The following is a 72,089-nucleotide window of genomic DNA, read 5'->3' as shown; positions in this document are numbered from 1 at the left end:
CAGCCATATAAAACTGACATCCCGCTAACAAAGAAAGTGCATGGTTAACCATTGCCGTGCCATGGGCTCTAATCTAGACCCCCGACTAGTAGAGGCGTCACATACTATAACCAGTCTACATAATACATCCATACAGTGCAGAATTATAACAGGTTGTTGCATCCTATATACCCAGGGCATGGCTGCTATACAGTTTAGTAACAATATATAATACAAGTCCAAATAATGTAAGTTTTTTCTTTGCCTTTCACCATATGAAAATGCAAATATACTGCAATGCTGATACTTCTGTACATAGTTCATTATACCACCTTCTAGTACCCACAGATAAAAAAAAGTTGTATCTCCTAAAGTCAAAAGAGTATGTTACTATGTAAAGATATTACTTTACAATAGGCAGATACACTATACAATCCACATAATACCACCTCATGGTGCCCAAATAATATAAGTTGTTACTGTCAGAATGGACTCTAGCTGCTGAGTTCAGAGCTACCTTGCAGTGTCTAATCCCTGGAAAGTTGGGTGGTTACATTGTTGGTTTCAGCTGTCGTTTGAGTAATGCAGGGAGAAGCCAGTCAGTTGCTGGGGGAGGCATCCAGGGGCTGGATAAATTAGAGAGCTCAGTTCACTCAAGGCTAGTTATTGTTTCTTCTTTGACCTGACTCATTGTACCTCAACCTGATCTAGTACTTATGTGACCTGTGGTGCTCCTAATCTTGCCAGTTATGGAAACCTGTGTACCCCCAGTCTGAGTTGGCGCCCTGAACCTCCGTCTGAACTGGAACTTGCATCTGAGCCTTTATAAAGCCTGAACTGGTGCCCTGAACCCCAATCTGAACTGGAGTCTGTATCTGAACCGATATCCAGGCTGAGATGGTACTCCCAACTCCTGCCTGATCTGAAACCTCAACCTGATCTGGAACTATGACTTAGAATTATGTATCTTGTCTTATCTGGCACGTTGAACCTGCACATAAACATTGTATCCTATCTGAACCTCAAACTTGTAAGGAACCCCAAACCTAGTATCCTGTCCAGAAAACTGAACTTTGTACCTTACCTGATCCTCAAACCCTGAACTCCAACCTGATCTGAAACCCTGAACCCCTGTCTGATCTGGAACCAGTACTGTGAACCCTGTTTCAGAGACTGTACCCTGTTCCTGGGCTTGTACCCCGATCCCGTGCCTGTTCCCCAATCCTTATTTGTCTGCATATATTTATCTGAAACCCTGACACTTACTTTTTTATACTGCCAGAAAATGATGCTGATATATTCCCAGTGTTATGATGTCCCAAATAATAGATGTTGGTGCTTCCTCTAAAGTCAAAAGAATATGTAAAGGTGTAAAGATACTGGCATAAGATGGCAGAGCATACTACAATATACAATGCACATGATAACGCCTTGTAGTGTGCTAGAACATGACTGCCATACAGTGCAAAATTATGCCTCTGTATTACCACCACAAATTTCCCAAATAACATGGGGTAAGATACTGCCTTCAATATCAATATGTGGATCTTTATTAACATTAGTGGTAAGTAGAAGCTTTTATTAGGTTTCGACTGCTGACATGACAAGAAGTGTGAATAATCTCTAAAGCTTGAAACTCTTAGACCCTAGTGATGTGATCTGCTCTTGTGTATCATTGAAAATGCCTGATCATTCAAGGAACCAATTTAGAGTATTTTTTTTCAGGACTTTCACGGCCAATCACTGTTTGTGGGTGGAGAAGCCAAGACTCTCACTGCCAATCACTGTGTGTGGGTGGAGTATCCAGGACTCTCACTGTCAATCACTGTGTGTGGGTGGAGTATCCAGGACTCTCACTGTCAATCACTGTGTGTGGGTGGAGTATCCAGGACTCTCACTGCCAATCACTAATGTGACATAAATACAGTACTGAAACCAGTTCCACAAAGAGTGAGACGGACATCCTTATCACAGGTTTCTGATGCAGGATGATAAATTTGATGTAGTATAAGAAAGTCTCCGGGTAGCTCCCCCTCATAGGAGAAGATAACAGAGTCACAGCAAACAGGAGATGGTACAGACGTATGAAGTCTTAAAAAATCTTTTGACCAACACATGAGGTTTTTGATTGGAGCATATATTTTTCATCTTCTTCTTCTAACTGGCTGCCGTGTCAGCTTCTTTCAGCCACGACTTCTTTCATCACTTCTTCAACAACTCCTCCATCTCCTTATCAAAAACTTAATACAGTTCACTTGGTCCCCTAGGGAACACTATTATGCCCCAACAGTATCACATATGGTAACGGTGCTCCCACAATAACCAATATAGTAAGAGGGCTCCCACAGTAGCCAATCTCGGAACCATGCTACCACAGTAGGCAATATAGTAAGAGCTCCACCCACTGTAACCAGTATAGTATCAATGATCCCACAGTAGCTAATATATCCTGAGTTCCACACAGACACAGTACCCCTCTGTAGCCAATATTCACAGGAAGGGGTGGAACCTGGATAGCTCTCCCAAGCTTAGGCCAGTCTGTTACTAAAATCGGGGCTAGCTTGAGAGTCAGTGCAGGATCCCACTTCTTACTCGCTGCTGCGGAGCTCAGGTCACAGCTCTCCATCCATCACACAGAGTGCAAACATGTAGCCTGTGAGATGGAGATGGTAGATGTAGTGTCCACCTTTGCTTGCTACTTTAGTCTACGGCTGGAAATGACGCTGCACAGGCATGACTACTTGCTACTTTGAGGACAGGCAATATGACTGTTAGCTGCTGTGGGGCAGGCACTGAGGTTACTGGCTACTATTGGACAGGTGGTCTGAATACTGGCTACTGTGGAACAGACACTGTGACTACTAAAGGAATGTTACTATTTACTACTGAGGGCTGGCACTCTAACTTTTGGCTACTTTGGGGCAGATGCTTTTACTATTGGACTCTGGGAATATGCACTGTGAATATTGGCTACTGTGGGTCAACTATTACAATTGGCTTATGTGGGGTAGGCACTGTGACTCTTGGATACTGTAGTGAAGGCACTGTGAATATTGAGGCAGAGACTGTGATTATTGTGTACTGTGGGGCAGGCGCTTTTACTATTAACATCTGGGGGTAGGCAATGTGACGGTCAGCACCCGTCCAGCAAATGCACAACCACAACCAGGCTTGGCGCTAGCTGTCAGACTAGGTAAGCGGTGGCGAACTCACCCTGTGATGTCCCTGCAGGCTAAGGCCCTGCCTAAAGCAGATAAACCGCCCTGATGAGGGCGAACCCGCTATCAGGAACCTGACAGTCCCTGAATGACCCTACAAGATGACAGGGGACACTTACTTCGTCTGGCAGCTGCTGGATGGTGGAGCAGACAGGTAACCGGAATACAGGTATAGACCAGTGTTCACACTGGCGCACAGAAACCAACACAGGACTGAAACAGGGACAGATATATACAGGTCTTCAGGCAGATAATCACAGGTCAGATCCAGGTACAGGCGGGATATACACAGGTCAGGTCAAGATTAAGCAGGTAATATACAGGTCAGGTACAGATACAGGCAGACAAGCAGAGACAAGTCAAGAACAAACAGGTATAAACAGAGGTCAGATTAAAAATAACCAGCAAGGTATGATGGGAATGGGCAGGTATATAGGCCGTTCCTGGACACGCCACAAGCAGCACACTGGGGGAACTGTCCATCAGGCTAGTAACCCTTGCTGGGCAGAACTAAAATGCAAGGAGCAGGGTGTGGCTCAGTTAATCCAAACACATGCAGTAAGCCACAGTTCACACACAGATAAACGCTATCTGCAGATAGAACGACATTTAGGCACAGACGTTACAGTGACTCTTGGCTACTGTGGGCCAACTCTGGTCATTAGGGACATATTAGTGATCTCAATTCAAGAATTAAGTTGAGGAGTAGAGAAGATGTTGTTGGAGATGTTGCTAAATCTTCAATTCTTGAGGATACATGTCACTCACTTGGATAATTGGTGCCTTAGTAGGGTACCACCCAGTCATATATTTAAAGGGGTATTCCAATCTGGGCATTTACATTTAATTTAATCCATTTGCCATATGTAAACATTTCTTCAATTGGATGTTATTAAAAAAATGTTCCTGTGTGAAGATAATTTCTCATAAATGTAGTCATGTTGTCACTTAGACACGAGATAGCTTCCTCGGATATGACCACCTCACATTTTAGCAGCGGGGGCCAAAAATGCGCTATTAAGCCCTGCTTGACCGCTTGGCTTCAGCAATCATTACCACAGAACGGCTGTAGGACATGCAGTAACTCCCGGACATTTCATATACAAAAAACTTTTGTTTCTTTGTGCAATCACTGCAGCATAGGTGGTCGTATCCAAGGACACAATCTTGTTGCTAAGTTACCATATGATTTATGAGAAATTATCTTCACACAGGTAATTTTTTTTAACAACATCTTATTGAAGAAATGTTTATATATGACAGATTAATGAAACAAAAAGTGAATGCCAAGACGAGAATACCCCTTTAAGAGTAACTAGGTACTCAGTTTTTGAGATAATTAATATATATGGTGTGGGAGATTTGGCCCAGTAGAGACCGTGGTAGCGGGGTACTGTGATGCAGTTCAAGACAGGGACACCAAGGTACAGTCCAAAACAGGTCTAGCCTGCGTTTATTGCAGCAGCAGGAACAAAATAAAACAGCCTTCACATTCAGGTATAAAACAAACAATATCCTACCCGTCTGGGCGCTAACTAAACAGAGTTTCTCTAACTCACCACTAACACAAAATATTTCGCTGTTTCAGGCACAGGGGTCAGGGATGTGCACTCTCCAGCCTCCTGTCAGAGAGACAACGCCCTCAGCTCTGCTCAGCAGCTTTATGCAGCCTGATTAGGCTGCTCCCACCACCTGTGTCCAAGGTGCTGGACAACACAACCTCAGCACTCAGGCCTTGCATAGTAGGAAAAGCCAGGGGAAACATACTGCCCATCCACAGTTAACCCCTTCAGTGTCTCACAATGGTTTGAGAAGTAGAAATCTATAATTTAGTGTAACATTTTTGACTATAGACCTTCATCAAACACTGTGGATACAGAGTAGCACAGTCCTGGTATATGTGTTCTACCTTCGGGATCTTTGCACTTAACACAACATTTCTGTATTTATGGGATGTTAAACGGGCTGTATTTTATAAATGAGGGGATATACAGGGTGTGACAAAAAAGGTCAGGAAGGTGGAATATAGTTCATTACACCAGCCCCCTATGTGTGAGAGGTGGGGACTCACATAACACCAGCCCCCGATGTGTGAGAGGAGGGGACTCACATTACACCAGCCCCCGATGTGTGAGAGGCAGGGACTCACATTACACCAGCCCCCGATGTGTGAGAGGCAGGGACTCACATTACACCAGCCCCCGATGTGTGAGAGGCAGGGACTCACATTACACCAGCCCCCGATGTGTGAGAGGCAGGGACTCACATTACACCAGCCCCTATGTGTGAGAGGAGGGGACTCACATTACACCAGCCCCCGATGTGTGAGAGGAGGAGACTCACATTACACCTGCCCCCGATGTGTGAGAGGTAGGGACTCACATTACACTAGCCCCCAATGTGTGAGAGGCGGGAACTCACATTACGCCAGCCCCCGATGTGTGAGTGGTGGAGACTCACATTACACCAACCCCCGATGTGTGAGAGGTGGGGACTCACATTACACCAGCCCCCGATGTGTGAGAGGTGAGGACTCACATTACACCACCGCCTGATGTGTGAGAGGTGGGGGCTCACCTTACACCAGTCCCCAATGTGTGAGAGGCGGGGACTCACATTACACCTACCCCCGATGTGTGAGAGGTGGGGACTCACATTACACCAGCCCCCGATGTGTGAGAGGAGGGGACTCACATTACACCTACCCCCGATGTGTGAGAGGTGGGGGTTCACCTTACACCAGTCCACAATGTGTGAGAGGCGGGGACTCACATTACACCAGCCCCCGATGTGTGAGAGGCGGGGACTCACATTACACCAGCCCCCGATGTGTGAGAGGCGGGGACTCACGTTACACCAGCCCCCAATGTGTGAGAGGCGGGGACTCACATTACACTTTCCCCTGATGTGTGAGAGGTCTGGACTCACATTACACCAGCCCCCGATGTGTGAGAGACGGGGACTCACATTACACCAGCTCCCGATGTGTGAGAGGTGGGGACTCACATTACACCGGCCCCGATGTGTGAGAGGTGGGAACTCACATTACACCAGCCCCCGATGTGTGAGAGGCGGGGACTCACATTACACCGGCTCCCGATGTGTGAGAGACGGGGACTCACATTACACCAGCTCCCGATGTGTGAGAGGTGGGGACTCACATTATACCAGCCCCAGATGTGTGAGAGAGACTCGCATTACACCAGCCCCTGATGTGTGAGAGGGACTCACATTACACCAGCCCCCGATGTGTGAGAGGCAGGGACTCACATTACACCAGCCCCCGATGTGTGAGAGGTAGGGACTCACATTACACCAGCCCCCGATGTGTGAGAGGCAGGGACTCACATTACACCAGCTCCCGATGTGTGAGAGGCAGGGACTCACATTACACCAGCCCCCGATGTGTGAGAGGCAGGGACTCACATTACACCAGCCCCCGATGTGTGAGAGGCAGGGACTCACATTACACCAGCCCCCGATGTGTGAGAGGCAGGGACTCACATTACACCAGCCCCCGATGTGTGAGAGGCAGGGACTCACATTACACCAGCTCCCGATGTGTGAGAGGCAGGGACTCACATTACACCAGCCCCCGATGTGTGAGAGGCGGGGACTCACGTTATACACCTGCCCCGATGTGTGAGAGGTGGGGACTCACATTACATCACATTACACCAGCCCCCAATGTGTGAGAGGCAGGGACTCACATTACACCAGCCCCCGATGTGTGAGAGGCGGGGACTCACATTACACCAGCCCCCGATGTGTGAGAGGAGGGGACTCACATTACACCAGCCCCCGATGTGTGAGAGGAGGGGACTCACATTACACCAGCCCCCGTCAAGACATCTCATCTATAAACGTGATTGTAACAGAAGAAAGCTGCGGCTACTCTCTTCCTTGACCTGATGGGCACAAGTAGTGGGTTACTCTTCTTCTTCACCTACCCCCCATGGACCGACAGAAGGAAGCGGCTGCTCATTTTTTTTAATCGGCCATGTGCAGACCACAGAAAGCGGCTACTTTACTATTTCATCAACCAACAATGGACAGACAGAAGGAAGCAGCAGCTCTTACAACTTCCAGCCATGTCCTTATGGAGAAACATGGTGTTGGAGAATGAATCTGAGGGTTACTACACCTAGACCAGAATCCTGTTCTTCACCTCTACATCATGTCTAATCTAGATTACCTGAGACTGGATAATCAAAACCCACAAATCAATTCAAGCCAAGGCCTGAGGACAGGCTTCTACCTCACCCCCTCTTTTCTATTTTTGTGTACAAATAAAAACATAAAAATTATCTGAAGTGTTGGCAAAATTATTTCTATATAAAAATGTTTTCAAATACCTGAGGCACAAGGATTTTACATGGGAGGGAGTCCAGATAGGGGAAGGGTGCCTGTGGGTGATACATTTGGAGGTGTAGTAGCTTCTGAAAAGAAGAATGGTAACAAAAGGCTAGTTAGAAAAGGTAGAACAGGAGAGCCTGTGATTCCCAAATCTGATAGGTCTATAAATAATTGGACATAGACATCAGGAGAACAAGTGCTGCGCCCAGGCTGGGACCCGAATGTGGCACAAGTAGAATTCCCTCTCCGTAGCGAGGCATGGTGCACAGCCGCACGTACAGGGAAAGGTAGCAGGGTGCCCAGCCGCACGTACATGGAAAGGTAGCAGGGTGCCCAGCCGCACGTACATGGAAAGGTAGCATGGTGCCCAGCCGCACGTACATGGAAAGGTAGCATGGTGCCCAGCCGCACGTACAGGGAAAGGTAGCAGGGTGCCCAGCCGCACGTACATGGAAAGGTAGCAGGGTGCCCAGCCGCACGTACATGGAAAGGTAGCATGGTGCCCAGCCGCACGTACATGGAAAGGTAGCATGGTGCCCAGCCGCACGTACATGGAAAGGTAGCATGGTGCCCAGCCGCACGTACATGGAAAGGTAGCATGGTGCCCAGCCGCACGTACATGGAAAGGTAGCAGGGTGCCCAGCCGCACGTACATGGAAAGGTAGCATGGTGCCCAGCCGCACGTACATGGAAAGGTAGCATGGTGCCCAGCCGCACGTACATGGAAAGGTAGCATGGTGCCCAGCCGCACGTACATGGAAAGGTAGCATGCTCTATTTCCCAGCGTCGATGTGGTATGGTGACACCGTACCGCCACCAGGCGCCATAAGTGTCTAAGGTGACACATATCCGGCTCCATAAGTCCCCAGAACGTCTGTGTGAAAGGCTTAATTTGGAAATTATTCTGCCATCATCCACGGCTGTTCTGTGGGCGTCCAGGTCTCTTTGCATTGATGAGTTCACCAGAGCTTTCTTTCTTCCTCAGGATGTACAAATTGTAGATTTTGTCTCTCCTAATATTGTAACAATTTCTCTGATGTTCTTTTTGTTTTAGCAGATTAAGGATGCCTTGTTTCACCTGCATGGGAAGCTCCTTTGACCATGTTTTCGTCACAGCAAAATCTTCCAAATGCAAACACCGCACCTCAACTCCAGGGTTTTTATCTTCTATATTGACAATTACATAATGAACATATTGCCCGCACCGGCCCATGAAACAGCCCAAGAGTCAATTAACTCCTAAACCCTTTATGCAATTTTAATGTAGTTACCCTCAAATGAAAGCTGAAAGTCTGGAAGTTATGTCCACGTCCATTATATAACTATAACGTGAATATGTTTCAGTAAACGGGTAAAACATTTTTTTAAAAAGTGGTGTCAGTGTCCTTACTGTGGCCATAGCATTACCGCTTTTCCATGGGGACTATAATCGGCACCAGGGCTCTCAGAATGCCACAACTGTACAATTGAGCCAATTGCAAAATTGTACCAGGGCCTCTCAATATAATTTATTAATTTTAGTCTTACATTGGAAAAAGGACTACTCTGCATTCCCCCTGTTGGTGATTCGGCCTCCCACTGCTACAGACGGGAATTTGCCCCACAGACATGTGGTTACACTGCAATCTCTGCACCGGATAGTAGTATGCCATCAGTGCCCTAACCCTCTATTCACACACTATAGCTTCATATATCATATACAATTAGCTTCTAAGTAGTAAATTATAACTGCACGGAAAAAAAGGTAACCACAATAAGAATGAAATGCCACCCTACAGCCACCCCCCCTCCCCGCCGGCTCCGGATAGCTGTAGTGATAATTCAGCACATGGCCCCTTCTCTCCTCCTTTATAAGTAGTTTTGGCCTTGAAGAGCTCGGTGTAAGATCGATACAGCGCTGGGGTCCCCTATATCTCTTGCTTTAAGTGCCTCTCTGTTCCTCCTGATAAACGGCCACATGGATCAGCGTTTATCTCCTGTTCCAAAACAGTCTTTTAACCGCTACTTATTGTCCCCTGATAATCTAGTGTTTTATTGTTAACCGCGCCAGTAAATCTCCACATCTGTAGGGAAAGAATTGGACATTAAAGCCGGATACAATGGGAAGACCTAAATTACGGGCCAATCATTAAATATTATCTTTAAATTTACTCGAGAACAAATGCTTTCGAGTGGAATAGAAAAAAAAATCCAACATTAAATTAATCGTAGAAGAAAGGTTTTATATTCGCAAGGGGGAAATGCGACACAACTGTCTCCTCTGTAGATGCAGAAAATGGATGAAAAGAACATAGGGGCTTATTTACTAAGGGTCGCGGATCGCACTTTCGTCAGACTGTTCGCTGTTTTCGGGATTTGCGCAGCTTTGACAGATATTTACAGGGGTTTGTACTGGGATGGTGTCGCACACGAGCGGATTTTGGCACAGCTGCACTGCTTTCATGCGCCAGAAATCAGGGGGCCGGACGATCCGACTGTTTCGGACTGAGCGCAGGATTTAACTTTCAAATTGTCTTGCAAGACAAAGCACTTACATACACCAGGAAGAAGAAGGTGAACTCCGGTGGACCTGAGCGGGTAAGCGACACATGCAGGATATCGGGTGCACCATCTTAGTGAATCGCGGATCAGTGCATTATCGTCAGACAATGCACTTTTGGTGAACCCCACAGGACCGGGTAAGTAAATGTGCCCCATAGAATCAAAGTCCACACATGGTGCCCCCTTCTGAGCAGGACCACCCATTAGCCAAGATGAGGTTCTCCATTTATGTGGTTCAGTCCAGTAGATCCATGATGTTACCCATCACTAGGAGAAGTGATGTCTTCTTATCACATTATAATTTCCTAATTTCTAAAAGTGACCAATTAATATAGGACCAATGACATAAGGTCTGGCATTGGCAGATCCCTGCCAAGAAAAAAAATCCAGCACCCCCCAAACTCTGGTGAATATAATATTGAAGGAGTAGTTTGGGACATTGTGGAAACCAATGATTTATGCTTAGAAAAGATAATTATTTTCAGATGAGCTCGACAACTAGTATTCGTATCAATCAGATTTAGAGCACTGCAGTCTCGACATATTAGAATTACAACTCAATTCACATTTACTTAAAGGGCTTTTCCCACTAAATAAATTCTCACATTTCAACCCCCTAGTGATGTTTACACAATAAAGATCATTTTAACCCCTTACTTTACAATTTTACACAGTGTTATTCCTGTTTTAGCTCCTATCACTCACAAGCCTGGCCAGTGCAAAATCCCAGGGTGTGGGCGGGGCCTCTCTAGGCAGACACTTCATGATCCATTTAGTTCTGTGGGCAGACATTGTACTAACACACTGACACATAGAGAGATGAGACAGATCAGAGATCAGGAGATGCATGAGATACCTATTACGTAAAGATATGACGGACACAGGCTGATAGTCCTTACACTGTCAGCTCTGAAAGATCTTTGTTCTCACAGATATGTTCTTGCCTCCCCCTTCCCCCTGATCACTTATCTGCTTGTAGTTTGCAGCTTCTCTCTGCACATGATGTGGTGCTGGCAGGAAGTCAATCAGTGAGTGTCTGTAAGCTTTGTGCTAGGCTGCAGTGGGCGGAGCTACAGGCAAAGAGCAGAGAGAGAGACTCACATGGGAATCCAAGATGGCGGCCAACCGACTCTAAGTCAGAAGTTACAGGGTCGCGTCTTGGGGCACCTGAAATTGTATACACCAGGACTGATAGAGACAATTTAAACTTGTATCTGTGAAGTGCTGAATTTTGTTAATAACAGTGAATTAGAGATTGTGTTATTTTGTTATCCGGAGTATATTTAAGAAACTTGTCTTCATGGGAATACCCCTTTAAAGGGAATCTACCACCTCCACCAAGCGATATTATCTACTGGCGACATTTTGTAGAAAAACGCAGAGTGATTTCCATCATAAATGTATTATTTCTGTCAGTTATGCCATTTACAAGATATTCCCATTTTAATCCATATGCTAATGAGGGAGTTGTGTACCCTCAGCAGCACAGAAATTCACTAAATCACTCACTTGTTCACCTAGTGCTATCCCATACTTCTCACAAAAGAACCCCCCTCTCCCCGCTTATCTGATGGAGAGTGGAGTGCCAGAAAAATTTATTTTTTAGCTCACAGGGCATTTCTGTACAACATGGTGACAACAGATTTTAAGGCTTGGAGGTGTAACACTAAGAGTACATACACATCACTTCTTTTGTAAACACTCAGAGGAGGCCAGAATAGCCCACAGAGGATGTATACAACATTTGTTGTGTATTGCATCCATCCCCAGCCTCCGCTGAGTGTACACTCAGGGATGTCCCCAGTGATATCACTGCCCGTATTATGAGAGTTACTTCAGTGCAGATGGGGCACCCTGAACATTGTGACAGCCAACCTAAATATCACCTGGGATGGGAACATTAAAAGAGCCAAATAAGTGGTAAGGTATTACTTTCCTCTGATAAGGATATTATACATCTTTTTCTATTAACATTGTTATTTTACCAATTCATGTGAGATTTTTAATGACCTTTTAATTCTTTACGCCCTTCCCGCATTGTATAATTCCTGGGATTCATTTTTTTGCTCCCTTCCATTATTTAAAAAAAAACATATAGGGGGCTTGTTTTATCCCAAATCCAAAAAAAAAAAAAGGCATCTCCACCATTTTCTTGTGTGCTCTGTTTTTCCGTCTTTCAATGTGCACTTCAAGTGACACCGTCCCTTTTTTCTTTGGGTCGCTTTGATCACAGATGATACCAAATTTATCATTTAAAAAAAAAAGTTTTTTTGCAAATCTTTTGTTTCAAAAAATCCTTAGATAACGTGTCATACTTTTGTGTACAGAGCGGTGTATGGTGTCATTTTTTTTTTGAGGGATGAGCTAAAGTTTTTATTGCTAAAGTTCTGTGGAACTGTACAAACTTTTGATGGTGAAAATGGTTTGGACACCATTTATCTTTCAGGGTTTATCACCGGGAATAATCGTTTTTTCTATCTTGGGATGTAGCGATACCAAACGTGTTTTTGATTATGTTTGTTTCAATATATTGTGGATCTAAGGAATTGGAGGTTATATAAACTTTTAGGTTATTTTATTGCTCCTACCATATACTGCAATAAAACTGTATTGCAGTATACAGGGTATTTCCCTCTCATCTAAGGGGTCTTCCTATTGCAGTAAATTAATGTTATTGTTTGAATTTTAACGAGTTATAAAATTTTCCAATATACTTTCTGTATCAATTCATCACAGTTTTCTAGATCTCTGCTTGCTGTCCTGCTGTAGGAAGCTGCATTGTTTACTTCTAGTGGACAGAAATCTATCCATGATCACACAGGAGCACTGCTTGTTATATCACAGAGAGTAATCAGAGCTGTGAGTTATAACGAGATGTGCACCTGTGTGACCATGGTCAGATTTCCGTCCACTGGAAGTAACATAGAAGCTTTCTATAGTATTACAGCAAGCAGAGATCTAGAAAACTGCAAGGAATTGATACAGAAAGTATATTGGAAAGTTGTATAACTTTTTATAATACAAACAAAAAGTCTTTAAGTGTCCCATGGAAATACCAGCCTGGGAGTCTCAGAGAGACTTACGGATTGCTGTCGCCCTTGGGTAGGAGGGGGCCACCCGAGCCATGATGGCTGTGTGCATGGATAACAATAGGTGTCCGGTAAATATGAGTCCTTCCTTAACAGCACTGTGACGTAGTATTCCACCACATGTGGTTAAGGGGTTAAAGCTTAAATAATTTTGTTTTTATATATATATATATATATATATATATATATATATATATATATATATATATATATATATTTTATAGAGATAATTCATACCAGACTAAACTTACTTTCTTCTCAATTAGTGCTATTATAATACAGAGGATGCGAGGTGATACAGAAGACACAGAATTACGAGTTTGGATCCTTGGAGGCCAAGGTGTGATCATGATGTGGTGTTATTGTGCCACCTAATGGCTAAAATTTGTCATTACACTGAAGATTTTGATTTGCAATTTAAGATTTAAGCCCTTTGAAACCATTTTCAGTGGAGACAAAATGCTACGATTTTGCACAGGGTGGTGTGTGCAGACCCCCCTATGCTCTGAGCGCTGTCAGTGACCGGGCCGCAGGCCGAGGTACCTTCTGGTTTATTGTGATGATGTACAGATATTTACAGGCAAAAGGCTGTGGCGGATCAAGGACACATACAGAGACGTACAATATCACTTCTGTGTGACCTGTGGAGTGAGGGGGTAAGTGACCACGCATACATACCGAAGGCTCCTTAACCCCTTAATGACCAGAGCCGAGCAGTAAGCAGGCCATTTTGCTTTGTTGTAATTCTTGCATAGCACCAGTGGTGGGGGAGATGAAAATTGTCAGGACGCAGAAATTACTATCACTGATAACAAGAGTTATTAAACTGTTACAGATTGAGACTCACTTATTAAAAATGCAATGAAATGAGCAAAATGAAATGAAAAATGCAGCTTTTTTTTTTTTTAATCCATGGTAAGACATTGTGGTGCGGCCCAGTTAATCCTCCTGGACATATGACATTGACAATATAGTGTCTGCTCTGATCAGGCATGACACTGTCATGACAAAGGGGGGCGCTTACTCATAGATCCAGGCACTGTGACTGTGGTCATCTTCTTATATGTGTTATCCTTGGCCTCCTTCCTTCTAAAATCAACTTTTATAATTATGGGGAGTGTTAACAGACCCCTTCAGTGCTGTAACTTCACAGTCTGTTACACTACACCAGGCAGAGGGAGGGGGAAGTGCTGAGGGAGCAGAGCGGAGGAGGAGGTAGCCTGTAAAGCAGCAGCAAGGAGGGGCTCTAGTAACACCCGGCAGAGCTCTTCAACTTTTATAATTATGTTAATGATTTTAGAAGGAAGGAGGCCCTGGATAAGAAGTATAAGAAGATTACCACAGTCACAGTACCTGGATCTATGAGTAAGTGTCCTTGGATTATCCTGCCTTATTTTGATGATAAATTTCCTTTAATACAGACGGGTTCCCCTTTTTAAAACCCCTCCCCTTTTCAATCTAGGCACAAAAATTGGCATGTAGCATCTAATGCATGATCTATCCAGAGCTACATAGACACAAACCTCGCTATCACATGGGCCGTGATGCTCCGGTCATTAAGGAGTTAAGACGCCAGGGGCATCTTCTAGACATAAGACTTTACATCAGGAGCTTCACCCCATGATCAGTGAATGTGCTTGATAAAAAAATAAGATTGTGGCAACTGCAAAACCGGCGCCGGTGCTCCCCTCATCACCTCGTCATCTTCTCTCCGTCATTTTTACAACTTAAAAAAATAAAAGGCCTTTGTGTTATACATACATATATATACCTATATATACCATGTGCCTAAAGGAAGACGTTGTGTGGGATGGCACTGCCAAACACAATCTGGAGCTCATGTGGACATGAGTATGAAGCTTCTGGACTCCGTCTTCAGAGGAAGGCAGGCAGGGAGATCTCCATGGGAGTTGAGGTCAGACGTAGAAATGTTGGCGAGAGTGAAGTCGATTTTCTCTCTTTGTGGGTTACATAGAAATGCGGAGGGATTACAAATTGTCCAGCTTGGCCCGTTTACTGGTTCGAGATAGATGCTGTGGGAATGGAAGATACAGAAATTAAGTTTTCTCATCTGCAGAACAGCGAGGTGAGGCCTGTACCTATAAATATGCAGCTCAACAGACTGAAGATATAGTAGATGACAACATATACACGTTACTTCTATCCATCTATCCATCCATCTATGTATCCATCCATCCATCTATGTATCTATCCATCCATCTATGTATCTATCCATCCATCTCCCGCTTGCCATGTGGCTTAGCAGTAAAGGAAATTTAATCTAAAGTTTTTAAAGGTTATCTTCTATCCGTGTGATTGGTGGCGGTTCAACCACTAAATCAAAAAACATGGGTCCCATTACCAAAAATTAGAGGAAACCTTTAATTAACCCACACTAACTAAACAAATCTTTGAAAACTTGTATTATATAGCAGTACAACTATCCCTATATTGTTATCCCCCATGCCTGAAACGTTCCACAATCTGTTTGTTAAAGTTGACTCCATACGAATCCGGTCATCGTCTTTCCTCTGAGCTGTGTCCGGCTTATTCATCTCCTTCTTGCTCAGGTGGACCTCCAGTTCATTCGCCTTGCTAAAGAGAATTCCTAAGGGGGTGGAGGCTTCTCTTCAGCCAATTACAGACACTCTGACTCTCAACCCCCTCATTCACCCCTCCCTGAAGAATTCTCTTTAGCGAGTCACACACAGCCAGCGTCTCTCACATTACTGAGGGAGGGGGAATGATGTAGCATGGTCACACAGGTGCGCAGCTCGTTATATCACAGAGAGTAATCACAGCTGTGTGATATAACAAGCCGTGCACCTGTGTGACCATGGTCAGATTTCTGTTCATTGGAAGTAATCAGAAGCTTTCTATAGAATGACAGCAAGCAGAGATCTAGAAAACTGCAAGGAACTGATACAGAAAGTATATTGGAAAGTTGTATAAGTTTTTATAATACAAACAAAAACATTAAATTTGCTGTAATGGGACTACCCCTGAAGAATTCTCTTTAGCGAGTAACACACAGCCAGCGTCCCTCACATTCCTGAGGGAGGGGGAATGATGTAGCAGAGCTGAGTTCACTGGGCTCAAGCATCCCCCCTGTCAATCAGGAAGCCGGAGGCTCGGCTGAGCAGGAAGAACACAAAAACCATAGCTGGCGAGTCAACTTCACAAATAGACTCTGGAGCTTTTCAGGCATGGGAAGGAATATTGTAGGGATAGTTTAAACTAATATGGTTAGTGTGGGTTAGTTTAACTTACAAGTGCAGTTAACCCTCTGTCACTCTAGACAGAGTACAGAAGCGCTTGGCATTGCCATAGAGAATGGTGCGCCACGGCAGATGTTGGATGTGCAGCTTCATTTATCGGGAGAACAGAGTCTTGGATCTTACGCCCAAATCTTGCCCAAAATAAGTCACTGGTTTAAACTCAAAAGAGACCCTAAACATGCCCCAGACTTCTCACATGGCATCAGCCGTTTTGATTACCGTACTTTTTGGACTATAAGACGCACTTTTTAGCAAGAAAAAATCTTGCTAAAAAGTGCCTGCGTCTTATAGTCCGGAGGTCAGGAGGATCCAGCACTGCCAGACCCTCCTGACCCTGTAATGGAGATCGGGTGATGCCCTGATATAGGGCTGCACCCGATCACCCAGAGAGGAGCCTCCGTACTGTTCTCTCCTCTTCTTACATCACCACATACTGCCGAGAATGGGGACATGCTGGGCTGGGACAGGGTAAGAAGAAGAGGGGAAGGGTTCTGTGTGTGTATAGTAAAGCTGTGTGTGTCTTCATGTGTACAGTAGAGCTGTGTGTGTCTTCATGTCTATAGTAGAGCTGTGTGTGTCTTCATGTCTATAGTAGAGCTGTGTGTGTCTTCATGTGTATAGTAAAGCTGTGTGTGTCATGTGTATAGTAGAGCTGTGTGTGTAACTGTAAGGATGAAGCAGAGCTGTGTGTGTAACTATATGGATAGAGCAGAGCTTTGTGTGTAACTATATGGATGGAGCAGAGCTGTGTGTGTAAATGTATGGATGGAGCAGAGCTGTGTGTGTAAATGTATGGATGGAGCAGAGCTGTGTGTGCTGTGCTTTAGTGCGACCAACAGGGATATTTTAATTGGTGTAAAATATATTTTTCCTTTTTTGGAAGCCTAAATCTAGGGTGTGTCCTATTGTAAGAAGAGTCTTATAGTCCGAAAAATACGGTACATATTCCATTAGTCTATCAATTAGTAAATGTGGGCTGCCAAGAGTCTGTAAAGGCTGGAAAATCTCAGCTTTTAGGCTACATGCACATGATGTATGCCCGCCGTACCGTAGTACATCGGCGCCGGGGGAGAGGAGGGGGAGAGCACTGCTCACCCCCGCCCCTCTCCATAGGAATGCAAAGTGCACGGCGCCGGCTTCGAAATGGTCCGGTGCCGTGAGGCCATTGAAGTGTATGGGGACCGTATATACGCCGGTCGTATATATATCTCCCATAGGTTCGTGTGAATGTAGCCTTAGAAAGCATCAGGTTTGTGGTTCTGTTATCTACAGAACCAGAGATTCAGGCAGTCAAAGACGCAATTGGGAATTTGAGCTGGGGATAAAAATCCAGTTCCCTACTATGTCTTAAACTGCCTGTATCTCTGGGTCTGTAGATACAGAACCATAATTCTGATATGATCTGAAAGATGAGATCTTTTAGATGAAACCACACTTTATTAATAGCTCATAAAGTTATATGCATATACTTAAATGATCGCTCAGACCACAACTAATAATGTTTTAACTTCTTCTTTATCAATAATGTTTTCACAACATTCACATGTAAAAAAGTAATAAATAACATCACCGTCATCCACTTCAGTATAGCACAAAGTCCATATATAAGAGATCAGTCCACACCGAATCCTTGTGGCTCACCAAAACACTAGACACAAGTATAGGTGAGCCACGAAGATTCGATGTGGACTGATATCTTATATATGGACTTTGTGCTATACTGAAGTGGATGACGGTGATGTTATTTATTACGTTTCTTAAAATGAATGTCTGGAAAACGTTATTGATAAAGAAGCTAAAACGTGTTATTAGTTGTGGGCTGAACAATCATTAAGTATATGCGTTTGTGGTTGTGATGATTGAGGGTTGTACATTTGTACAGACCATGTTCCACACTGAATAATTACATGAGCGGATTATATAGTTATGTCATAAAGATATGTGTTCTTAATCTAGATCTTAACTAGGAAAATCAGAGAGATTGGAGATTTCTGGGACATGAAGGCCAAAATTTGTGTCATACCGTTCCCTGTTGATAAAAGTGTGGTGCCAGCTCCAGCAGCCACGCCGACTCCACTGCAGTCACATCCCGCATGTAGTACTTATTAGTCTGGATCACCTCACTAAACAGAACCCTATGGAGTCAAAAACAAGACATGTATCATCTCATATTCTAATATGCACATAATACACAGTGTCTGAACAGGAGCTTTAGTCCCACTGAGAACAGGTCCAAATATAAGTATCCAAATGACCAGTGGAGGAACTAGAAGCTGATGGGCCCCAGTGCAAAGTCTGTACCAGGCTCCTGATTATAATGTATGGTGTATAGTAATAGTCTTCTCATATGGGAAAGTGACATCCTATGGGCCCCTAAGCCTCTTGGGCCCGGTTGCGACCGCACCCTCTGCAACCCCTCAAGTTACGCCCCTGCGAATGACCTAAAACATAAAACACTATTATGGGAAAATCCTATTAACCAACTATGTTCACAGTGGAGTATAATAAAATAAAAATATCTGGGCCTATACAGAAACACTAGGAACACACATTGTTGGGCCGAGGATCTCATCATCACAAGTAGTGAAAGTAAATTTTGAGGTTCTTAGACATTAACACGGAGGCCACAAGGAATCCGGTCCGGATGGATCTATTATCATCTTTCCAGTAGTAATGTGACCTCATTCGCTTCCAATACTTGTGTCGGAGCCAGTTTGCAGTAAATGCAGACAGGCGGACTCACCAGTTTGGAGGCTTCTCCGCATATAGAACGGATGTTGGGTGTATATGTAATTCATGGCCGTCTCTTACTGTCCTTAGGAAAAAGAAACAAAGAGAAATTTCCAAGGGAACAAACAATACATAAGCCCAGATAAATAACACTGACCCAAGGAGGAATAATACATAGCAACCCCCTCACTAAGAAACGTGAAAAAGAGGGAACAGTATTATCAATGACAAAACCACCTGCTAAGAAAAGATTCAAATGATTGAAGAGGGTCACTGGATCCTAGGTTTTACTGGAGATGAAGATCCAATAACTAATGAGACATTTAAGTCATCTCCTGTGGCTATGTAATATACACTCACCGGCCACTTTATTAGGTACACCATGCTAGTAACTGGTTGGACCCCCTTTTGCCTTCAGAACTGCCACAATTCTTCGTGGCATAGATACAACAAGGTGCTGGAAGCTCCTCAGAGATTTTGGTCCATATTGACATGATGGCATCACACAGTTGCCGCAGATTTGTCGGCTGCACATCCATGATGCGAATCTCCCGTTCTACCACATCCCAAAGATGCTCTATTGGATTGAGATCTGGTGACTGTGGAGGCCATTTGAGTACAGTGACCTCATTGTCATGTTCAAGAAACCAGTCTGAGATGATTCCAGCTTTATGACATGGCGCATTATCCTGCTGAAAGTAGCCATCAGATGTTACAGGGTACATTGTGGTCATAAAGGGATGGACATGGTCAGCAACAATACTCAGGTAGGCTGTGGCGTTGCAACGATGCTCAATTGGTACCAAGGGGCCCAAAGAGTGCCAAGAAAATATTCCCCACACCATGACACCACCACCACCAGCCTGAACCGTTGATACAAGGCAGGATGGATCCATGCTTTCATGTTGTTGACGCCAAATTCTGACCCTACCATCCGAATGTCGCAGCAGAAATCGAGACTCATCAGACCAGGCAACGTTTTTCCAATCTTCTACTGTCCAATTTCGATGAGCTTGTGCAAATTGTAGCCTCAGTTTCCTGTTCTTAGCTGAAAGGAGTGGCACCCGGTGTGGTCTTCTGCTGCTGTAGCCCATCTGCCTCAAAGTTCGACGTACTCTGCGTTCAGAGATGCTCTTCTGCCTACCTTGGTTGTAACGGGTGGCGATTTGAGTCACTGTTGCCTTTCTATCAGCTCGAACCAGTCTGCCCATTCTCCTCTGACCTCTGGCATCAACAAGGCATTTCCGCCCACAGAACTGCCGCTCACTGGATGTTTTTTCTTTTTCGGACCATTCTCTGTAAACCCTAGAGATGGTTGTGCGTGAAAATCCCAGTAGATCAGCAGTTTCTGAAATACTCAGACCAGCCCTTCTGGCACCAACAACCATGCCACGTTCAAAGGCACTCAAATCACCTTTCTTCCCCATACTGATGCTCGGTTTGAACTGCAGGAGATTGTCTTGACCATGTCTACATGCCTAAATGCACTGAGTTGCCGCCATGTGATTGGCTGATTAGAAATTAAGTGTTAACGAGCAGTTGGACAGGTGTACCTAATAAAGTGGCCGGTGAGTGTATATATTACACATATACACACCATGGTCATTTCCACTCCCTTATTTATTACCTGTAAACTCCTGTGGAATGAAGCTTGGCAGCATTGGCAAAGAATCCAGCCACTATACAACGCAAAATAGGATCCGGATCTCCTAGAGGGCAAAGAAATTTATCATTAAATTGGGTTGTCCCAACCTGTCGCTTAAACCAACCAACATGATCTAAAAATATATTTGAAAACTGCCTTTATACCGCAGTACAACTATCCCTATATTGTTCCGCCCCATGCCTGTAAAGTTCCACAGTGCCTTTGAAAAGTTTACTAGCCATCTATGCAAAACACCCCATGCAAATCATCATCTTTTCTCTGAGTGGTGTCTGGCATGTTCAGTGGCAGCTGATTTCTCTGCAGCCAATCACATACAGCCATCACCTCTCTCTACACCCTCATTCACCCCTTCCCGGGGAATTATTTTCAGCAAATCACAGAGCAAATGGTGTGAATGATGTAGCAGAGCCAAGTACACTGAGCTGAAGAGAAAGCAGGCCAGTTCTCAATCAGGAGGCTGGAGTTACGGCTAGGCTAGGAGAACATGGATATGTACACGTGTTGAGACAAACTTTATGAAGAGGCTGTGGAATTTTTCGCCATGGAGAGGAACAATATAGGGATAGCTGTAGTGCTATATAATGGGAGTTCAAAAATATGTTTAGTTTGTGTGAGCGCTTTAACAGCCACGCTCGCTTTTAGGGGGGCCATGAGCTGCAGTTCACCCCCGTGTTAGGACCTCCTTTATTTTCTTCCGTCACTCAAACTATAATAAATGGAAGTTTAACATGACTTTAATGGACTTTTAATGGTTTCCATTAGTGTCTGTTTCGCCACTTCTGTTATTTGAGTGGAATCCTTGATGGGGCTGTAGTGCTAGACTTTGCGTCTCAAGTCACAGACACTAACAGATCCATGACTTCTTGGAGGTCTGGATGCAGGTGTGAACTGGTGCATAAGTCATTCTACAAATTACAAGCACAGTAACCTGTACCCTGTTAAAAGTGGCATTAGTTGATCATGCCTTACATTCAGTGTCTACGGGACTGAAGGACACTGTATTCAGCTGCCCAAGTGACCCATACAGTCTGAATGGAGTGGCAGAGAGCTGTACAGATAACAAAGTGTCCCCCTAAGGCTGGGTTCACACCACGTTAATTGCCATACATTGTAAGGACATGTCAGGAGGATCCCGACGTGTCCTCACAACATATGGCACACTATATACCTACACAGTGGGATACATTGCACTGGGATCCTCTTTCCCCTACACAGGGGGCGAGGAGTGTACATCCGCAGCAGTCGGTGATTGGTTGCTGCAGATGAACGGAGTGTTCCCCCAGCGATTTCACTGTCCTAATATGGACAGTGACTTCACAAGGGTCCCTCCTCCTGCAGAGCGACATAGGCCAGGCTGTAGGGAGAGATGCAATATGCTTCATCCGCTCCTCATAGCAGTCCATTGTCTCCGCTAAGCACATACGTCTCTCATGCAGAGGCTGCAGTATGAAAAGACGTAGCTTGCTGTGTTTTTACATCCTGAATTTTTTGACGGACAGATCATATAGTGGCCAGACAGAAGAAGCAACTATGATTTGTCAATGTATACGCTTAGTGTATACTTCAGGTGCTTTCCAGAAGTATAGTCTTAGCATATACAAAAAAACGTGGTGTGAACTCAGCCTTATTGTGATCAGTGAAGATCCCACCGCTGGGGTTTCACAAACCAATTCACTGTTACCTGCTCAACTTCACTAGAGATCTCCCCTTCACTATAGAACTTATTATCACTAGAGATCTCCCCTTCTCTATAGATCTCCCCATCACTAGAGATCTCCCCTTCACTAGAGATCTCCCCTTCACTAGAGATCTCCCCTTCTCTAGCGATCTCCCCTTCACTATAGAACTTATTATCACTAGAGATCTCCCCTTCACTAGAGATCTCCCCTTCACTAGAGATCTCCCCTTCACTAGAGATCTCCCCTTCACTAGAGATCTCCCCTTCACTAGAGATCTCCCCTTCACTAGAGATCTCCCCTTCACTAGAGATCTCCCCTTCACTAGAGATCTCCCCTTCACTAGAGATTATACCTTCACTAGAGATTATACCTTCACTAGAGATCTCCCCTTCACTAGAGATCTCCCCTTCACTAGAGATCTCCCCTTCACTAGAGATCTCCCCATCACTAGAGATCTCCCCTTCACTAGAGATCTCCCCTTCACTATAGAACTTATTATCACTAGAGATCTCCCCTTCACTAGAGATCTCCCCTTCACTAGAGATCTCCCCTTCACTAGAGATCTCCCCTTCACTAGAGATCTCCCCTTCACTAGAGATCTCCCCTTCACTAGAGATCTCCCCTTCACTAGAGATTATACCTTCACTAGAGATCTCCCCTTCACTAGAGATCTCCCCTTCACTAGAGATCTCCCCTTCACTAGAGATCTCCCCTTCACTAGAGATCTCCCCTTCACTAGAGATCTCCCCTTCACTAGAGATCTCCCCTTCACTAGAGATCTCCCCTTCACTAGAGATCTCCCCTTCACTAGAGATCTCCCCTTCACTAGAGATTATACCTTCACTAGAGATCTCCCCTTCACTAGAGATCTCCCCTTCACTAGAGATCTCCCCTTCACTAGATATTATACCTTCACTAGAGATCTCCCCTTCACTAGAGATCTCCCCTTCACTAGAGATTATACCTTCATTAGAGATCTCCCCTTCTCTAGAGATCTCACCTTCACTAGAGATCTCCCCTTCACTAGAGATTATACCTTCATTAGAGATCTCCCCTTCTCTAGAGATCTCCCCTTCTCTAGAGATCTCCCCTTCTCTAGAGATCTCCCCTTCACTAGAGATTATACCTTCACTAGAGATCTCCCCTTCACTAGAGATCTCCCCTTCACTAGAGATCTCCCCTTCACTAGAGATCTCCCCTTCACTAGAGATCTCCCCTTCACTAGAGATCTCCCCTTCACTAGAGATCTCCCCTTCACTAGAGATCTCCCCTTCACTAGAGATCTCCCCTTCACTAGAGATCTCCCCTTCACTAGAGATCTCCCCTTCACTAGAGATTATACCTTCACTAGAGATCTCCCCTTCACTAGAGATCTCCCCTTCACTAGAGATTATACCTTCATTAGAGATCTCCCCTTCACTAGAGATCTCCCCTTCACTAGAGATCTCCCCTTCACTAGAGATCTCCCCTTCACTAGAGATCTCCCCTTCACTAGAGATTATACCTTCATTAGAGATCCCCCCTTCTCTAGAGATCTCACCTTCACTAGAGATCTTGGGCACTTTGAACTTGCTAAGAAGTTTCTTCAGCTGTTCCCGCACGGTGACCGCCCTCATAAGCCCTTTGTAGTTGAGAAAGTGCTGCTGACACCACTGGGAGCTCTTATTAAACTGCATGTGATGAAATACAAAATCAATAAGTTTACACTCCCACATGATCAGGGGAAATAAAATATATACTACGGTATAACCACAAAGTGGAATAAATCATACATTGTTTAGTATAGAGGAGTAGACCCGATGTTTCCATGCGACTCCAGTCCACACGACCCGGATCGGCTGTTCTAGTAATATGTCCGGGTCGCGGAAACATTAGGTCCATTCATCTCTAGCCATAAGGATATATAAAGTCACTTGGAGCCCTATGGAGCTTATCGCTCATTTATATTCAAAATTGAAATGTCAGAAACAAATATATACAGAGAAGTGAAAGGGTATCACAAGTTCTAAGTGAAATAAGGGTTAACCCTACATTACAAGGTGAGAAGAGAGCAAAGCTAATTCCATAGTAATGTCATGTACATACAATGTGTCTGCAGGGGGAATTCTTTAATGCAGGAAAACCACTATCAATCATTGACTATAAAAATTTACATCATACTTTAGAGCAACTGTAATCCAGGGAAAGCTGCACAGTAATAAGGAGGCCCCTCTGCTATCCTGCCACACGTTTGCCCAGATGGTGTTGTAGCCGGGCCTGCGGATTGTGCATACTTTTAGGATTCCATAACTGGTGCCCAAACTGGTCCCATAAATGTACGATGGATGATAAATGAGGCAACTGACCAGTGCACGGACGTGTTGCCATCTGTACAAACATGGAAAAATCCTGCTGTGTGTGGTCAAGCAATATGCCAATCAAATGCCCTCTCATGAGAGGCAACACATAGGGAAGCAGTGTGCCCTGGCCATGTCACTGACATAAGTGACCCTCATATCACTACCAGGTGTCACCCACAGTCACATGCAGTGGCTACAATCATCACTGCAGTGTGGGCAGTGTGTAGCTCCACAGCAAGACCAGGATGGAAGCATGGAAGCACTATCCATGAGATCATCACACTCAACTTGCAGAGGCCAGTATAGCAGCCAGAATTTTTGTACCAAAGGGCATATCCTAATCAAATCCTAATCTAACTTGGTGTGCAAACAAGAAACAATACAGCAAACTTTCATAAATATTGGCTATGCATAATATTATATATAGTGTATATAGTGTAGGTCCCCCCGACTTACAGACGACCCCTAGTTGCAAACGGTACTCTATTTTAGCCCCAGGCTACAATAAACATCTATAACAGTTATCACAGGTGCCTGTAATTAAACTTTATTGTTAATCCCGGTTCTTATGACAAACCAACATTTTTAAAATCCAATTGTCACAGAAACCAAAAAAAGTTCTGGCTGGGGTTACAATAATAAAGTATACAGTTCAGACTTACATACAAATTCAACTTAAGAACAAACCTACAGAACCAATCCTGTTCGTAACCCGGGGACTGCCTGTAAATATAGAGATGGCCAAGGTGGTCACACAGTGCTCGAGCGTATATATTAGGAGGCTCTGGCCTCTTGATATTCCCAGAGGACGGCTGTACTGTAGCTCCCACGCCAGACTCCTCTGCCACCAGGCATTTAATTGGCACAAGGGGGTAAATAGTATGCAGGAATTGTGACTATTCCAAGGCTTGCAGGCCAGAAAACTGGAGTAAAAGCACTGAGAACCCCCCCCCCAATATATTATGCAAAACAAAATCATCCCTTAGGCTGCATTTACATGAATGTATGTCTGCCGCCATAGCCGGGGGCATACGTCTGGCGCCATGGAGAGGAAGGGGGTTGACCCCTCCCCTCTCCATAGAGATACATGGCGCTCGGCGCCATGACACGGAGGACATGTCCTATCTTTTCCCTGTGTACAGAGAGGTACGGTGCCACACGTGTGCTGCATCGTACCACTCTGTACCTTTCTGTGCCCCCATTGCCGGCCTATGGGAGAAGTATATACGTTCCTCAATGATCGTGTGACTGTAGCCTTACCTTGATAAAAGCCTCAAAGACATTCAGCATGGTCAGGTGATCTCCCTCCTCCACCGCAAACTTCCGATGTTCTCTGGTCTATGAACAGAAGACATGAAGAAGTTTAGGAAAGAAAAGAGTAGCTGCCCTCATTCTGCAGGATGATGTGCACTCACCGCTTGAGATTTCTGGTTTGGAGGAACAACAAACACATTCTGAATTTGCATCATTGCCGCAATGCTGAGAATCTCTGCAGAACATCCAAAATTACCTGAGGAAACAGGAGATCCATGGGGAGACTGGACACTACATATGAAACAAATATTCCAATCTGTACAGATATAGCAGGGCTGTAGGACTGACAGGAGGACACAAAGGAACAGATGCATGAATAAAGGTTATAACTTCTACTTCTAAACCAAAACAATTTGATGCACCCAAGTTATAGCCGGGGATGTAGTGACTTGGGTGCCTATTAGCTCTTAGGCTAAGTTCACACCTACGTTCAGCAGGTTCTCTCCTCATTTCTGTTATTAATAGTTAGAAATATAGCGCTGCAGTCTGCGTCTTGCATAACCCCTTATATCTGCACCTGCTTTCCATTTTTCCGATTTTTATAGTCAATGCCTCCTACAAAAAATAACGTATTTATTTTTCGGGATGAAAAGTCGTTTTTAATAACAATTTTGGGTTTCATATGTCCTGCTGTAATACTTTTACAAACCCTTTGTGTCAAGTATATTTAACAAAATGCTAATCTAACATGTTTTTTCTAACAAAGATTTTCTGCATTTATTGTGAAACCGAAATAACATAAAAAAGCTTATTTTTCTGGGTCAATACGCACATAGCAATTCCAAATGTATGTACCATAACTTTTTTTTTTTTTATGTGCCTGTGAGAGGGCTTATTTTTGCAGAAAGACCTGTAGTTTGTATTTGTAAACACTTAAAGTTTTGATCGCATTTAAAATAATTTTTTGTGTGAAGGATAATTTAAAAAAATGTCACTTTGGGCAAAGTTTTATCTTCATTTTTATTTAGCTTTTTAGTCATACGGAATAAATACTATTATAGATTTTTAGCCGGTGTGTTTTAGAGTGTGTTTTGGCATTTTGGCTTGTGTGGGGGTTTTTTTTTACCTTTTTTTTTTTTTTTTTTTACTTTAACCCACAAGGAGACACTAACATGAGATCACTTGATCTCTTGTATAATGCACTGCACTTGCGTAGTAAAATGCATTATCCAGTCAGTTATTGACTTTCTATAAGACCATAACTCATAGAAAGATACTCACAGAAAGATACTACAGGAAGCCCAGGGGTTCCCTCAGAAGACCCCCGGCTGCCTGCGACATTATTGGCACCCCAGGATCCATGCTGCAGGGTGAAAATGATTGATAGAAGGAGATCACTCCCTCTGCAACTGCTTAGACACAGTGATCCATGTTTGACCAGTGTCTAAGGGGTTAAATACTCTGGATCAGAGCTTTTCCCACCCAAGGTGTTAGTGCTAGGTCTGGGCTATGTTAACACATCCCAGTGCTGACACCAGGTTTTGCAATCTTCTTCTGATGCAGCGCCGTAGAAAGGAGTCACATCAGAAGAAGTACCCCTAATGACCACCGTAATAAGCGGATACTGCAGGCAGAACTAGGCAATTATGACATTGATATTCTGGTCCCTAAAACTTACCAGACTCCAGCAGCATCTTGGCAAACATTGGGTTAAGAGGAAACTCTGCCATTCTTACACCAAGGGGCTCGGTCAAACGACAATGTTTATCCAAGCCTGCAAAAAGGGGGAAAAAAATGTTGTGATGTCAAGATATCACTGCTAATAACAAAATGTACAATGCTGTTAGCGTGTCTAGATGGGTAACTCCAATTATTTGGCAGGGCCACCAAGGGGAGGCTGTATATGTCCGAGGGTGCTGGAGTTCAAACTCCACAAAGACAATCTACATGTCTGCATAATCCCAGGCCCTTTGATACTACGGACTGTGGAGAGAAGCAGATGACAGCATTTGGGTACCACTTATTACTTGGGTAATACTTATTTCATGTATAGATATTCCATGCAGATACAATTATTTTGCTCTCTTACCTACAGCTAGTGCTAGTATTAAAACACAACTATATATAAAACTTATAAGACGTTTGTGACAAATCTTAGAGACAGTCAGAGACAACTACATGACAGACAAGACGATCCTCACCTCCTAGTGCATACAGCAGCTCCAAAGCCTGAACCATAGACTGTGCTGGCGGCGGCTGGGGAAAGGAGAAGAGAGGACAGCATTAAATCACAGGAAAGTGTTATACGTGACAACACGGAGCAAATGTTTTTAAAACCTGGGACAAACCCTTTAATAAGGTTGGTTCATTCCAAGCAGTCCCATACAGATGGAATCTGATCAACCATAACTATCCTGAAAGTAGACCCCGATTTTCCACCAACAATTGCTTAACCCCTTAAGGACGCAGGATATTTCGTTCATTTCTCGCTCTCCAACTTCAAAAATCCATAACTTTTTCATTTTTACGTGTACAGACCTGTGTCTGTTATTTATTTTAACATGCTGTGTACTGCGAAGCTGAAAAAAAATTCCAAATGTGGAAAAATTGAAAAAAAAACGCACGTGCGTCACACTCTTGTGGGCTCAGTTTTTACGACTTTCACTCTTCGCTCCAAATAACAGTTCGCTGCGATCGCGGTGATACCAAATTTATACAGGTTTTATTGTGTTTTAATACATTTTCAAAAATTAAACGAATGTGTACAAAAAAGAAAAAAAATTTTTTGTCAACTTCTGAAGCTAATAACTTTTCCATACTTTGGCGCACGGAGATGTGTGAGGGGTCATTTTTTGCGAAATGAGGCGACGTTTTCATTGCTACCATTTTGAGGTCTGTGCGACATTTTGATAATTTTTTATTTCATTTTTTATGTGATGTAAAAAGGTGTAAAAGTTGCGTTTCGGACATTTGGGCGCCATTTGCCGCCTCGGAGGTCACCGCCGGCCGTAACCGGTTTTATATTTTGATAGATCGGGCATTTTGGGACGCGGCGATACCTAATATGTTTGTGATTTTTACTGTTTATTATGTTTTATATCCGTTCTAGGGAAAGGGGGGTGATTTGAATTTTTAATATTATATACATTTTTTTTATTTTTTAAACTTTTTTTTTCTTTTTTTTCCCACTATTTCTTAGACCATCTAGGGTACATTAACCCTAGATGGTCAGATCGCTCCTACCATATACTTTGCCGGCGGCGTTGAGAGGGTTAATAGCCGCGATCGGTGCAAGCACCGACTGCGGTTATTAGCGGTGGGGGTTTTCTGCAAAATGCAAAACCCCCCACCTTGGTATGAAGAGGACTCAGCCCGTGAGCCCCTTCATACACTCCTTATACCTCTGCGCCGTAGAGCTACGGCGCAGAGCGTTAAGGGGTTAAGTCACCTAAATTCCCAAATTACAGCTTAAAACTGCAAAATGAAATATCAACACAAAACGTTACCACAATACTTTCAATTGATAAATCAGTTTTCATAAGATAAGTACATTATGCCGGTTATCTCAAGTACATAACAACAGTGATTTTTAGCTGGTGACAGGTTCCACTAACCTATGATATGAGGATTTCAAAATACCTTTGTCAGCACTCATTTTAGTCGTTTACAAAGCTACATTACCTGGCTCCCTGTCAGTAACATGTGGTGAGTCCCAGAGGGAAGGGAGAGCAGTTGACGCCTGTGTCTTCTGGATACATTCATCCTTTACTTTACTCCATCCCCCAAGATGAATGTGGAGGATAGGAGTCCGAGGCACAGGAATCTGCAGCTCCCCCCTATATGGGCTCACTACTCACTGCTGGCAGGGAGCCAGGTAATGTGAAATGAAGTGTTGGCAGTAATCAGAATGATGGTATTTTTAAAATCAGCAGAGCACAGGCTATTGGAACCTGTCATCATCTAAAAATGACATTCCTGGGAACAGGTTAGCTTTAAAGAGGACCTGTCACCACAAATAAGGCACCCCATTCAAATATATCTGCCTAATCCAATCCCCAACCCCCTCCCCGGTCGCCACTCCCCCTGCTTCCAGTTCTCACGTTTGCACATGTGCAGTTAGTCCCCGTAAGAGGCATGAAGCGCGAAGCGGGCAGCGCTTGCGCAATAGATGACGGCAATGCTGCCAGCTTCAATGAAAGGAGACATCAGTGGGGCAGCGCATGCGCACTTAATCCCGGCGAACGAGAATTGGAGCCCGGGGTAGTGGCGGCCTTTGAAGAAAGAGGAGTGCCTGGATGGCCCCCTAAGGAGTAAGCCGGACCGCTGGTCCGTTGATCAGACCTGTAAGTATGTTATAGTGAAGTATGATTACAGCCAGGGTTATGAAATGGGCAGCTTAAGAAAGGGGCTGTGGAGTAGATTTAGTAGATATGTTTGGATGGGGTCACTAATTCATTGTGACAGGTCCTCTTTAAAGCCAGCGTAGATTTCCTTTAAGGCAGCTGCACATACGAAGGATGCGGTTGGTCCCAAAAAAAACCCTACTTACTGACAGGAAGTGGAAGCGCAGGACATTGTCTATCCCGAGGGCTTTCAGTTGTAGGATCACAGGTGACAGGTTACTCCTCTGCATCTCAGGGACTGTGGATGGGGGAAGCTTTTGGAAATCCTCCTCTGGAAAAAAGACAAAAAACAAAAAGCCATCAGGAGTGTAAACCGCTGGAATTTTCTAAATAGTTCCCTGGACTTTGGGCAGCACAGATGACAAGATATAATATGGTATCATGCCCAACAACTATATTGCATGGGTCCTATTCTAATTTACAGGATCTGGGAGTAAAGTGAATCTCTCTATGCCCCTTCTGGGTAGAAGGGTAACAGAGAATAATAAGAATATTAATCTTTATTTATATAGGACCAACTTATTCCGTAGTGCTTTACCAATTGTAGGAGACACAAAATAAAATAAGATATTCTAGAAAATAGTCTACCTTGTCTGACGAACCTGCCTCCTGCGCATGTGCAGAATAGCAGATTTCGGATAGGAGGAACAAAGGGGCTACTGGGGCGTGGAGTAGCCGCGCCGTGTAGCCTCAGCTCTGGCTACTCCACGTCCCAGTAGCCTCTTTACAAAATTTACATACGGGCAGTCCCCGGGTTACCTACAAGATCGGTTATGTAGGTTTGTTCTTAAGTTGAATTTGTTTGTAAGTCGAAACTGTATATTTTATCATTGTAAGTCCAGCCAGAACTTTTTTGGTCTCTGTGACAATTGGATTTTAAAAATTGTTGGGTTGTCATAAGAACCAGGATTAACAATAAAGATTCATTACAGACACCTGTGATAACTGTTACAGCTGATCATTGTAGCCTAAGGATAAAGTACAGTAAATTACTAATATCCAGAGGTCCGTTTGTAACTAGGGGTCGTATGTAAGTCGAGTGTTCTTCAGTAAGGGACCACCTGTATTAGGGGAATAAAAGTTATCAAAAAAGTGCGGGAGCCCTTAAAAGGGATATCCTCATGTCCTTTATATACAGAGCACCCGATCTACCTATAGAGATAGATTTGTGGTGGTAGATTCCCTTTAAACGTATCGAACATCACCTTTTATTAACCTAACATGCACACGTCAGCCATGGAGCGGTGTCATAATTAGCATTTGCCCACGTACACAATTAAGAAGCCCTGCAGATTATGACTATTGTATTAGTGTACATCATATTATATTAGCGCTCCCTTTTTCTCAGCATATTCCTGGACTTCCATTACAATAAACTTCCTGGGCTTAACAGTATGAAGCTGAGTCACAATGTATACACCCATGTAACAGGGCCGAAGACGGTGCCATCATCGAGATCATGATGAGCCGACATCCACCTTTCATCTAAAGATGTAATGAGACATCATTTGGTCGGAGCAGTTTTCTTCATACATTTTCCCCTAAACTGCTTAAAGTCTATAATTGTCAGTTCTGTGGGTTAGCAGGGACTCTTTGGGGGACATGTATGATAGTTTCTTTCTTTGGTGTAAGTTTTTTCCACCTTATGTATGATCAGGTCCTTTTTCTCGTGATACATATTTAGTTTTTCCTAACCTGGCAGGTGCAACTTTTGGCTTCTTTTTGAGACTTTTTATTGCAAACGTCTCAAATCCACATGGGCACAAGCCACATGAGGGGGTTATATGCAGGAGAGGATACAAGCCACATGAGGGGGTTATATGCAGGAGAGGATACAAGCCACATGAGGGGGTTATATGCAGGAGAGGATACAAGCCACATGAGGGGGTTATATGCAGGAGAGGATACAAGCCACATGAGGGGGTTATATGCAGGAGAGGATACAAGCCACATGAGGGGGTTATATGCAGGAGAGGATACAAGCCACATGAGGGGGTTATATGCAGGAGAGGATACAAGCCACATGAGGGGGTTATATGCAGGAGTAGACACAAGCCATGTGAGGGGGTTATATGCAGGAGTAGACACAAGCCATGTGAGGGGGTTATATGCAGGAGTAGACACCAACTTAAATTTTGTATTCGAGGCTGTGTCCTGCATTTTTAAACACTCTAGCCCCAACCCAGGGAGACGATGACAAATGAGGTTGTGGTCACACGTTGCGTTTTGAAACACATTGCAACAGCTGAGGAGAGGTGATTTGTAATTGTTAACATTTGCATTTACAAAACGCTTAGTACACGTGATGTTAACGTCACGTTTACATTGCGTTTTGTAAACGCAAATGATAACAGTAATGTAATTAGGCAAATTGTAATGTGTTTCAAAACGCAATGAAAAAGCCGCTTATGTCCTCACCCTTAGAAGTAACCCAAAAATTTAAGAATGAAAAAAAAAGCAGGTTACTGTACAAAATTTTAAACATTTAAAGCATGTGAAATAATTCCATTTAACCCCTTAACGCTGAAGCCACTTTTCACCTTCCTGACACGGCCCATTTTTTAAAATCTGACATGTGCCTATTTAAGTGGTTATAACTTTGGAACGCTTTAACATATCCAGTTGATTTTGAGATTGTTTTTTCGTGACACATTGTACTTCATGCTGGTTGAGAAATTTAATCAATATATTTAGTATTTATTTATGAAATAAATGGAAATTTGGCAAAAATTTTGAAAAAAACAATGTTTTCCAAATTCAAAATTTTCTACTTTTTGGAAAGTTGGTCATATCACTAAAATAACTTGATAACTAACATTTTCCATATGTCTGCTTTAACTTGGCATCATTTTTCAAACATCTTTTCCTTTATTTAGGATGTTAGGAGGCTTATAACTTTAGGTGCAATTTTTCAGATTTTCACGAAAATCATCAAAACCTACTTTTGGAGGGTCAATTTAGTTAGAAGTGACTTTATAAGGCCTACATGACAGAAAACCCCCACAAATGACACCATTTTAGAAACTACACCCCTCAAAATATTCAAAACAACCTTTGGGAATTTTGTTAACCCTATTAGTGTTTCATGAGGGTGAAAGATAAATGAAAGTGAAATTAGAGAAATGTAATTTTATCTTACTATAGATTCATTGAACACTAAAATTTGCACCTTCACAATGGGTTAAAAAGGAAAATGCATTTTACAATGTTTAGGGCAATTCCTCCTGAGCATGCCATTACCCATTTTGTCACTGTACCCTGCTGTACGGGCACAGGGGGGCACTTGGAATGGAAAGAGCGTTGTTTCGTTTTTGCAGGGCAAATATGGCTGAAAAAGTTTTCATGTGTCAGGATGCATTTGGAGAGCCATAATGGTACCAAAACAGAGGAAAGCCCCAACATGAGACACCATTTTGGAAAGTACACCCCTTGGAGAGTTTAGCAACGTGTAATTTGTGTATTTTCCCCAACAGGTGTTTGATTCAATTAGGCCCCAAAAGGGAAAAAAGGTGAAAATTTTCTCAAAAAAGTCACTTTTACCCCAAATTTTTGTAAGACACAAGGGATAAAAGATGAAACAACCCCATAAATGTGTAAAACTATTTCTCCTAAGCACAGAACTGCACCACTTTTGCATATAAAGTGTTGTATGGGTACACAGTAGGGCTCAGAAGAGAATGAGGGGCTTTGGCCTTTTAGAAGCCAGATTTGACAATCATCCTTTACATGTGTCAGGATGCATTTGGAGAGCCCTAGTGGTACCAAAACAGAGGGGAACCCCAACAAGTGTCACCATTTTGGAAAGTGCACCCTTTGGAGAATTCAGCAAGGTGTAATACGTGTATTTTCCCCTACAGGTGTTTGCTTCAATTAGGTCCCTAAAAGGAAAAAGGTGAACATTTTCCCAAAAAAGTCACTTTTACGGCTAATTTTTGTATCCCATAAGGCATTAAAGATGAAACAACCCCAAAAAATGTGTACTAGCATTTCTCCCAAGTATAAAATTGCCCCACACATGCAAATAAAATGTTGTATGGGTACGCAGTGAAGCTCAGAAGGGAAAGAGGGGCGTTGGCCTTTTAGAAGCCAAATTTGACAGACATCCTTTACATGTGTCAGGATGCATTTAGAGAGCCGTAGTAATACCAAAACAGAGCGGAACCCCAACAAGTATCACCATTTTGGAAAGCACACCCCTTAGAGAATTTAGCAAGGTGTAATATGTGTATTTGTCCGTAAAGGTGTTTGGTTTAATTAGGACTTAAATAGATAAAAGGTGAACATTTTCTTATAAAGGTCATTGTACCCCTAATTTTTTATAGCCACAAGGGATAAAAAAATGTAATAACCCCCCAAAATGTGTAAACCTATTTCTCTCAAGTGTAGAAGTACCCCACACGTGTATATAAAATGTTGTATGGGTGCACAGTAAAAGGAAAGGGGAATGTTTGCCTTTTAGAAGCCAAATTTGACAGAAATGTTTGACATGCATTTGGAGAACCCTAGTGGTATAAAACAGAGAAGAATCCGAAAAGTGTCCCTAATTTTTGAACGCACACCCCTTAGAGAATTTTGCAATGTGTAATATATGTATTTGCCCCTACAGGTGAATGATCCAATTAGGCCCTAAACATTAAAAAGGTGAAAATTTTCCTATAAATGTCACTTTACCGCTAATTTTTGTAAGCCACAAGGGATAATATATTAAATAACCCCAAAAAAGGTGTAAAACTATTTCTCCCGAGTGTAGAAGTACCCCACATGTGCATATAAAATGCATTATGGGCGCACAGTAGAGGAAAAGAGGGATGTTTGTCTTTTAGAGGCCAAATTTGCAAGAAATCCTTCACATGTGTCAGGATACATTTGGAGAGCCGTAGTGGTACCAAAACAGAGGAAAACCCGAAAAGTGACCCTAATTGTTGAATGTACACCCCTTGGGGAATATAGCAAGGTGTAATATGTGGTATAGTGTAATACACATGGTGAAATGAGCATTTTGAACATATAGGTGGTTTCCAAATACGATGTGCAATGGAGTCCAAGATGGAAATTGCAATTATTTCTGGAAAGTTCAGTGCCCGTTATGTGGCGCCCCTTATGAAATAATGGAGGCGTACAGGGAGCAACGGGACATAACAGTTGCTACAATTATTCATTTTACCGAAATTAATTCACAATAGCTTGGGCGTGAATTGTGAATGTGTTGCGTATAAGGAGGTAGAATATACCAGGGGACCAACTAAACTTTTGTCACTCTGGAGTTGTCGCAGGTCTCTTAGTAGTATGTAGTGTCCATCCTTAGTATGTAGTGTCCATCCTAACTTCTCTTTTGGAACAAACTCTTTATTGAGTCCTACCTTTAGAAGCAGCAGAATTCACCGGGAAAATGCTGTCCTAGCAAAACACAGGAACATCTAAACCAGAGATACTGGGGCCGTGTCCTTCTTGTCCCAATATTAGTTTCCTAATATCTTCCTCTTGAAAACGGAGAAATGATACGGCAGGACATGCACATTGGAACAGCTCGTAAGAGTTGTACAGCATAATCTGTACATTGTGCACGGCCAGCGCTTTTGTACCATATCTTCGTTTTCCGTAGGGAAATTATAGCCAAGTGTTGCTCTTATTCACCTTAGCGATGCCCATTGTGACGAATATTGCTGCTTTTGGCTGGACCAAATCGACCAGCCAATAGCGACAAACATGGACAGAGGGGGGCAACAAAACCCCTCTGGACCGCAAAGCAAAATTGGTGGCTGTCAGGAACAGCCGCCACCCTGCCCCGATCACCGTGTCTACAGACATGGTGACCGGTATTACAGACGTCATAAGTAAATTCGCTGCTATTGGCTTGTCTGAATTGATGAGCCAATAGCAGCGATAATAAACTGGGGGTGTGTGGGGGGGACGTAACCCTTCTGGTCCATGGGGCAGGATGGATGGCTGTCAGGAACAGCCGCCATCTTACCCCGATCAGTGAACAGCTGCCGTCTTACCCTGACCGGTGTTGGAAAGTCACTACCCGCCGCACCGTTCTATAACAACGCTCGTTGGGAATAGGCTATACAATCTTTATTTATTTTTTAAGCAATTTAGACAAATAAGGGCTTATTTTTTGCGAGACGAGATGCACTGTAAAAAAACTTAATTTTAGTGGGTTTTTAGCTTATTGAAGCAATTTTATTAACTTTTTACGTGTGGAGGAAAATAAAATCATCAATTCTTGTTTTGGATTTTTAGCATTTTTTTGGGGGGGGTGTTCACTGTAGCATAACAATAATATATTATCTTTATTCTACGGATCACTACGATTACGGTGATAGCTCATTTATATAGTTTTATTTTTATTTGTCCAATTTTATTGAAGGAAAACTAGAATAGAAAAAATTGCATTTGTTTTAGTATTGCCATTTTTATAGTGGCATAATTATAGTATTTTTTGGTTTACGGAGCTGGTTGTGAGCTTATTTTTTGCGTAACAAGTTGCTCTTTTTATTGGTATCATTTTGGTGCTTTGTAAAGCAATTTGATAAAAAGTTTTAATTTTTGGCAAGTTTTTGGGGTTTTTTTTTTACCACGTTCACCGAGCGGGTCCAATTATGATTAGGATTTATTGTACAGATTGTTACGGACGCAGCGATACCAAATAAGTGGGGGGTTTTCGTGATTTAGTGGTTTTTATACTTTATTACTTGTGTAAAGGGAAATGTGGTGTTTGGGGGGACTTTCACTTTCTTTTATTATTTATTTTTATTGTAAAAAACGTTTATTTATTTATTTTTACTTTTTTTACAGGTAATGACATCTAAGCTTGAACAAGTGATCTTCTGATCACTTGTTCAAGCTTTTATACAGGTTACACAGTGCAATACAGATGTATTGCACTGTGTAATGTAAGACACTGAGCATGCTGCGCATGCCCAGTGTCTTACAGCCGGGTCCTGCCAGGAGGCAGGGACCCGGCTTCCGGACGAAGATCTCGCAGCCCCGGGCACCGGCAGTCCCGGGGCTGCGATCGGAGCAGCGGACCCCCCCGGTAAGCGCCGCGGGGGGGTCCGATTCAACTTCTATTAGATTTAAATGCCTCTGACACGCCGCGGTCAGCGCGACCGCGGCGTGTTAGGGGTTAACACCCGCGATCGGAGAAATCTCCGATCGCGGGTGTTAGAGGCGGGTGTCGGCTATAATATATAGCTGACACCCGCAGCTTCTGGCCCCGGCTCCGTTCAGGAGCCGGGGCCAGAAGCTTGACGTAATAATACTGCATTTTGCGGGAACGCACCTCCCGCCATGCAGTACTATTACGTCAAATGTCAGGAAGGGGTTAAACAGGGTCCATGAACAAAATCCTTCCTTTGCACCTGTCCTGTATCAGGTGCAGATTTGCGCCTAAAAAGTCGCAAAAATAAGCAAAAAAAGTGATATATAAGTGAAAAGTCGCACGGAACATCTGAAAAATAAAGATACATAAGGCACAAGGTGCAGACCCAGGTGTACTGGAGAAACGACAGCTAAAGTCGCAGTGAAAAGTCGCAAAAACGACAAAAGTCGTTATGATATACTCACTACGAGTCCAGTCTTCAGCACTGTGGTCGATACGTGATTTAGGAGGACCCTAGTTTTTAGTCATGTATTGCACAGGGGTCTATACCACTGAAATACAATAATATCTGCTAGATTTATAGATAATCAAAATCCCTTGTTCTCCCCTGAAGTCCTTCAGTTAAACTTATATACACATTAATAAATAGGAGATGTTTTTCTGTAGCTTGCACCTGACACGTATCGTAAAATCTGGACTAGATACATGTTGAACGTATACACAAGAGTGAACGCCTCTGGTATCTGTCACTTCACAGACACAGAGCAGAGCAGGGAAAGTCAGGAGCGCCAGGATGTTATTACTTGAATCATTCCACAATTACGGCGGGAGAGACGGTTATTATATGAATGTTTGAAAATTCCCGCAGCGACACACCTAGGAGTGCGAGCGACGTGACACGGCATGTGCAGTGCAATCCCTGTATGATCCATAGACCATTGTATTCAGCAGCCCGAGGCTCCATGGGAAGGGCTGAGAGGAACAGAAGCCAAATGTGGGGAAAAGATCCATACGTTCTCTGTGTAAGATGATGACACCATGAGCTGTAGCTGACAATGAGACTGTTCCCATGTCTGTAAAATGTAGACATCTGAAGATCACATTACAATATCAGAACACGATCAGTATAGAGATGAGCAGAACCACATAAACCAGCACTACATGCACTTTTATCAGGTCTTTGGTAGGACAAACCCTATTGTGACAATCAGTATGCTGAAGAAGAAATGGAAATCTTAAGATAAGTCAAATAATTTTCTGCGGATTATAGTTAGGACTTTTGTCAGTGATGGGAATTTTTGCCCAAACTACAACGTATACCCACTTATTTATCGTATAGTGCCAATTCAGGAATTTAAGCAGTAACTTATTCCTCCCTGCTCTGTCAGTTTCCAATTGTATTGGCGTCCTGGGGACACCAACGCAGTCGAAAGGAGGAGGACACATTTGTGTTATTAATGTGGCTGCCTTCCAGGGTCCTCTGAGCAGGAAGAATCAGGGTGCCTGTAGAGGGACCTCCAATGATAGTTTAGCCCTGTGTAGTCCTGTGCACACCTCCTTGCTCCATCTGCAGTCCCAGGCAGCCAAGGATGTGTTCCTGGTCTTCATTAGGCCGCAGGAGGAGTCCTTGAATTCAGTCTGGATAACTCTGTGCTGGGGTGACAGTCTGAGTGCCCACAGAAAAGGCTCTGAGTGCCACCCGTGCCATAGGTTTGTCACCACTGAACTATGTTGTGGAATATGCTATGGATAATTTGTGCAATACTAGACAGACTCAGGGCTGAAACACGTAACCATGCTTGGTCTCTGAATGACAGGCCATGAAGAGGGTGGATTGCACCGACCTACCATGGTGCTGGGAAGTGGACTCATAGGGGGTCATTTACTAAGGTCCCGAATCGCGTTTTTACGGCGATTTACCCAAATTTTCTGCTTTGCGCCGATTTTCCCTGAATTGCCCCGGGTTTTTGGCGCACGCGATCGGATTGTGGCACAACCGCGGCAGCGTGCACGCGACGGAAATCGGGGGTGTGGCCGAACGAAAACCCGACGGATTCGGAGAAACCGCCGCATTTAAAAAAAAAAAAAAAAAGTGTTGCTTGACACGCGCTTACCTGCACCCGGCCCGGCTTGGTGTACTTCAGTGCATTCCGATGAACTTCAGCGCAGCAGCGACACCTGGTGGACGTCGGAGGAACTACCTTAGTGAATCGCCGGAAGACCCGAATCCTCCACACAGAACGCGCCGCTGGATCGCGAATGGACCGGGTAAGTAAATCTGCCCCATAGTGTTATATAATGGAAGGAGTCCCAATGACAATACAGCTCTGTTGTCCAGAGGTTTCACGAATAACTCCTTGGATCATATATCACTACTGTATGATGCTCAGAGTTCCATCCACGGCAAAGTCTGTGAAATCTGTCCACTGCACAGATTGAGCAAAGTTGAGTATTTTAGGCCTTCTATATCTTACCTGTGTATAACCTATAGCATTGCCCAGATCGGTTCCTCCCACTGCGTCCGGCTCTTTGATTGGCTGATGCTTGTGAAACAGGAACTATAACCAGGGATTCCACAGCGCGCTTGGGGTCGTATGCTCGCAGCTTAACAAATCCGCAGTCTATAACAAAGGCGATCCCATTTATAGTGATGGACGTCTCTGCAATGTTTGTGGCCACAACTACCTAAGAGAAGAGAAAATTATATAGAGGATTTAGAGGACATAACTAGAGCACAGGTGATAAACAGATATTCAGTGTGGGTCTGACCAATGAAACCTCAAATGAATATATAGACTCCCTCAGTTTCCTATTTTAATGAGCAATGACTTGACTAAGGCTACATTCACACAACCGTTGCGGGACGTATATATGTCCCTCACAGGCCGGCAATGAGCGCATGGAACGGTACGTAGCGGTACAGAGAAATATGGTGCAGCACACGTGTGGTGCCGTACCGCTCCGTACCAGGGAAAAAGATAGGACATGTCCTATCTCTCCCCATATTACAGCGCCGTGCGCCATGCATCTCAATTGAGAGGGGCATGGGGCGAGCAGCTCTCACCCCCTTATCCTCTCCCGTGTGCAGACTTGTGCCCATGTGTTATACATTAGTGTTTTATAATTCCACTTTAAGGGGGAGGTGAACCGGTCCACATATCACTGTAGGAGCAATGGAGGACTAAAACGAGATATGAATGTAACCTTAACACAGGGATTACATTCTAGTAGATGAGGGAGGTCCCAGATTTAACACCTTGATATAGACATATATGTTTGGGAATATCTGTACCTTTCTGACACTGTGGGGGGCTCTCTCAAACACCTTCATCTGTTCTGATGCTGGGAGTCCAGCGTACATGGGTAGGACACGTAGATGCTTCTTCATGCCTGAGCGAGCCAGAATACGGGCCTGTTCCACCAACATGGACACCACACTTTCCACTTCTTCCTGATAAAGGTACATAAAGAAGAATGTAGACTTTTACATTGGGAGCAGACAATAGCATTAATATCTTTCATCAATAGCTATGACCATTGAGCCCATTAGTATTCATAAGATTTCTGAAATCACTACTATAAAGCCAGACTACAGGCTTTTTCTGCCAGGTTCATCTACCATCCCTCAATTTCTCCATACAAGGGTCATAGAGATGTGTAAAACTGCCATGGCTGATAATGGTCATTGACATGTGATCAATATTTAATATCATTCACGTGAATGGCCTGTTAAGTATTATGTGGAGTAGCAGTAACAGTCCTCCAGAGCGAGAGATGCTCATAATGATCAAGAGGTGAGAATCTGGAGCAGCAGACGCTCATCTAATATGTATGTTTTTTTTTTCAAATAGACAACCCCTTTGAGAAAACTTTCCCTAACTTAGCAATAAATTGGATGTGAGGCCAGTGACCAACTTTATTGGTGCATTAAAGCGACCTTGTGTTTAAACTGGACAACCCTCTCAAAGGAAACCATCTAAACTATTGAAAAAATATATATAAAAAGAGGTTGGCCACTAGCTCTAAACTTTACCATGGTAAATACAAGACCCTAGTGGGGTCACCTGTATATTACTATTCGATTTGTGTAAAGCTGCAGGGACCATGTGGTAATTGGACCCACCCGCAGCAGGACATGGGAACCATTTGGGGGCCCCATTGATGTCTATGACGCCCGGTCACACGTCCCACCGCACCATGACTGTGCAAGGCCCTGCGATGCTCTATGGAGAGGGGAAGGGTGAGCAGCGCTCATCCCTCTTCCTCTCCATCGCTCTGACGTGTGCCCGTCCTGCCATAGGCACATATTCATGTGAATGTACCTTAAGTTCTATACGGAGGACTTCATCAGGGTCTTGTACTTACGCTGGTAAAGTTAAGTGATGGTGGCAAACCCCTTTAAGTAACGTGGTAAATGTAATTGTTTTTTCAATTTTTCATATATTATTACTTGGCCTGTAAGGAAAGCGAGAATGTCCCCTTCCATATCACTCTGGTGGATCTTCATGGCGGTCTGTACAGTGGACTTCAAGTAATCTGGAACCGGGCTGGAAGAGGAAAAGCATACCCAAAAAACATAGCAGATCCATAGCAGTGTTCAGGAAAGAGAAAATATTGACACAAATGGAGACATAAAATCTGAGCTACACAAATAGGAAGTCAGCAGTAATAGTAAGAACTCGTGTCTTTAAAGGGATTCAGAGAAATTACAACCCCTTTAACACAGTAATGTAATATACTGGCAAAGCTACATCTTATATTGCATAAAGAAACATCTCATTTTTACAGATTATGTCCATGTAGATGATAGACTAGACTCATCTATAGCCGGGCACTTCTACTATAGACAATCTCTCTCTAGTGATGCTCACCTCTGTGTATAGAATATATCTACAGGGAACGTCCTCCCCTCCACTGTTAAGATAGCGCACGTGTCTCTACTAGGGTCATTACTGTCATTCTGATTGAAGAAAACCTTGAATTTCTGAGTGAATAAAGTCAGACATGTTACATATAAATAAGACCCGGAGGGGAAGAAGTACTATATAATCCTGCACAAAACTCTACCAAGCTTTACCTCTGCATCCAGTGTGGCCGATGCAACGATCAGTCTCAGGTCTCCTCTTTTCTTCTGAATCTGCAAATAAGAGATAAAAATGAATATGTCATATAAAATACGGGTTCATCCATAAGTAACTTCATTGAGGCTCAGCAAAATAAATCAGAGACCATTGCTCTTGGATGGAGACCCATGATTATAGCTACTTCGTTAAAGAACATCTACCACCAGGATGAAGGACTGTACAACAAGAACACTGACATACTGGCGTGTGCCCCCTGTGGCAGGATCTGCTCTTCTTTTAGCTTGTTATGCCCTGGTTTTAACAAAACAAGGCTTTTAAAATTATGCAAATGAGGGTGTTAATGGAGCTTGAAGCCCCACAGACTCATTTGCATAGTCTTTAAAGCCTTTTGTTTCTTAAAAACAAGGGCATAGGAAGAGCGGATCCTGCCAGAGTGATCACACACCAGTATGTCAGTGTGCTTGGTTTACAATCTTTCATCCTGGTGGAAGACGTCCTTTAAACATCTTATATGTCATGAAGGTAGGTCAGGAGATTTCGGAGGTCACATTCACACACTGCATTCAAATTGCATTAAGAAACATGGTGGAGCTACTCCAAAACATAAATGTGTTTAGACCTAAACATTTACAATCGGGAACGAGCAAAGAGAGTTTTGCATTGTAACCTGTTAAACACAAATTGCTGGTTTATGAGTGTTTAGGTCATCTGCGGTTACTTTTAAGTGTACTGATAGCACCTGGTTCCATGTCCTCCACCGCTCTTTGTGTATGTCAGAGTCTAAATTATACATTCAATATCATTTATCTGAAACCGTTTCAGCCCTCTCTCTCACAGCATTCAGTGTATGTGCAGGAACGGGAGAAGAGGATGCAACAGGGAGCTGTGAACTTATTGGTATAGAAGAGGATGACCCATATCATTACACACCAGTTTACCAAGGACAAGGCACAACCCTCTATGCAGTGTTTCTTTTTTCTCACTTAAACTTTGGCCCCTTGCACATGAGGGTCGTACCTCAGCGTAGTATATGGTCTGGTACCAAAGGGAGGCAGAGGTGAGCACCCCTCCCCTCTCCATAGGAAACCAGGCAGCCACGCCGGAACTACAGTGAAACATAGGATATTCCCATGTGGCTTGTGCTAACCGTATTAAAATAGTATGGTACAAATAGCAGATGGCTGTGTGCCAGGGCCCTTTCCCTGTTGTTTCAATGGAGCAGCTTCCGATTCTCTGATCAGCAATGATGTCAATGACTGCTGTAGCATTGTCCAACAGCATAACTGCAGAGACGTTTTTGCTCATCTCCAGATAAAGAGCACCAGAGCTGTGCTACTGGAAGAGGCGAGTAATACCAAATTTTACTGTCCTTCAGAATACTCCAGTAAATCACACTGGGGTGAAACCACTTACTTACCTTTTTCAGAAGGCCAATGGCGATGTCAGTGTACAGTGTCCGTTCATGAGCCTCATCCAACATCAGTACACTGCAAGAGAAGATAGGGTTATGCTGCTCCTGCTGAGACAAGAAAGTCTAAAGTATAACAGATAAATCATCCTCATCTTGCACAGTATATAGTACATAATGTAGGGTAACAAGTATGCGGTCTATAGATTGACTATTTTCAATGCCACAGTGCCATATATGTGATATTATATACAGCACCTACCTGTATCTGGTGAGCAATGGATCTGACATCATTTCACGGACAAGCATACCATCAGTCAGAAACTAGTGGAGTAAGCACACAACATATAGAGCTATACAGAAGTCTTAACAAGGTGTAATAAATAAGTCCTAACTGAAAACACAGTGTATGTAAAGGTAGAGGAAATCTACCATGATAAACAAGGGACACTCACTCACACAACCGTAATTCGGGCCGTAATCTATCCCCCCAATTTACAGCCCCCATTGAGGTTTATGGCACCCGTTTGCGGTGAGCACACACCTCATTTGAGCAGTTTTGCGGCTGGGCCACTCTTCTTTCAATGGAAATGGGGGTGGGAGTTTGGGAGTGAGTTGTGCTCACTACCCCTCCCTTCTTCACCCGACCCTGTGCTCGCCTGGGATGCGGTCCGGGCAAACACACAGTCACGTGAGTCCTTACTCATAGATCCAAGCATGGGTGACTGTGGTAAACCATGGCCTCCTTCCTTCTAAAATCAACTTTTAAAATTATGCTTATGAAGCAGAAGGGCTCTGGGAGTGTTAACAGAGGCCCCTCCGTTCAGTAGCTTCACCTGTGAAGCTACAGCATAGGGGGGCTCTGGCAATACTCCCCTAGAGCACTTCTGGCTCATTAGCATAATAATAAAAGTAGATATTAGAAGGAAGGAGGCCATGGATAACAAACATAAGAAGATACCACAGTCACGGTGCCTGGGTCTATAAGTAAGTGGCCCTGGTTTATCATGATGGACTTTGATGGTCGAGTTCCTTTGAAGTCAGAATCTGCAAAGAGATTCCTGCTCCTCTAGGATATGAAAGAGGGAGAAATGTGCTATATGGCTTTAAATGACATGAAGTAAGGCTACATGCACATCAACATTTGCTGTACTCAGGCCTCAAACAACAGATCCATTGTCCGTTTTGCGGTCCGTATGTCATCGGTGTGTGATCCTTGTACGTAATCCGTTTTTAGCGGATCAGCAAAAAATACTGAAGGATGGAAAATAACCTATTAAACCTGCCTGATCTTACCTTGATACGTGTAGTCTGGGGATCAGTACAATCATCAAATCGGATACAGTAACCCACTTCGTGCCCCAGTAAGGCTCCACGTTCTTCTGCCACTCTTCCTGCCACCTGGACAAGACATTAGAGGAACATTTACTTTACCACGGCACAGTGCAGGCTAAATACACAACATTTATCTCCAGAGCAACATTTATCACCAGAGCTAGTACTAAGGATGACACACAAGCCTTTCAAACAGTATCAGTGCCCTAAGCAAATGAACATAATCGAAATCCATACAGTAGGTTCTGACAGCGCTGTCATTATTGGACCCTGTGGTCTTAAAGCTCTACAAGATGAGTCTGATGACTTTTGCAAGAGGAGATGTCCTGCTCTTGTGTGTTTTGTGGTCAGGTGTTCTCCTGTTCTAAACATGGTTGCCAGAACATGATGTGTATCTTCAAAAAGAGTTTATTGGGGTTTACCGAAACTGCTGCAACCCTGCGAGGTTGAGTCACGCCAACAACTCTCCCTTCTGCGGTCCATCCAGCTTCTGTTAGGTACTGAAACAAAGGACAATACATTCATTACAAGGCAGGAGGATAAAGATAAGATATATGCAGGGTCACAAAAACACATAGAGGTGATACAATTTTCCCACAAGGCAGATATAACAATTGAGTAGTTGAATTTCAACAATCTTTTTATTCTGAGGGAAAATAAGCCACCACCAAAGGCGTGAACCGATCAGACCTTCTTGATGGAAACAAGAGATATGATTTTAGTAGTTTTCCTTTCATTCAAATATACCAAGAAAATCCATCATGATATACCATGGACATTACTGATAGATCCAGGGACCGTGACTGTAGGAATCTTCTTATATGTGTTATCCATGGCCTCCTTCCTTCTAAAATCAACTTTTACAATTATGCTAATGAGTCTGAAATGCTACTAGGGGGAGTTACTAGAGCCCTTTCACTGTTGCACTGTCTCACCCTCCCCCCTGCACTCTTGGCATTTCCCCCCCAAATATACCTCATGAAAGCTCACTGCAGCAGCACACAGTGGGAGGGAAATGCAGGGGGAGAAGGGGGAATCCTGTTTCAGCACAGTGTAACTGCCTGTAAAGCTGCAGCACGGAGGGGCTCTGGTAAAACCTCCCTCACCAGAATATGATTGTAAAAGTTAATTTTAAAAATAAAGGAGGCCAAGGATAACACCTATAAGAAGATTACCACAGTCACGGTGCCTGGATCTAGAGTGTCCCTGGTTTATCATGCTTGACATTGATGGTAGATTTTCTTTAAGGATTCAACATAACAGCGAATCTTTCTTCTCAAGTGTATGACTTACCTGTGGTATTTGGGTGCTTTTCCCACATCCGGTTTCTCCAATAATCACCACAGTTTGGTAATTTTCCACCAAGTAGAGGATGTGATTTCTGAGCTGTGAATAGAAAGACAATAAAATATGTAACAAAATATTCTAGAAACTATAAATAAAATGCAAGTAACAATGAGCATGACAGAGCCGGGATTTACCTTAAATACTGGGAGTTTCTGCCTCTGCTGTTCAATGGAAAGAGAAGCGTGAGGATTATAGATGACGGAGGACACCTCGGCATTGCCCTGTCTCTCCTCCGCAAGGCTCGCTCCGGGGCCTTCAGTTCCTGCAACGTACAGGGAGACACCAGGTTCTTCTTACAAATGTTGTCCCATAAACACTACTTATCCCCTTTCCAACCACAAGAAACCCAATGAAAACAAGAACAGAGGTCCTTTGTCCCCCAGAGAGTCGTCCATCAACTCTAAAGGACTCTCAAAAATAGTGGAACACAGAACATATCCATAGGGATCTACAATCCCTACTATGAGGGAGCTTACACCTGTAACAATAATCCTAAATTCTTTAAATGGCAATGGCTAGTACGTACATGGAAACAAGGTCCAGGATTTAGAGGAGGATTCCATAAATCACAGAGCATACCCTGGACAGAATTTGTGGACTGACTACAGTGCCAGAGACGAGTCCTAATGCATCATTGGGATATTTATATGTAATTGTATTTATAGTTGCGCGCTGTACCGTGGGAAAGATGGGACTGATTGTAATATAGACAATGTCTCATCCTCTGCACTGTGGTCACTCCGTGACACAGACCACTGCATGATCCATGATTCACAGACCAACCACAGTCACCTGAAAAAGCCCTCACTACAACTTTTATGGCCATTGCACAGGACACAGGACTTAGTTCAGCCCAACTAAGAGAGGTATCAGGACCAGGACAGCAGGGACTGTGTAGTGCAGTTCAGTTTCCCCATGCTTTATATGTCCGTAAATGGGGTCTGACCTATGTAGAGCTGAGGTGCAGTCCCAGATGCTTCTGCTACAGTTCTACTGCACTACTGTGCAGTTTTGGAGTCAGAGTTTGGAGTACAGCTCATTGTTAGCCCCCTGGAAGTAGCATCCCTATCCAATATATTTGTGACCTGTCCTAAGGAAATCAAATGGAAAACTACTCCACTCTAACATAACTTTGAAAACTGCTATTATACAGCAGTACAACTATCCTTATAATATCCCCCCATGCTTGTAAAGTTTTCCGGTCCATACATAAAGTTAACTCACAATCTATACAAAAATGACTTCATGTGAGTTCGTTCATCGGCTTTCCTTTGAGCCGAGTCCGGTATATTCATGTTCTTCCAGCTCATTCCCCCCTCCTCCAGAGATGCTGGCTGTGTGTGACTCGCTGAAGAGAATTCCTGGATGAGAGACCTGATTTCTCTTCAGCGAGTCACGCACAGACAAGGAATCTCTCATTCCTGAAGGAAGGGGGAATGAGGTAGCTAATACGAGCAGAGAAAGCATGCCCCTTGCCAATCAGGAAGCTGGAGGCAGGAATTACATGAATATGCATAGATGGTGAGTCAGCTTTCCAAACGGACAGGCATGGGGAGGAACAACAAAAGGATAGTTGTACGGTATAGTGGTAAAATTTTGTGGTTCGGCGCTGAGCTCATACACAGGGCCATAAAAAGCAAACCCATGTAAGAGCCCTTGTGTACAGGGAGCCCAAATGTGTGGCCCTCAACCACTAGGAGGATGTAGGTCCCTTGGCCCTTGCAGTTCCACCTCCTTAGTGAAGTCTATGATAGTTATGGAAAAAAATCATATGTCTCCTCTCATCTCGAAACTTGCAGAATTATGAATGCAGCTCTGGGTGACGATACAGCCTATACCTGAATGTATAACATAAGACCTCTACTTTCTATGTGCTGTGTATATGTGTATATAACACATGTGGATTCGCTGTGTATTCTAATTTGTCTTTGTTGTAAATTTTGCAGAGAATTTCTCCTCCCTGATTGACAGACTAAAGACTGTGAGCCTAATCTGCATCACACACATCCTCCATTATCACATTACATTGGGCCAGGGGATGAGCTCTAGTGAAGGTGCATTTGCCTAGAGCGACCAATTACATCTCTTCTTTCATAATGCAACCTGCAATAGGAAAATAAAAGCCGATCACTGATTGGTTGCTGCACTGTTGAGGCCCATAGAACAAATAATGCAATCTGAGCTGAGCCTGCAGGGCCACCGTATCTGCCCTGGAGGGTAATAAAGCTGTGTAAGGTGGCAGTACGTATACCAGGTTACTTGTTGGACCAAAACACAACGTTTTACCCCCGTCTACCCCCCTATTTTACCACAGCCCATCTTACCCGGTTTCCAGAATCGCACCGGTCCCACGGGCGCCGCCATTTTTGTTTTGGGCTCGCCAAGAGCACGTCTGAGGAAGTGAGCATGCGCGGAGGCAGCAGACGGGCTTGATTGATGGTCGCCATGGTTTCCTTCCGGCTTTTTGGAGAGATCGCAAATACAGTAACCGAGTAAGAGACCGGAGAGTGTGCGAGACATGGGGAGCAGGGCGGAGGGAGGACGGAGGGGAACAGCGAGGGAGATGGCGGATACCGGCTGCAGCACAGCGAGAGGAGAGGCGGGAGGAGGGGGCGCGGAAAGGGGAGGGGAATGGCGGGACCGGGGATCTGCAGGGCTAGGGGGGCACCAGCTGCGGATCACACTGTGCCAACCATCAATGCCAGACACATAGCTGCCCTCTATATGTGCCAGCTATACATCCCCTATAGAAGTGCCCCGGGACAGTGTGCCCAATATATACATCCCCTATAGAAGGGCCCATTATACATGTCCCGGGGCAGTGTGCCAAATATATACATCCCCTATAGAAGTGCCCATTATACATGTCCCGGGGCAGTGTGCCAAATATATACATCCCCCATGGAAGTGTCCCGGGACAGTGTGCCAAATATATACATCCCCTATAGAAGTGCCCATTATACATGTCCCGGGACAGTGTGCCAAATATATACATCCCCTATAGAAGTGCCCATTATACATGTCCCCAGGCAGTGTGCCAAATATATACATCCCCTATAGAAGTGCCCATTATACATGTCCCCAGGACAGTGTGCCAAATATATACATCCCCTATAGAAGTGCCCATTATACATGTCCCCAGGCAGTGTGCCAAATATATACATCCCCTATAGAAGTGTCCTGGGGCAGTGTGCCAAAGATATACATCCCCTATAGAAGTGGCCATTAAACATGTCCCCAGGCAGTGTGCCAAATATACACATCCCCTATAGAACTGTCCCGGGGCAGTGTGCCAAAGATATACATCCCCTATAGAATTGTCCCGGAGCAGTGTGCCAAATATATACATCCCCTATAGAAGTGCCCCGGGACAGTGTGCCAAATATATACATCCCCTATAGAAGTGCCCATTATACATGTCCCCAGGCAGTGTGCCAAATATATACATCCCCTATAGAAGTGTCCCGGGGCAGTGTGCCAAAGATATACATCCCCTATAGAAGTGCCCATTAAACATGTCCCCAGGCAGTGTGCCAAATATACACATCCCCTATAGAACTGTCCCGGGGCAGTGTGCCAAAGATATACATCCCCTATAGAATTGTCCCGGAGCAGTGTGCCAAATATATGCATCCCCTATAGAAGTGTCCCGGGGCAGTGTGCCAAAGATATACATCCCCTATAGAAGTGCCCTTTATACATGTCCCGGGACAGTGTGCCCAATATATACATCCCCTATAGAAGTGCCCTTTATACATGTCCCGGGACTGTGTGCCCAATATATACATCCCCTATAGAAGTGCCCTGGGACAGTGTGCCAAATATATGCCCCGGGGCAGAGTGCCAAAGATATACTTATAGATGCTGCATGATCCGGACAAAAAATTCCAACTATACATTCCCTATAATAGTGTGCCAGGCAATTACATGCCCATTATAGATACCGGGATGGTGTGACAGGGAAATAATTATAGATGACCCATTATAGATACCCGAAGTTCCCATTATAGGTGCCCTATGTGTACCAGGGATATAAGTGTCCATTATTAAGTTCACATTATAGATGCCCTATGCCAGTGTACCAGGGACATAAGTGCCCATTATACAGTGTTGGTGCTGAGGCATCTTTGTATCGAACATACATGACGTGTCTCTGAGGTTATGACAGTATAGATATATAGGTATATCTATATATATAAACCTATATACATATAGGACATTATAGGATATACAGTATAGATAGAAGATATAATCCAAAAATTATGAAAATCCTATTGATAAAGGGTCAAAAAAATGTTTTGTCTGGAGTTATACTTACAAAATACACCTTCCGAGTTGCATACAAATTCATCTTGAGAACAAACATAAAGAACCTGTCCTATATGTAACCCAGGGACTGACTGTATACATAGCATTATGGCTGGAGCAGTGTGGTTTAGGTGGGGTCACAACTGGGCTGGTGTTTCCATTCTAGCAACAGAAGAGCGTCACATAAATTGTCAGCACTTAAAGGGGTTTTCCAGTTCTAGCAGGAAATGCTGAGGCCCATTTGAAAGAAGCTTTCAATGTTTATTAATATACTTCTTCATTGGAAAACCCCTTTTCATAGTAATAACCCCACCTCAAACCCTACTACAACCCAATCGGCCTTAGGCTACATTCACATTGCCGTTGCCCGCCGTACCGTAGCACGGCGGGCACACGGCAGTGCCGGTGAGAGGCGGTAGGGAAGAGCGCCGCTCACCCCCGCCCCTCTCCATAGGAGTACATGGTGCGCAGAGAAAGGACATGTCCTATGCTTCTACGTTGGGCGCCGTGCGCCCATTGCCGTCTATGGGGGACGTATATCGGCTATATATACGTCCCCCATACGGCAGTGTGAATGTAGCCTGACACGGAGGAAACGACGGACACTTTTTACTACTAATGCCTTACAAAACAAGAAGCTTCCAGCACTTTTGGTAGTGAAATCACAACTAAAACTCTGTGTGAAGGTGCTCAATGCTACATTGAACATATCAGATGATTGTCCGGTGGCTGATCACTGGTCCAGGGGAAAGTCTTCAAGTCTCGCAGTATCACATAATTACAGATGCAAAAAAGCCACTTTAATACAGGGCGATGGATGCTCCCACTTCCAAACAGCTGGTCGGTGAAGCGATCGAGTGTTGGACCCTCATTGATCTGGATCACTCATTCTAAGGATCGGTGATCAATAGAAGAAAATTCCTGGCAAACCCCATTAAGCCTCAATCCAATAACAGTCTTTCTATGTAACATATTTATTCCATAAGTAATAAAGTCAAAAAGGAGTAACAATGGTCTACAAGACAAGACTTGTCGGCAAGACATCAGTAAGTCAAGATGAAGTAGATATTATCGAGTTTCTCCTGTTTGAAGACACATACCATGAAGAAGATTCGGAGAGGGTTTCCAGATTGATGCATAGTGATGTCCCTAAACATGAGGACTTCACACCCTCATAGATATGTTTGTACTACATTCTTCGGAGATGACTATAGTCACATGCCTTGAGGGTCCTCATGTAGCACAGCTCAGGGCTGTATGACTCCATATGAGGATAGCTGAATGTATCCCACCAGTGACTCACCTCCTTACATCAGACAGAGGTGTCGTACAGTCCTAATACATGGACACCGTTGGGGAAGAATACCTAAACTCCCCGTGGTTCATCTGCTTCGGACATAAGATAGCTGTCACCCAGCAGCTCTCCCGCAGAATACACCAGTGTTACTTTGCTTTATTAGGCAGAATACAATGGATTAGAGGAGATCAGGATAAAGCAACGTCTTACATTACTTGAGTATCTGACCCTTGGATCGGAACCAGCTGGCAGCTCAATGCAGCAATGACATAAAAAACCTGAATGGTCTAGTAGAGCCAGATGTCAATCACAGAACCAGCGTTCATGGAAGCCCAGGGCTGACCTCAGGCAGAACCAGAAGCATGAAGCGACGAAACCCAAGGCCGTGCAACATGCTCTCTGCATTTTATGGATTTTGTCATAAGTGCTTTTTTATTAAAGTTTTGTAAGAACAATAAATACTTGTAAATTACTTCCTTATGTGGTTTGCACTATGGATCCATGTAGCTTCTCCAAGAAGGGAGAGTTTGATACAACTGTGTGAAATAAGATCAAAGGAAACGGAGAACTAAACCGCGTGGTCCATATAGCTCCATTACTGGCATTTCATGAGATTTACCCATAATGGTCAAAATCTTTTGCCGTGTGCAGCACGGGTCATTTTCTGGCATTCACGCGAACGTATCCCCGCTGGGCCGTAGCTGAGCGGACATATGTTCAGTGCCATGAAGAGGAGGAGGGGTGACCCCTCCCCTCTCCATAGTAATGCACTTTGGGGAAAGATAGGACATGTATCGCTCCGTGCAGCCATTGCCGTCTATGGGAGACGTATACATATGTTCCCCATACGGTAATGTGAGTGCAGCCTAAGGCTACATTCACATGACCGTAGAGGGACGTATGTACGGCACCATAATGCTTTGTACACAGGGAAAAGATAGGACATGTCTTATCTTTCTCCATGCTACGGCGCCGTGCGAAATGGATCGCTATGGAGAGAGGAGGGTTCACCCCTTCATTCCATGGCGCCGGATGCATGCCCACTCATCTACGGCCCGGCGAGCATACATTCATGTGAATCCAACCTTCGAATGAGGAAAAAACAGGAAACCTAGGCTTGGAACATAGTCAAGAACTGGAACATAGGAACAGACTGGGATGTAGTCAAACCAGATTACTCAGGTACTCGCAACAGTTACCAGGAACAATCCACTTGGAGACGAGAGGCAGAATCCTCAGGGAACAATAATGGGAAAAGTGGAAAAATCTTCTAGCAGGACAGAGTACATTTACCTGGCTGGATTCATGAATGGGTCAGCAAGAAGTTGCAGAGCATAGGAGGCTAGCACAGGAGTGGTCACGCTGCTGCAGGGTGAGTATACTCGTACTAGAGTTAAAGTTGGTTATGTAGCAGAGCTGACTTTGTAACAAAAGATTCAAACCACCAGGGTCAAAATGTATATATCCCAACAATTCATCAGGTGTAGCCCCAAACTTATAATCCACTTCTGACATCTAAAGATTAGTTTAAAAAAAAACTCGCCAATAGGGTGACATTACACATTACTGTTTTTATTTCAGACCAAGTATAGCCGGATTTCATGGTCCAACCACAGAGCCAGTGTTGGACCCTATACTGTTATATACAATGCAAGGAGTCCCTTCTTCCCCACAGAACAACAGGTCCATACTGTTCTCATGCTTGCAGTTCAGCCTGGCTGTTCCATACTAAAGAAGTAACTACTTGTATCGTCTGTCATTATGATGCTTGGAGTCACGTCCTCTGCAATGTGCAGTCAGTGAAATCCGGACATTGTACCTTCTACGATTCTTCTCTCTGCCCCTAATCTGCAGTCAGATCTTACTTATTCCCTGGTAATAGGTAGTTCCTCACCTTGACTTATCTTTGATTCTTCATTGTATTTCTGGTCTGGACCTTATCTTATTTCTGACTTCTCTTTATGACACGTGTCAACATGATGACTATCAATAACAACGAGTTATTAGTAATTACTAGAGATGAGCGAGCACTAAAATGCTCGGGTACTCGTTATTCGAGACAAACTTTTCCCGATGCTCGGGTGCTCGTCTCGAATAACGAGCCCCATTGAAGTCAATGGGAGACTCGAGCATTTTTCAAGGGGACCAAGGCTCTGCACAGGGAAGCTTGGCCAAACACCTGGGAACCTCAGAAAAGGATGGAAACACCACGGAAATGGACAGGAAATAGCAGGGGCAGCATGCATGGATGCCTCTGAGGCTGCTTAAACGTACCATTATGCCAAAATTATGGGCAACAGCATGGCCATGACAGAGTGACAGAATGAAGCTAGATAGCATCTAAAACATCCAATAATTGACCCTGACACTATAGGGGACGGCATGCAGAGGAAGCGGCAGCAGGCTAGAGAGTGGCATGGCGACATACCCTAAATGGACTCAGGCTTCAAACCAATGGGTGGCAGAGAGGAACCAAAGGAGGTGAGCAAGAAGCGCTCAAATAATATCGGTACATGATAAAAGTTTGCCAGTATATTTTGTGGATTACACAGCAGGGTGGCGACAAAGTTAACATGGAAGCCATGAAAACAACCCAAAATTCTGCCTGACACACCTCGTTTGATAAGGGGACCATGTATGGAGGCAGCTATATGGACGACTTTTGAAGGTAGCAATGGAGACAACGTGTGGAGGCTGCTATGGAGACAATTTAATTTGGATAGTGCCTGTATGTGGCAGTCCAAAAAAGTTTTCAAACCAGAGGAGCAGGTAGGTGGCCCTCCAGAAAAATGAAATAGATTGAGTGCCTGTATGTGGCAGTCCAAAAAAGTTTTCAAACCAGAGGAGCAGGTAGGTGGCCCTCCAGAAAAATGGAATAGATTGAGTGCCTGTATGTGGCAGTCCAAAAAAGTTTTCAAACCAGAGGAGCAGGTAGGTGGCCCTCCAGAAAAATGAAATAGATTGAGTGCCTGTATGTGGCACTCCCAAAAATTGTTTAAAACAGAGGACCGGGTAGGTGGCCCTCCAGAAAAATTAAATGCATAAAGTACTATAGCTAGAGCCAGTGGGCCCTGTCAAAAAATAGCCAGTTTCCTCTGCTTTAGTGTACAAAGAGGAGGAGAAGGAGGAAAATGAGGAGGAGGAGGAGGAGTGCATAAATTATTCAGGTTGAGCTTCCTTCACCTGGTGGAGATTGGAAATTATGAGAAATCCAGGCTTTATTCATCTTAATAAGCCTGTCAGCCTGTCAGCGCTGTCAGTCGACAGGCGTGTACGCTTATCGGTGATGATGCCACCAGCTGCACTGAAAACCCGCTTGGACAAGACGCTAGCGGCAGGGCAGGCAAGAACCTCCAAGGCGTACAGCGCCAGTTCGTGCCACATGTCCAGCTTTGAAACCCAGTAGTTGTAGGGAGCTGTGTGATCATTTAGGACGATGGTATGGTCAGCTACGTACTCCCTCACCATCTTTCTGTAAAGATCAGCCCTACTCTGCCGAGACTGGGGACAGGTGACAGTGTCTTGCTGGGGTGACATAAAGCTGGCAAAAGCCTTGTAAAGCGTACCCTTGCCAGTGCTGGACAAGCTGCCTGCTCGCCTACTCTCCCTCGCTACTTGTCCCGCAGAACTACGCACTCTGCCGCTAGCGCTGTCAGAAGGGAAATACTGTTTCAGCTTGTGCACCAGGGCCTGCTGGTATTCATGCATTCTCACACTCCTTTCCTCTCCAGGGATGAGAGTGGAAAGATTTTGCTTGTACCGTGGGTCCAGGAGAGTGAATACCCAGTAATCGGTGCTGGAATAAATTCTTTGAACATGAGGGTCACGGGATAGGCAGCCTAGCATGAAATCTGCCATATGCGCCAGAGTCCCAACGCGCAAGAATTCACTCCCCTCACTGGCCTGACTGTCCATTTCCTCCTCCTCCAACTCCTCTTCTTCTGCCCATACACGCTGAACAGTGAAGGACTGAACAATGGTCCCCTATTCTGTCTCGCCAACATTCTCCTCCTCATCCTCCTCCACCTCCTCCGATATGTGCTGAGAAACAGACCTAAGGGTGCTTTGGCTATCAACAAGGGAATCTTCTTCCCCCGTCTCTTGTGACGAGCGCAAAGCTTCCGACTTCATGCTGACCAGAGAGTTTTTCAACAGGCCAAGCAGCGGGATGGTGAGGCTGATGATGGCGGCATCACCACTGACCATCTGTGTTGACTCCTAAAAGTTACTCAGCACCTGACAGATATCAGACATCCACGTCCACTCCTCATTGTAGACTTGAGGAAGCTGACTGACCTGACTACCAGTTCTGGTGGAAGTTGACATCTGGCAGTCTACAATCGCTCTGCGCTGCTGGTAAACTCTGGATAACATGGTTAATGTTGAATTCCACCTCGTGGGCACGTCGCACAACAGTCGGTGAGCGGGCAGTTGGAGGCGGCGCTGCGCTGCCCTGAGAGTGGCAGCATCTGTGCTGGACTTCCTGAAATGCGCACAGATGCGGCGCACCTTCGTGAGCAAATCTGACAGATTGGGGTATGTCTTGAGGAAACGCTGAACTATCAGATTTAACACATGGGCCAGGCATGGCACATGTGTCAGTCTGCCGAGTTGCAGAGCCGCCACCAGGTTACGGCCGTTGTCACACACAACCATGCCTGGCTTCAGGTTCAGCGGTGCCAGCCACAGATCAGTCTGCGCCGTGATGCCCTGTAATAGTTCTTGGGCGGTGTGCCTTTTATCGCCTAGGCTCAGCAGTTTGAGCACCGCCTGCTGTCGCTTAGCGACGGCACTGCTGCTGTGCCTAGAGCTAGCGACTGATGGCGCCATGCCCACGGATGGTAGTTCGGAGGAGGAGGTGGAGGAGGGGTGGGAGGAGGAGGAGGCATAGTAGGCCTTTGAGACCTGGACCGAGGTAGGCCCCGCAATCCTCGGCGTCGGCAGTATATGACCAGCCCCAGGGTCAGACTCGGTCCCAGCCTCCACCAAGTTAACCCAATGTGCCGTCAGCGATATATAGTGGCCCTGCCCGGCAGCACTCGTCCACGTGTCCGTGGTCAGGTGGACCTTGTCAGCAACGGCGTTGGTCAGGGCACGGATGATGTTGTCTGACACGTGCTGGTGCAGGGCTGGGATGGCACATCGGGAAAAGTAGTGGCGGCTGGGGACCGAATACCGAGGGGCGGCCGCTGCCATGAGGTTGCGAAAGGCCTCGGTCTCTACTAGCCTATAGGGCAGCATCTCCAGGCTAAGCAATCTGGAGATGTGGACATTAAGGGCTTGGGCGTGCGGGTGGGTTGCACTATATTTTCTTTTCCGCTCCAGCGTCTGGGGTATGGAGAGCTGAACGCTGGTGGATGCTGTGGAGGATCGTGGAGGCAACGATGGGGTTTTTGTGCCAGGGTCCTGGGCAGGGGGCTGACTATCAGCTGACACAGGGGAAGGAGCAGTGGTGTGCACGGCCGGAGGTGAACGGGCTTGGTGCCACTGATTCGGGTGTTTAGCATTCATATGCCTGCGCATACTGGTGGTAGTTAAGCTAGTAGTGGTGGAACCCCTGCTGATCCTGGTTTGGCAAAGGTTGCACACCACAGTCCGTCGGTCATCCGGTGTTTCCTTAAAGAACCTCCAGACTTCTGAAAATCTAGCCCTCGCCGCGGGAGCCCTCGCCACGGGAGCTTCACTAGTTGACACATTTGGCGCTGATGCACCAGCTCTGGCCCTGCCTCTCCGTCTGGCCCCACCACTGCCTCTTCCAACCTGTTCTGCTATAGGACTCTCCTCCGTCTCAGAAGCACTGTGTTCACCCGGCCTCTCAACCCAGCTTGGGTCTGTCACCTCATCATCCTCCGATCCCTCAGTCTGCTCCCCCCTCGGACTTCCTGCCCTGACAACAACTTCACCACTGTCTGACAACCGTGTCTCCTCATCGTCGGACACCTCTTTAAACACTTCTGCCACTACGTCAAGAAGGTCATCATCACCCACAGACTGCGACTGGTGGAAAACCTGGACATCGGAAAATTGCTCAGCAGCAACTGGACAAGTGGTTTGTGACTGTGGGAAGGGTCCAGAAAACAGTTCCTCAGAGTATGCCGGTTCAAATGCCAAATTTTCCTGGGAGGGGGCAGACTGGGGGGGGAGGAGGCTGAGGTGCAGGAGCTGGAGGAGTGCCGATTTCGGTGACATGGGTGGACTGCGTGGAAGACTGACTGGTGGACAAATTGCTCGAAGCATTGTCGGCAATCCACGACATCACCTGTTCGCACTGTTCTGGCCTCAACAGTGCTCTACCACGAGTCCCAGTAACTTCAGACATGAACCTAGGGAGTGTAGCTCTGCGGCGTTCCCCTGCTCCCTCATAAGCAGGTGGTGTCTCACCCCGCCCAGGACCACGGCCTCTGACCCCTGCAGTAGTTGGACGCCCACGTCCCCGCCCTCTACCCCTAGCCCTCGGGTTAAACATTTTGAAAATGAAAGTTTTATAACGTTTTTTTTTTTTTTTTTGTGTTTTTTAGTTTTTAAAACCAAACGATGCTATCCTATTGCTATGGCTATTTTCTAGCCAACTATGAAAGCACACTACTATGCCAGATGAGATGACGCTGAGTTATGAAAAAATAAACATAAAATAAAAAGTAAATGGCAGACTGTGCCTAATTGAAATCCAACCCCTAATAAATTATCCCACTTCGGTCTTTGCGATGGATATGTGCGTCACTAAGCGCAAAACACAGCGGTCGCAAGTCTCACTACAAATTGCTCACAATTGGCTAGTATATGCACTGCAGCAAGGACAGCCACCAGCAGATCAACCAGAAATAAAATATATATAACGCTATTGTAGGCGTAAGTAAGCCGTTTGGATTCTCCTTTGGCTATTTTCTAGCCAAGTATGAAAGCACACTGATGAGATGACGCTGAGTTATGAAAAAATAAACGTAAAATAAAAAGAAACTGCCAGACTCTGCCTAATTGAAATCAAACCCCTAATAAATTTTCCCACTTTGGTGTTTGAGGTGGATATGTGTGTCACTAAGAGCTAAACACAACGGTAGCAAGTCCCCCTGCAAATTCCTCACAATATGGTACTAGCTGCACTACTAGTGCCAGCAAGCCCAGCCACAAGCAAACAAAAAAAAAAAAAAGTATAACGTTATTGTAGCCCTAAGAAGGGCTGTTGGGTTCTTGGAGAATCACTCCTGCCTAACACTATTCTAATAGAACACCCTAACGCTTTCCCTGACCAGCAGCAGCTCTCTCCCTAGCGGCATCCAGACACAGAATGATCCGAGCAGCGCGGGCAGCGGCTAGTCTATCCCAGGGTCACCTGATCTGGCCAGCCAACCACTGCTATCGACGTGTAAGGGTACCACGTCATGCTGGGTGGAGTGCAGAGTCTCCTGGCTTGTGATTGGCTCTGTTTCTGGCCGCCAAAAAGCAAAACGGCGGGAGCTGCCATTTTCTCGAGCAGGCGAAGTATTCGTCCGAGCAACGAGCAGTTTCGAGTACGCTAATGCTCGAACGAGCATCAAGCTCGGACGAGTATGTTCGCTCATCTCTAGTAATTACTCATTACACTGCACCAAGAATTCATAGAAGTGAAGACTAAATCCTTATACAGGGCGTAAAGGAGAATCCCTACCTTAATCTTCTGAAGATATATCCCTGTCTCTATCACACTGAGGTGGTCACTGAGGAGCTGCACTCATTTTTACAACCCCAGCCCATTGCTGTGGGATTAAAGGAAACAGCATAGAACTTAAAGTAACACTCTAGTCAAAGCTAATTCATTGAAAATTGCATTGGATTTGGCTAACTTTCTTTTTGAGACGTTCCAGCTCCGGCTGGATACGGCTTCGGGTACAGGTTCAGGGTACCAGCTCCTGGCAGATGCAGCCTCAGGTACCAGCTCAGGCTGGGTTCAGGGTTAGGGTACCAGATCCAGCAAAACAAACAAAAAGAAGAAGTACTAAAAGTCACAAGAGAAAGTATAACCAGACCTGAGTAAACTGGGGATTAGTTATTTATCCAGCCACTGGATGCGGTCCAAGCAGCTGACTGGCAAGTCCCTGCATCGCCCAACCCACAGCTGAGACTTGTACTGAGCTCCAGAATAAGCTACCCAGCTTTCCAGGGATACTGCAATGCAGAAAAGAGCGTATGAGAACCCATGCAGAGAGTTCTTACAATAAGGCTATATTCACACGGTGTATGCCCGTCATACCGTAGTGTGGCGGGCATACATTGGTGCAGGGGATGAGCGCTACTCACCCCCACCCCTCTCCAACGGGCTACGGAACAGTCCAGTGCAACACCATACCGCTCCTGTACGGTGCCATTGAGGCCATTGAAGTGTATGGGGGGGTCGTATATATAAGTCTCCCAAATGTTCATGTGAATATAGCCTAATACAGTATTCCTTCTGCAATGGATAAGGCTTTCCCCACCAAAATCAGCTGTTTATTGCATCTGAGCTGTGCAGGCCTCCTATGAAAAGGGTTGTCTACTTTGTTAGACTCTGCTGAGACCCCCAGCGATCAGCTCTTACACCAAGATGGGGGCTGGGCGACCCCTCTTCTCAAAACAGATGTCCCCCGATGGTTGGTTTCTCAGCCTTCTTGAGAATGTAATGTTCTCATCACATCGTACCCACTCACCACCTACACACAGCAAAAGGAATTGACACAAAACTCTTGGTTTTATTATTATTATTCCCGTATGTTACACTTGGAAAACAAATATTAAGTCTCAGCAACACGTCTTCCAGTGCTGCAGGTACCATCACCAAAGTGCATGCATAATATTACCCTCTTATATTTCCAATAAACCCTTTTCATACAGATTTTCCAAAACTTTAAACACAAACCTCCACCCCCGCCCCCTCGCATACTAAAGTTATAAAACACATTTGCAAACAAAATAATCTCCATAACAAAAAGTACAAAGGATAGAACAAAGTGCATGACAGAAATAATTGCCACTGTAAACAGGTATTCAACAGGTTTTAAATCCGCATATAAAATTACGGTCAACAAATCTCGTGGGGCTGGTGTCGCTGGGGTAGGAGTAGTGACCTGGACTTAGAAAGTGTCTTCAAAGATTCTTCAAAGATTCCTATAGTGCTCCGATTATCTGTGGAGTCAGCAGCCATTCCCCTGTTTTCTATTACACTTACATATTAAGCCTTTGCTCCTACAATTTGATAAGTTTTCACACAAACATCTGATTGGATGATTTGTGCAAAAAAAAAAAAAATGCAGGTCCGTAGTCTCTTTGGAGACACACGATCAGCTTAGGATACAACACATTTAAATGAGTTGCCAAATATCATAGGTGACCTGAATGAAGTAAAGCCCCATTCACATGACCGTATGGAGACTGTGATATGGCCGCACCATTTGCAACTAGATCACGGCCCCCATTGAGGTCTATTCCACCAGGTCATAGTCCAGTGATTGAGCTGGGCGGCTGAGGCACAATTTATAGGTCATTTCCTATATTTAGGAGGATGTGTAGCTGCTCGCCTATCTATGGAAGGGTTAGGATCCCTCTCCCCCACTTGCCCATATGCTACGCCCAGGTTTCAGCCTGGAGAGCACATGGCTGTGTGAATGTGGCCTAAGAATTATTCATGCACACTAGTGCTGCTTTCGCAGTCTATTGGATTAACAAAGATCAAGCACTACATATACCATTCCCAGAGTCTGAATTGACCAGAAGTCTGTGTGACCCATGGGTGGTAAGGTTCCACCTCCAGTAAGGATAGGGCATTAGTTATTTTAAAGGTACAATAAATGGAAAAAAAATCTAAAGTATCTTAAAAAAAAAAATTCCCTTTGTCAACAAACTAGACTAGCTTTTTTTTGGCTGAATAATTAGTATTTTTGTATCCAATATATTTTAGGTTTCTAGCACAAGGTCACTACTTCCAGCCTTCCGCACACTCGCTTTAACAGACAATGGCTCCTAAAGAGCCTTTACAAACTTCCTTGGGAAGTATCAGATTGCAGTAACACGTAGCTCCCTTCCCCGGCTGCTTGTTAAACCTATTAAAAGACCATGGCATTGCATAGCTCAGTACTAAAAGCATTAATCCATCAGTAGTATCGAGGAAAATAGATAAATTAAAAAAAGAATGTATGTTACAAAAGACTCAAACAGGTGCAATGCAGTTTACAAGAAGTGGTAAAGGCAGGTGCGAAAGGAAAACTGCATTCCGGAATTGGTAAGAGTCCGAACCTGTCCCATATTCTGCCTCGGGAGATGTTGAATGTCTCAGGTTTGAGCGTATCTACCTTCCTGGAAGTCCAAGCATCAGTCCTCAATTGCCCTAGGCAAAAACAGTGCATACCTCAAAATGTTGCTCCATCAAAAACATACCAAGGTGAAGATAGAAGTTGGCATTTGTATCGAAAACACCGGCAGACGTTCTTCAAAAGAACAGGGGGCAAGAGAGGCATTCGTGTTACACGTTCTGAGTACTATTACTCAAGTATCTATTACTCTAGTTGCATAAGCCTAAAGTGCGAGAGGTACAGCAGATATATTTAAGTAGTAGCGAGCTCAAGAAATATTAGTCTAGGAGACTAACTCATATGTCTCTAAAAAATATTCTTCTCTACCAACTTCCACCCACAATGGCATCCAATTACCTATCCACACAATAGATAATGTGTCTGACCAGTGGCTCCCCTACTGATAAGTACAATAGAGGTCTTGTGCCCAAGAAACCCAAGCAAGTCATGCCCAAATGCAATGGACTGTCGAAGAAAGCTCAGTACTAAGTCACCATCTCAACCAAGACCCATAGAAATCAACTGGGGCTAAATGACCATGTCCACTTACTAGAGTTATAAGACCCCCTGTTCTTGTGACTAGAGGGGATCACAATGATCATGTGGATAGGCAAATTGTAACCCTTAACTATAAGGCATATCCCTTATTACATGTGAGCAAAGCGAGCACCGTCGCGGAGGTTGAACATACTGCTGTGCATAATGGTTCTTTGTAAACCATAACTAGTGGGTTCACAGGCGTAGAACGTGTTGGCAAAGCGGTTTTTCCTAGAAAGTATGGAAACCATGTGGTCCAGTTTAGATCTTATAGAAGTATAATGAACTTGTCGGTCCTTGGCAAGTTTCTTAAAGGAATCCCGCATTGAATAATCTGAAAGATTCAGTCCACTGCCTGTGATGTCAGAGGAGCGAAGTGAGGTATTGGAGCCTGTACTGGTGGAGGACATAGAAGACGAGGAGGATGATGAGGATGTAAAAGAAGAGGATGATAATCTTGTTGTTTTAGAGGTGGATGTGGTTTGATGAGAAGCTGCTGAGGTCTCTGGGACATTAGTTGTCTGTGTAGTTATAGACCTTGAGAACACAGAAGTTTGGGTAGAAGCCACCCTTGCCAGGACAGCCGTTTGTGTCCCAGCAGTTGAGGTAGAGACATTTGTTTGGGTGGCTGCGTCCATTGCCTTTGCAGTCCTCTGACCTTCCCATGGCTCAGTCTGAGTACTCACACTCAGAGTCTCCTTCAGGCCAGAGATTATTTCACAATTCTGCATCAAATCATCCTCAAAAGCCTTTAGATTATTTGACAGATCACAGTTTTTGTCCCACATTGGTTTGGCATCAGCGTTATTTCTCTTTGGAGTGCTGGAGAGTTTTGACATCTCCAGATGTAGAAGACTGCTCAATAATGGATTTCTTAGAGCCGCTGGATTACACGTCATTTTAGCTAAAGATATTGGATGGTTTCGGATGCTTGAAATGAGTTTTGTACTGATTGGTTTGGACTGAGCGTAGAGGATTCTGAACTGGAGGTCAAATTTTTCCACCACTTGTCCATTTAACACAATCATATTACTGCTGTTGAGCTTTCCATCCATCCAAGTGAAGCTGAGAAGACACAAAGAAAAACGTATGCAGTGTAAGTAACCTACCACAGTACAAACAAAAGCCTGCTACATACCTAACCTGACAACGCTGCCAAGAGCAGTTCACCATCTGATCAAATTATCTGGCAATTGGATCTCTACAGGTCAAGTCCTTTTGTTCTCATGGAAGAAATGTCACTACTAATGCCTGATTGAGAGCACGGCCAAGCTTTATGGGAAGATTCAAGAGATACATCTCTTAATTAAATGTTCACTAGACCAGCTACCTAAAATGGCTAATAAAAAAGGGGATGAGCCACCAAAGAAAAAAGTCTGATTGCTTGGGACTGACTTGGGGAAACCTGAAAGTCCCTTGAACTACAAATTGTGCAAAATTCACTTCTACGGATCTTCTTAGAGAAGTTACAGGACAACTGTTTTGGAAGTCCCATAGAAGCGATGGAGCACACTCCATTTGGTTTGGTGCACTTTCCAATCGCTGGGAGTCCTAACAGTTGGACCACCTGTGATCAGACTGTAGATGGATAATAAAGATCTTTTGTTGCTAACCCCCCTGTAATATTAGCAATCGTGTCAAAGATGAGTCACATGGTATACATGTGTTGATAACGTACCTATAACTTCCAGTAGCGACCTTCAACCCATCCACAAGCAGAAACTTCTCCCGAGCCTTTCCAACAATCTTGGCACCAGACCTGGTGTAATAGTTATTTCCGGTTAATGTTCGGACCCTCATAAGCTGAAAAGACAAAACCCAATGAGTAACCATAATTATGGTACGACAAGCTAAATGTTAAGGCTAAAAGGTAAATACTGAGCATCTATACCTGTTCATTCTCTATAGAAACGCCAAGGTTCTGACACATAGTAAGAAAGTGGGGCATCTGTGCCTCATCCAGCAAGATGTAAACTGGAACTCTGCGTTTTCGACAAACCTCATGAATATCACGGAAGATGTCATTATCTGTAAAGGAATCCATGACTACAGCGATCACCTGAGGAGGAAGAGAGAAGAATTCAGAATCAATAAACCCATCAGGTCCACAACAAAATGATAACCATGACTAATATGGATGATCACTTCAGCCAGCCTCTATCCAACCTTTAAGACAGGAAAGCACCTAGTAAGGCTTTCAATGTGTGAAGTCAATGTGTCGTCTTACAATCAAAAGTACTACTACTAGTTCTTGAAATAAGGAACCTTGTTAGATCAATGTTTTGAAGATTTCCTCAATATCATAGCTAAACAAAACGTAATAGGCAGAATCGGTGAACATTAGTTTCCCTGGACTGCAATTGGCTCTGGTGCCGGAGCTTATTTTTGTTAGTGTCCTAAACCGCTGCATCGCGGTTTAAAACACTTTTTAAACTTTACGGCCTAAGGAGCTTCGGCGCACCAAGTGCGCGATCGTGCGGCTCCCTGGCATTTCCTATGTAGGCGCGCGCACGGTATCGCGCATGGTGCGCCGAGCGCGTACCTCCCTGCGCCGAAGCAGCTTCGGCTATAAAGTTTAAAAAGTGTTTAAAACTGCAATGCAGCAGTTTAGGACACTAACAAAAATAATCTCCGGCACCAGCTCACCCTGAGCTGGTGCTCGGTATTTCCATCTTACACCTACCTTATCATGTGGTAGGTTTCCTTTAACATTCTCCACCGACTTGTTGGGTGAAAAATATAATGAATCTTCCATCCTTAAATAATCTTTATTTGAAAAAAAGTTTGTCCAGTCTATCTATACAGACAAATGTGATATACAGACAAGTATTCTTCCACCTTGAGGACCGGATTCCTTGGCTCCTCTATAGAGGACAATTAAACGGTTCTCAGATTCTCTCTGGATTAACTTGAATATACAGGAACCTTCCACTAAACCTGCAAGGTATCTGATTGTACAACAGGTATAATTTGGCTAAAGCTTCCATGTCAAGTCTAGACTTGTCCATTCTGTGCCTTCATATATGAATAGCTTTTCAGATGAGGTAGCAGCATCAAGTATTGGCTTTAGCCACCTGAAAATAACCAACAACTTCCCTCCTATGAAGGATCACAAAATATTTAAGGGGACAGATGAGCAGAAGGAATGTAACGAGAAACATCCAAGAATGATACATCGCTGCACAATTTTGAGGGGGTTGCCATCTGCATTCGGGGTTGAGCAAGTTGAGACACAGGATGAGTTAAGGTCTTAGAGAAAGTTTCTGTAGATTCCCAGCTGAAATCACTGAATCAGCAGACCCCAAGGGCTCTACTAATGCTGATGCTACGATAACCATGTAGTTGATGCCGAGTTAAATGGACAGGTATTTGCATAACAACCCAAGGCACCAAAATAAGCCATGGAGAAGGGGCCCAGCACTCAACTTTCTCAATGTGTAGAATGAATGAGCGTCACCCTCTTAAGTAATGGATTACTTATCAGCACCCGGCATACTGTCAACTTGACTACAGAAATGATGACCCCATAATAAGATCATAGTGACAAATATACTAACAAAATACAAACCACCTTGTAGGATGTTCTCAAAGATGCGAATCTGAATTTATTTATCCCAATACTCAAACGATTCCGAAGAAACTCCAGCTTTCAGTTGTCAATTGTCATTTACCAGTCACGTCTCCTACTCGCAGTGTCCAGTTAAAACATTTTATCAATCTATAGACAGACATTAGATCAGAGCGGACACGTAAAGTTGATGAACAGAATCTCCTCACACTATTGTCGGAAAGTTAGTTAAGTATATCATAGTAAAAAAGATAGAAAAAGACATCAGTCCATCAAGTCCAACCTAAACATTATGTTGGGTTGATCCAGGAGAAGGCAAAAGCCCTGAAAGGCTGATGCCAGTTGGCCCAAATCAGGAAAAAAATTCTTCCCGACCCCAAATATGGAGGTCAGAATAACTCCCTGGATCAGCAGACACTACTAACAAAAAAGTTTTATTCCCATTCCATGTGATATTATTGCTCTCCAGAAAGGCATCCAGGCCCCTCTTCAACATGTTCAAATTATCAACCTTTACAACATCTTGAGGCAGAGAGCTTCATAGTCTCACTGCTCGCACAGTAAAGAACCCTGGATCATTAAGGTGATCTTCAGAAAAAGGTATCCTCAAAGGAATGGTGTCATAAGTATACCCATCACCCATCCAAGATCAAGAGAAATCTGGGACCACCAGCAATAACATCTATAGGGCTTCCAAAACCTCCATCTTCCACCTAGGAGTGAATACAGATCTGGTGCAAGATGCACGCACTTGGGTGCCCATATTTGTGTGAAATGGTGCTCACAGCAGTAAGACTGACCCCCTATTTGTACTTAGCAGCACATACCCTATCACTTTACCAACTTTATGAGTCCCATAAATGGAGCCACTTCCTCAAATGTGAAAGGTGATCGCTTATAATTTTGCACATCCCACTTTTAGCTCGTTTTCTAGGAATTAGGAGGCCACTCATTAACAACTTTTATGACCGGAGTCATTACAAGCCGTCTTCAAAGCTAGTCCAATAACTCAATCACCACGCTACAAGTCAAGACCCAGCCCAAAAATAACGCTCCAACCTCGTCATTCAGCAAACGCCTTGTTAAATCGGGCTTAAACAGGCAACGAATCAGCGTTGAAAATGTGTTTTCACAAGTAAAACCTTTTTCGTTAAATGAATTTTGGATTAACCCATTAGGGCTTTCTACCAAAAACTAGAAGAGATTGAAATGAAAGAATACCCCAATATTATACATTCCACCTTCTGACAGACGATCCATAATGTAGGATCATAAGTTATAGGACATGAAAGGGAAAGGTTTATAGGTGGATATTAAAGATTTGCCTCCATAAAAGTTATACGTGGTGACAATTACAGCCTCGCTGACCAAAGCCAATATTGACACCATAACAAGCGGTTATTTTCATTATTGAAACTCTACCCACAAAGCCAAGGTAACCAGGTTACTGCTCGATACGAGGGATGGGCCTTAATCCAGGAACGGTTTCATTGAAGGGTGTAAACAGTAGGGGAAGTCATAAAACTATGTTCTCCAAGTCAGTCTAGACCTTCTGAACTTTGCTGGATGTCAGTACAATGATAATGTGCTATTGTTCAAACGATAACAGGAACTTCAAAGGACGGACCAGCCTCAATCCAAGACCCATGTAATGAGGCATGAAGGCTACAAAAACATCTACAATGATGCTACACCTATAAGTGTCACTCAATGGATATTGTTAATCCCCCAAATATTTGATCATAGTGCAAGTTTAAGGGTCAAGATATCTGCTTCCAACGCAAAGGAGCAAAATTACTAGTCCCCCACTCAAAGTAGTAAGGGGTCTAGTAACCCATCTCCTGCGCCCAAGAGAATTAACATGCAAATCATCTTTATCCCACCCCGGGTCAGAGGTCCCGTCCCCTGCCAGCCCACCCCGGGTCAGAGGTCCCGTCCCCTGCCAGCCCACCCCGGGTCAGAGGTCCCGTCCCCTGCCAGCCCACCCCGGGTCAGAGGTCCCGTCCCCTGCCAGCCCACCCCGGGTCAGAGGTCCCGTCCCCTGCCAGCCCACCCCGGGTCAGAGGTCCCTCTATGGATCAGATCTGTGGGACCCTGCACTCTCATGGGATAGAGATCTAGTGTCTCTTCTGACTATTTTAGATCCTCTTGTGACACCTGCAGACACTACACTTGTTACCCATAGGGGGCGCTTTTGACAGGTATTGGGGCACTTTGTCACCATGCACACCCACCTCCCTGGCGGCTTTGATCAGGGACCTGGCCGCCTCTTTGCAGCTGTAGATGGTCTCCCCAAAGCCGGGCTGGAAGTGCACGTCCACCCGTGTGGCTCCCCGGTAGGAGCCGGCGCTGAACGCCGGCCAGCCGAGCTCCAGGAGCGGGGGCTCCACGTCCGAGATCTCCGGGAAATAAGTGACGGAAGAGCAGTCCATGGAGGCGGACACCGACACCTCGTCCTCCCCGCACTGCACGGTGGCGGCGGAGCTCAGGATCTCCCGGACCTCGGGCTCTGACAGGAAGCCCGGCACCTTCTCCCGCTGCAGGAAGAGGCGCAGCGCCTCCGGCCCCCCGGACAGCAGCTCCTCCAGAGCCAGGCGCTGCGCCTCACTGTACAGGTCCGGGGGGGCTGCGGGCCAGCGGGAGCCCAGGGAGAAGTCATCCAGGCACTGGGACAGGTTCGCCATGGCTGCGGTACCGACTGAGCGCTCCATTCACACACTACTTTATATAGGGCATTTAAATCCAAACAAACCCGGGGTGGCAGCTCATTGGTTGAATCAACACATCCCCTGCCCAATCCTAGCCAACCCGCCTCCTGTATATGCTAAACCACGCCTACATGTGTGTGACTGCCAGGCGCTACCTATACCACGTTATGTGATACGTGTGCAGTCCCGCCCCTATAGACGCTAAACCACGCCCACACGTGTGTGACTGACAGGCGCTACCTATACCATGTTACGTGTGCAGCCCCCGGCTCCTCAGTCACATGAGGGGGAAACGTTACTGAAAAGTGTCCTCTATCCCAATATAATATATACACCCCCCTCATAGTGACATCAAACAAAGCTATGACTTGTAGATGCGTCAATTATTCTGCCTTTAACTTCCAGTTATTGCAGACATTTAGAAGACATGACTGGAGTTGTTTAGGATTTTAAAAACTTGTCTTTTTGCTGTATAAAAAATAGTTCATTCATTGGTCGTGTTCATGGCTAAGGCCGCAAACACATGAACGAACATGATGGGGCACATTTACTATAAGGGCCCGAATAGCTCTTTTTGGTGCACACGATCGGATTGTGGCGCATCGGCGCCGGCATGCATGCAACGGAAATCGGGGGGCATGGCGGTCGGAAAACTCGATGGATTCGGAAAAAACCCGGTATTTTAATTTAAAATTTAATTTAAAAACGCGCTTACATGCACCAGGAATAGGATGGTGAACTCTGGCGGACTTCAGCGCAGCAGCGACATCAGGCGCACGACCTTAGTGAATTGCCGGAAGACCCGAATTCTCGCCGGAGAACGCGCCGCTGGAACCAATCTGACATGCCGAGTTCACTTCCGATTGCTCCGCTTTCGGGCCGGCACATGCTATAAGTGTCAGGCGAGTTGGACGCATCACACTGGCTCATGTGTGAGGGTGCTTTCACATGTGGTGTTTTTTGGACACGTTTTTTACATGTTACCATGCGTTTGGCGGATGTGAAAACATTTTTACTATTGCTGGATGTGTAAGCACCCGTGTTAACATCGGGACAGCTGATTATACTTCCAGCCATGAAGGAAACTGCCAAACGCATCATAACAGGCAAAAACGCATTCGTTTTTTGTTGTGTTTTTAACATATGCTGATACTTCATACAGTAATAAAACCAATGATTGACCATCGCTGTTAGGCTCCCTGCAAACAAATATGCACTGGTCGCAAACAACAAATCTGTGGTCCGTTTTTGGAGTCTCTGTGTCATCAGTGCATAATTTGTTGCTGAGCTGTATGTCTGTCAATGTGTCATCCGATTTTGAAGATCCACAAAAACGGAAGGCTGGCGAATGATAATAATAATAATAATAATCTTTATTTATATAGCGCCATCAAATTCCGTAGCGCTTTACAAATCATAGGGGACATATACAACTATATTACATTACAAAGAACAAACAGTCATATGGAACAATAGGAGTGAGGGCCCTGCTCACAAGAGCTTACAGACTATGAGGATGAGGAGGTGACACAAGAGCTTACAGTCTATGAGGATGAGGTGGTGACACAAGAGCTTACAGTCTATGAGGATGAGGGGGTGACACAAGAGCTTACAGTCTATGAGGATGAGGGGGTGACACAAGAGCTTACAGACTATGAGGATGAGGGGGTGACACAAGAGCTTACAGTCTATGAGGATGAGGGGGTGACACAAGAGCTTACAGTCTATGAGGATGGAGGGGTGACACAAGAGCTTACAGTCTATGAAGATGAGGGGTGACACAAGAGCTTACAGTCTATAAGAACGAAGGAGGTGACACAAGAGCTTACAGTCTATGAGGATGAGGGGGTGACACAAGAGCTTACAGTCTATGAGGATGAGGGGGTGACACAAGAGCTTACAGTCTATGAGGATGAGGGGTGACACAAGAGCTTACAGTCTATGAGGATGAGGGGGTGACACAAGAGCTTACAGTCTATGAGGATGAGGGGGGACACAAGAGCTTACAGTCTATGAGGATGAGGGGGTGACACAAGAGCTTACAGTCTATGAGGATGAGGGGGTGACACAAGAGCTTACAGACTATGAGGATGAGGGGGTGACACAAGAGGTTGTATAATGGTCCAGCCATTCTTTATAAGGGAATGATGTCACCAGTTTGTCCCAAACTATTGAAAGGTCTCATGATTGTGTTGCCTATAAATGGATTGGCCACAAGATTATTTGTTCCAAACCAAATTGCACTTCCCTGAGGAGATTTATCAGAAGTGTCTGAGGTAAAATTGTTCTAGTTGCCCAAGGCGACCAATCAGAGCTCAGCTTTCAACTCCCCATAGGTGTTTATAAAATGAAAGCGGAGCTCTGATTGGTTTCCATGAGCAACTAGAACAGTTTTACCTCAGACACTTCTGATAAATCTCTCCCAATGATATCTGTGCACTTCATCAATTGTTGGTTCTGTCCAGTAAATCCTGGGCATGCATGAAGAAACTGGCTATCCACACTGTATGATGCCTCCCTGTCCATCCCATAATGTGATCCATTAGCCAATAATGTGCCCTT

The 72,089-nt window shown here is 44.6% G+C and overlaps 2 protein-coding genes across 2 annotated transcripts; both read right to left on the bottom strand.

Annotated features, from left to right (window-relative positions):
* Positions 1 to 13,719: 13,719 nt before the first annotated feature.
* Positions 13,720 to 49,410, bottom strand: DHX35 (DEAH-box helicase 35). The gene is made up of 22 exons (XM_072112159.1): positions 49,136 to 49,410; positions 46,946 to 47,073; positions 46,758 to 46,850; positions 45,887 to 45,964; positions 45,426 to 45,530; positions 44,392 to 44,453; positions 44,139 to 44,208; positions 42,715 to 42,774; positions 42,509 to 42,621; positions 42,088 to 42,184; positions 40,930 to 41,088; positions 40,112 to 40,322; positions 30,679 to 30,803; positions 28,331 to 28,385; positions 27,808 to 27,903; positions 26,291 to 26,385; positions 26,136 to 26,213; positions 24,077 to 24,206; positions 20,819 to 20,900; positions 19,205 to 19,276; positions 18,485 to 18,596; positions 13,720 to 15,216 (listed from the first exon to the last, which is right to left on the bottom strand). Exons 1-22 carry the CDS (start codon positions 49,329 to 49,331, stop codon positions 15,172 to 15,174), a joined length of 2,262 nt encoding a protein of 753 aa, XP_071968260.1. The 5' UTR covers positions 49,332 to 49,410; the 3' UTR covers positions 13,720 to 15,171.
* Positions 49,411 to 61,098: 11,688 nt separating this feature from the next.
* On the bottom strand, positions 61,099 to 69,548 carry FAM83D (family with sequence similarity 83 member D). Its single transcript, XM_072112157.1, has 4 exons — positions 69,054 to 69,548; positions 65,143 to 65,310; positions 64,930 to 65,054; positions 61,099 to 64,316 (listed from the first exon to the last, which is right to left on the bottom strand). The coding sequence occupies exons 1-4, from the start codon at positions 69,528 to 69,530 to the stop codon at positions 63,362 to 63,364; spliced, it is 1,725 nt and encodes a 574-aa protein (XP_071968258.1). The 5' UTR covers positions 69,531 to 69,548; the 3' UTR covers positions 61,099 to 63,361.
* Positions 69,549 to 72,089: the final 2,541 nt, after the last annotated feature.

This window comes from Engystomops pustulosus, chromosome 6 (assembly GCF_040894005.1).
Source record: "Engystomops pustulosus chromosome 6, aEngPut4.maternal, whole genome shotgun sequence".
Taxonomy (NCBI): domain Eukaryota; kingdom Metazoa; phylum Chordata; class Amphibia; order Anura; family Leptodactylidae; genus Engystomops; species Engystomops pustulosus.
The sequence above is the reverse complement of the archived record's forward strand: the minus strand, read 5'-3'. Positions and strand labels throughout refer to the sequence as shown.

Bases quoted from the DNA above. Each gene is read 5' to 3' on its own strand.
- DHX35 (XM_072112159.1), bottom strand. From the start codon at position 49,331: ATGTCTCGCACACTCTCCGGTCTCTTACTCGGTTACTGTATTTGCGAT. The intron at 44,454-45,425 runs GTAAGATCAGGC...TTACTCCACTAG, and splicing joins CCCAGACTACACGTATCAAG to TTTCTGACTGATGGTATGCT. The intron at 44,209-44,391 runs GTAGGTGCTGTA...CTTCTCTTGCAG, and splicing joins CCATTGCTCACCAGATACAG to TGTACTGATGTTGGATGAGG.
- FAM83D (XM_072112157.1), bottom strand. From the start codon at position 69,530: ATGGAGCGCTCAGTCGGTACCGCAGCCATGGCGAACCTGTCCCAGTGC. The intron at 65,311-69,053 runs GTGGGTGTGCAT...CTTCCTCCTCAG, and splicing joins TGATCAAAGCCGCCAGGGAG to GTGATCGCTGTAGTCATGGA. The intron at 64,317-64,929 runs GTACGTTATCAA...GTGTCTTCTCAG, and splicing joins GTCGCTACTGGAAGTTATAG to CTTCACTTGGATGGATGGAA.